The sequence below is a fragment of the Perognathus longimembris genome, chromosome 8 (assembly GCF_023159225.1).
Source record: "Perognathus longimembris pacificus isolate PPM17 chromosome 8, ASM2315922v1, whole genome shotgun sequence".
NCBI classification, from domain to species: Eukaryota; Metazoa; Chordata; class Mammalia; order Rodentia; family Heteromyidae; genus Perognathus; species Perognathus longimembris.
In genome coordinates this window covers 31,079,553-31,151,641 of record NC_063168.1, presented here as the reverse complement: position 1 = coordinate 31,151,641, position 72,089 = coordinate 31,079,553, and positions in this window count along the sequence as shown.

Below are 72,089 nucleotides of genomic sequence, written 5' to 3'. Positions count from 1 at the left end.
ATTAGCACAGGTTCAGGCTAGTCACAGCAGAGGATCACAAGAACCCAACATTTATACCCATATGAACACTTAAGATGATGCTAAGTGAAATGAACTTCATGTTATGGAAACGACTGTTATATCACTGTTGTGATTACTTTCAACATGCAATGTGAAACTGTAGCTTCTTTTATAGATGATCCTCTTATATCCCCTTCCTGTGGTTGTACCTACACTATCTCTGTATCTTATCTGAGTACATTGGAAACCGGGTATACTGGTATTAGAACTAGGAAACTGAAAGGGAATACCAAAATCGACAGACAAAGGGTAAAAGGACAAATGACTACAAAAGCAATACTTGCAAAACTGTTTGGTGTAAATCAACTGAACAACTCATGGGGGGAAAGAAAAGGGGGAGGGGGAGGGGGGAATGAGGGAGGAGGTAACAAACAGCACAAGAAATGTATCCAATGCCCCACGTATGAAACTGTAACCTCTTTGTACATCAGTTTGACAATAAAAAAGAAAGAAAAAGATAAAATAAAAAGGATTTTTTTTAAATGATACTCAGGTACACTCACATCCTAACATTTGCTAGCCAGGCAGCTGCTTTTACCATAAAGCCTCAACCCCAGCCCTGGTTTTGTTGGATGTTTTTGAGACAGGTCGTCATTCTTGCCTAGTAAGCCAGTCTGTCTGTTAAGCTTCCTCAAAAGCTAAGAAAAAGGTGTTACTGCACAGCATCCATCACTGTTGAGAAAGAGATCTTTTAAAAAAAACATTTTATTTCATTTATTCTAAAGGTGATGTAGAGAGGTGTTATAATTACATCAGTACGGTAATGAGTACATTTCTTGACCAAGGGTGTTACCTTTCTATCATTTTCTACCACTGTCCTTCCCCACTCCAAATCACTTCCCACCAAGTTGTAAAGTTCATTTCTAGCTTAGTGCCTTGTGAATATCCCTATTGCATTGGTTCACCCTTTTTCCTATGATAATACATTTTGTTGTTCCCCCTTCCCTTCCCCAAATCTGATAAACATAAATACAAGACACAGGATTCAAAAATCAAAAACAGTGACAACAGAGGATAAACAATAAGAAAAATATAAGAAAAAACAAATGACTTCATACAGTACATTAATAGAAAATAAACAAAAAACTTCTTGGTTAATTATCTTGGAGTTTATTTTGATTAGCATCATTTTAAATGGCCATATGTACATTGGCCATATGCCATTGACTTATTACGATTGTGTGCTAGGACTATCCTATGCATATACTAGTTATTACAAATGAGGGAAACCATAAAGCCTGTTTCTTTGAGTGTGGTTTACTTAACAATATGATTTTTTCCCCAAATATGTCCATTACTTTCAATTGAGGTGATGTTATTCTTTCTGCTGTAAGCCTAAAACTCAAATGTGTGTGTGTGTGTGTGTGTGTAGATAGATAGAGATATTGATTCATATTTTCTTGATGCATTCAATTGCAGAGGTGAATCTGGGATAATTCCATATCTTAGCTATGGTAAATAATGCTGCATTGAACATAGTTGTACTAGTAGCTTTAATGTGGCCTTTTTTGTGATTCTGGTAAAGAGATCTCTTGAACTATTGTGCTCTTAATCTTTCCAATTTCAGCCTCCTGATTAGCAAACATTACACATATGAGTCACTGAAGCCCAAGTGAAGAAAAAAAAAATTGTCATGAGTATTACTTAGTGGTTTGAAAGTAACTTGCAGTATGAGACACTATGGCTAAGAAAAATAAATTGCATTTGCACTGCCATTGTTAAGAATCATTTCAATATCACTTAATTAATTCATAACCACTGAATTGGTACTAATTTGCAAAGTTAAAAGGCAGAAGCTCCTGAGTTTTCATTTATTTGGTATTAGGATTCTGAGACATCACTATCCAAAATAAAATTACTTCTACAGCAAACATTTAATTTCTTATTAAACACTAGAAGCTAAACATATTTCTAGTTTTGGTCTCTAGAAGACTGCAATTATGTGAACTAATATCACTCTCACATGATTGCTAATACACCATTCAGCCTATTTTCAGTATATTTAATTTCATTCAATTTTTGCTTGCTAGTGCAATATTTTTAATTGCTATGCTGTTGAATAATATTATTCTATAGGGAGTATATCATTTTGTGTTTGTATAGGTATTATAATCTTTAGCACACTATCTGAGATATACAAGCTCTGTTCATTTTATAATAGCTGTGATATTTGAAATAAATCAAGTTTTCTCAGTCTCAATTAAAATCAGACTGCATCTGAGTAGTTTTATTCCAAGGGTTACTTGAGATAGTATATGTAAAAGAAATTAGGAATGGCTTTGGCGGCTAAGAAGTACAATAGCTCATTCAAGGAAGGACAGATCTCTCTTCATGTATTAGCACTAACTTTTTCCTGTAATCTGGTTTGCATTCTAAATGAGATTGTACCAAATTGAAAAATCAACTTTTGTTTGTTTCATTTCTTTACTGGCAAAGTGATGTACAGAGGGGTTAGGGTTTCATACATAAGGCAGTAAATACATTTCTTATCCAATTTGTTACCTTCTCCCTCGTTTTCTTCCACCTACCCTTCCACATTTCCCTCTCCAACTCGAGTTGTACAGTTGGTTTACACCATATAGTTTTATACGTATTACTGTTACATTGGTTTGTCTTTTTATCCTTTGTCTCTCTATTTTGGTATTCCTTTTCCCATCCTTAGTTCCAATATACCCTTAGAAAACATCCAGGGTACTAAAATCAGTTACAGTGATATCAAGGATAAAACCACAGGAAAGAAATAAAAAAGAAAGAGGGCATAATTTCACATGGCATGTTGAAAATAACAACTACAATGATATACCACTTGTTTCTATAAGGTGGAGTTCATTTTGCTTAGCATCATCTTATGTGTTCATATATACACAGCTATTGAGATATTGTGATTCTGCCCGGATTATTTTAGTCTTGTCCTAATTATTCCCAGTGAGGGAAACCATAGAGTTTATGTTTCTTAGGGTCTGGATCACTTCACTTAGTATGATTTTTTTCCCAAGTCCTCCCATTTCCTTACGAATGAGGCAATGTCATTCTTTCTGATAGAGGAACAGAATTCCATGTGTACATATACCACATTTTCCCAGTCCACTCGTCTACTGAGGGACATCTGGGTTGGTTCCACCCTTTATAATGACAAATTGTGCTGCGATAAACATAATCATGCTGGTGGCTTTAGTGTGGTCTTGCTTGTAATCTTTTGGGTAGATACCCAAATGTGGGGCTGCTGGGAGTAGGAGCTCTCTATGTTCAGCCTTATGAGGAACCTCCATACTGCGCTCTACAGTGGTTGAACAAGTTTACATTCCCATCAACAACTTAGTAGGGTTCCCTTTGGGCCATATCCTCTCCAGCATTTGTTACTATTAATATTCCTGATAATGGACATTCTTACTGGGGTGAGGTGGAATTTCAGTGTTGTTTTGATTTGCATTTCTTTTATAGCCAGTGATGTAAAGCACTTCTTCATGCGTTTCTTGGCTCTTCTCATTTCCTCTTCAGAGAACTCTCTTTTTAGGTTTTTAGCCCACTTGTTGAGGGGCCATTGGTTCTTTGAAGTTTTGTTTTGGAGGAATTTAATTTTTTTTTATTTCCATGTATATTTTAGATATGAGGCCTTTGTTCTTTGTGTGGCTGGTAAAGATCTTCTTCCAGTATGTGGGCTTTCTATTTATCTTTTATGCTATGCCCTTTGCCAGGTAGAAGCTCTGCAGCTTGATGCAATCCAAACTGTCCAACTTTTCTATGATTTATTTTGTTTCTGGGCCTTTATTAAGAAAATTTGTCATGTGCCAAGGTCAATAATCAATTTTGAGGAAATACTTAAAAAAACATTTTGTTTCTGAATGATCATTACTTTTCCCTGCTTCCAAACTGGGTGGGCTCAGTTTTTCATTTAAGAAAGTACAATAAATAGGTTGAAGCCATCCTTATACAAGTATTGTCCATTATTCCATCACATAAACATATGTTAGAAGGAACAGGGAAAAGTACATGAAAGGTCAAAAAACGAAAAATATTAATCAGTTACTCCTTGCTTATCACTGAGTGTGTTTATTTATAGATTTACCAGCACATTCCAGTCACCACAAATAAGTAAAACCAAGCAAAAAATTTTTCTCTGCATATGGTTTCTTTTGTTTCATATAATTATTTCCAAGTCTTTCCATTTTCTTTTTTTTTAAGTTTTTATTATAAAACTGATGTACAGAGAGGTTACAGTTTCATAAGTTAGGCATTGGATACATTTCTTGTACTGTTTGTTACCTTGTCCTTCATCCCCCCCTCCCCCTCCCCCTTCCCCCCCTGAGGTGTTCAGTACGCTTACACCATACAGTTTTGCAAGTATTGCTTTTGTTGTTGTTTCTCTTAATTTACCCTTTGTCTCTCAATTTTGGTATTCCCTCTCAATTTCCTAATTCTAATACCAGTATACACAGTTTCCAATATACTCAGATAAGATTACAGAGATAGTGTAGATACAATCCAAGAAGGTGATACAAGAACATCATCAACAGTATAAACTAAAGATACACATGGGATGTTGAAAGTAGTTACAACTGTGATATAACAATCATTTCCATAAAATGGAGTTCATTTCACTTAGCATCATCTTATGTGATCATAAGGGTATTGCTATTGGGCTCTTGTGATCCTCTGCTGTGGCTTGCCTAATTCTGTGCTAATTATTCCCAATAAGGGAGACCATAGAGTCCATGTTTCTTTGGGTCTGGCTCACTTCACTTAGTATAATTATTTCCAAGTCCTTCCATTTCCTTACAAATGGGGCAATGTCATTCTTTCTGATAGAGGCATAAAATTCCATTGTGTATATGTACCACATTTTCCTGATCCATTCGTCTACGGAGGGGCATCTGGGTTGGTTCCAGATTCTCGCTATGACAAATTGCGCTGCAATGAATATTGTTGTGCTGGTAGCTTTACTGTGATTTTGTTTGTGGTTTTTGGATAACTACCCAAAAGTGGGGTTGCTGGGTCATAGGGGAGTTCTACATTTAGCCTTCTGAGGATTCTCCATATTGCTTGCCAGAATGGCTGAACCAGTTTACATTCCCACCAACAATGAAGTAGGGTTCCCTTTTGGCCACATCCCCTCCAACAACTGTTATTGTTAGTTTTCTTGATATATGACATTCTTTTTTTTGTTGTTTTTGTTTTTGTTTTTGGCCAGTCCTGGGGCTTGGACTCAGGGCCTGAGCACTGTCCCTGGCTTCTTCTTGCTCAAGGCACTCTGCCATTTGAGCCACAGCGCCACTTCTGGCCATTTTCTGTATATGTGGTGCTGGGGAATCGAACCTAGGGCCTCATGTATACGAGGCAAGCACTCTAGCCACTAGGCCATATCCTCAGCCCGATATATGACATTCTTACTGGGGTGAGATGGAATCTCAATATTGTTTTGATTTGCATTTCTTTTATGGCCAGTGATGTAGAGCACTTTTTCATATGTCTCTTGGCCATTCTCATTTCCTCATCACAGAAGTCTCTTTGTAGGACTTTAGCCCACTTGATGAGCGGGCTATTGGTTCTTTGAGGTTTTGTTTTGGAGGAAGGTAATTTTTTTAGTTCTGCATATATTAAATTGGACTTCCTGATCGTGTCTTCAATCTCCTGTAGCAATCTGTTTTCTTGATTGGATTGGATTTGTATTGATTTTTGATCTTTCTCCATAGAATCTAAGGAATCTTCAGCTCCTGAGATTCGATCCTCTGCTTCAGTTAGTCGGGACTGTAGGCTAGCTACTTGATTTCGAATCTCTTTTCCTTCTGACTGGTCTTTCCTGATGATTTCCATGCCATTTCTTAGGTCCTGTATGGACTTCTTTACTTCATTAACTTCATTAATTTGGTTTTGAGTGTTGTCTCTCAAATCTTTAAGCTGGGTAGCTATCTTTTCCTTTGACTCTTGAAGTTCATTTATCTTTCTATTTGTGGATGCCATGAAATTCTCCATTAATTTTTGCTTTGCCTCCTCACGCTCTAACATAATTGACTGAAGAGATTCAAACTTTTCATTTATCATGTTTATCAGTAGACTTTGTAGAGCATTTTGGGGGTTCTCTTCTATGTTTTTGATTGACTGCTCTGCTTCCTGCTTGTTTTGAGTGGGGGATAAGACTTCATTGTTTGCCATCTTTCTTGTGTTTCTTCTGCCCATTTGAATTGGGAATGCCAGTCTACCATCACCTGTGAGCACCGTTTAAGACCCAAAGCAGCCCTTACCAAGCACTGTTGTGTAAATCTTACAAGTTCACAATTATATACAGATAATTTGTATACCTGTCTATAAAGTTAGATTTGGTGTTCCTAAAGAATACAATTTCAATATAACAACCAATCCTGGGCCCTGTATTCAGTAGTTACTTATTTACTGTTACAACCCTATATGCAATTCTAGTTTTTATATTAAGTTCTTTTAGGACTGGCTTTCTCTATGAACCCCTTTGATTCACTCATATTAAACTGGGATACCCTCTATCCAATAACCAGGAGTCAATGGAACTTGGAGGTCCAGGCAGTAAATCAGGAGGGTAAGTTGGAGGTAGTAAAGAGAATAGAGTAAAATATATTGGGGGTGGTGGTGGTGATTTTGGTTTAGTTTCAGTGAAGTAGAAATGTGGAGAAGAGTAGAATCAGTAGAAAGAACAAGGTTAAAATGACAGACACTGGAGAGTTAGCAGAAAAGAGTGGAGGTGTTATTCTTAGGAAAGTAATTTTTAAAGAAAGAGAATGCAAAGAGAGAAATAAAGTAAAAATACTGGAAGAAAGATACACAAAACAGAGAAAAATTATTTTAAAAAGAAGAAAAAGTAAGTAAAAAGGAAAAAAAAAACAGAAAAGGAACAACCCAAACAAGTATACAAACAAAAAAAACTTGATAAAACAAAAATGGAAAACAAACAAACAAATAAAAAACAAACAACCAAAAAACAACAACCAATGATGTTTCAGATGTGAAAAAATTAAAAAGAAAATTTAAAAAAATGTTTAAAAAATGTTTGAAAAGAAAAAGAAAGAAAAAAAAATGGAGTCCTCCTTGTTTGGGTGGTTTCTCCCCAGTCTCTGGTTTCCATGCAATGGTCTGCAGTCTATTTTCCTGATTGGCTGGTTTGACTTGATTTCAGTTTGCAAGGGGTGGATCTGTTCTGACCCTTCTCCTCTGTTGGTGCAATCCTGGGTCTCTGAGGTTCGCACAGCTTGCAGGTGGGCCTTGGCCTCCTCTGTAGATGGGGACGTGAGCAGTCTCAGGAACTGTGGCTCCTCTGTCTGCTGTGGGGCCGCAGCCTTTGATGCGCTGTCTCTGCGATGTCAGGTCGTCCGTGCTCAGCCGCTGTCTGGAGTATTTCTCACTTTAGCTGTGCCGAGTGCGGGTTGCTGTGCGGGGCGCTGTGCTGGTGCCGGCACAGGTGTGGTGGTGGGACGCTGCCCGGAGCTCAAACCTGTGTTTTCAGACCAGCAAAATCGATTTTTCCTTCCTGGTGAGAATCCCTGTACTGTTAGAACTTACTTTGGCTGTCTTTCTAGAAGTAAAAGTTTCTATGGGGTGAGAAAACTGCGATGTCAGAGGGAGCTCCGCTAGGGCTCTGCTTCTCCTCCGCCGTCTTCCTTGGGATCCCCTCCATTTTCTTCCCAATGGTACAATACCATTCCTTCTGATGGGTGAGTAGAAATCCATTGGAGAGTACCAGTGTAATAATTGCTATTAACTAAGTCAAAGCCAAAAAACAAGTACCAAGAAATCAGTATTTGCAAGTGAGGAGAATGAGGCCAAGGGAAGGGGAAATACAAATCAAGAGAGGGAAGGGGAGAATATGGGAAATAATTCATGTGTATACCACACAGAGAATTGAGAAACATAAGGGAAGGGATAGGTCCAAAAGGGGTGAAGATGCCAAAGTGATGAGTCAGATGCAGACTTATTGTATACATAAACTGCTTTGTCAAATAATAAAAAAAACTTCAATACAGAACCTCAAATTAAGAACAGTAAGATAAGTGTTGGTTGGAACTCCATGTTATGGAAACAATTGTTATATCACAGTTGTAGCTACTTTCAATGTGCCATATGTAACTGTAGCCTCTATTATTGATGATATTCCTGTATCACCTTCCTGTGGCTGTACCTACACTATCTCTGTATCTTATCTGAGTATATTGGAAACTGGGTATACTAGTATTAGAACCAGGAAATTGGAAGGGAATACCAAAATCGAGAGACACAGGGTAAAAAAAGACAAACAACTACAAAAACAATACTTACAAATTGTTTGGTGAAAATGAACTGAACAACTGAACAACTCATGGGGGGGAAGGGAAAGGGAGAGGGGGCAGGGGGAATGAGGGACTAGGTAACAAACAGTACAAGAAATGTATCCAATGCCTAATGTATGAAACTGTAACCTCTCTGTAATTCAGTTTGATAATAATATATATATTAAAAAAGAAATAAAAAGGACAAATTTTTAAAATCATTGTTTTCTTTCTATTACTAAGATTTGTACAAAGATTATACAATTCCATAAGTTAGATGATGAGTACAATGTTTCTTTACAATGTCACCATGCCTTCCTTCCATTGCTTCCTTGCTTGTTTCCCCATTTCCCCCTCTCATCTCTACCCACCAGTTACATAGCTCATTTGCTACATATGAAACATAGCATACATTGACTGCATTTATGCACCCTTCCTCACTCCATTCCTGTAAAAGGGGGCAACTTCGTTACCCCAGAATTATTTCAACCTCAATCTGAAAATTCTGAGCTTAATGATTCTGCCTTAGTAATATACTTCCCAGATAGTCTACTAAGTAAGCTTTGAGCTTGACTTTGACTGGAGTAACCTTCAGAAGTATTTCTTATTTTCTTTTTTTTTTTTCCAAATTTTTATTATCAAACTTATGTACAGAGAGGTTACAGTTTCATATGTTAGGCATTGGATAGATTTCTTGTACTGTTTGTTACCTTGTACCTCATACCCTCCTCCCTCTTTCCCTTTTACCTTCCCCCCCCCCCCCCCAGGGTGTTCAGTTCACTTACACCAAACAGTTTTGCAAGTATTGCTTTTGTAGTTGTTTGTCTTTTTTTACCCTGTGTCTCTTGATTTTGGTATTCCCTTTCAATTTCCTAGTTCTAATACCAATATACACGGTTTCCAATATACTCAGATAAGATTACAGAGATAGTGTAGGTACAACCACAGGAAGGTGATACAAGAACATCATCAATAATAGAAGCTACAGATACACATGGGACGTTGAAAGTAGTTACAACTGTGATATAGCAATCGTTTCCATAACATGGAGTTCATTTCACTTAACATCATCTTATTTGATCATAAGGGTATAGCTATTTGGCTCTTGTGATGCTCTGCTATGACTTGCCTAAACCTGTACTAATTATTCCCAATAAGGGAGACCATAGAGTCCATGTTTCTTTGGGTCTGGCTCACTTCACTTAGTATAATTTTTTCCAAGTCCTTCCATTTCCTTACCACATTTTCCTGATCCATTTGTCTACTGAGTGGCATCTGGGTTGGTTCCAGATTCTAGCTATGACAAATTGCGCTGCGATGAACATTGTTGTGCTGGTGGTTTTAGTGTGATTTTGTTTGTGGTCTTTTGGATAGATACCCAAAAGTGGGGCTGCTGGGTCATAGGGGAGTTCTATATTTAGCCTTCTGAGGAATCTCCATACTGCTTGCCAGAGTGGCTGAACCAGTTTACATTCCCACCAACAATGAAGTAGGGTTCCCTTTTGGCCACATCCCCTCCAACAATTGTTATTGTTAGTTTTCTTGATATGTGACATTCTTACTGGGGTGAGATGGAATCTCAACATTGTTTTGATTTGCATTTCAGAAATCTCAAAGAGATACAGTGTGGTTAAAAGATGGGTCAGAAGACACAGGTAGGAGACAGTTTAGACATGGATTGTAGTTATGTTTTTTTTTTTTTTCCCCTCTTATCCTAAATCAGAGTTCATTAAGGAAGCATGAAGTTGAACTTATCAAGTTTGAACTTACAAATTCCTTTTCTTATCCTAGTTCCTTTAGGAAATCAGAGGTTCATGGCCAGTGATGTAGAACACTTTTTTATATGACTCTTGGCCATTCTCATTTTCTCATCAGAGAAGTCTCTTTCTAAGTCTTTAGCCCACTTGATGAGGGGGCTATTGGTTCTTTGCGGTTTTGTTTTGGAGGAAGGTAATTTTTTTTAATTCTGCATATATTTTAGATATGAGGCCTTTGTCCGTTGAAAGGCTGGTAAAGATCTTCTCCCAGTCTGTAGGCTTTCTGTGAGTATTTCTTATTTTCTAACTAAAACTTGTCTTAATATTTGATTTTTTCTCGTTATCATTATCTGATATATACAGGTCACTTTTAGGTTGGAACATAAAAGTGTTTACTGTTAACAAATGATAAAGAAGCATTTAAAATACCAATGAAATTTGTTTGTAAAATTTTTGTTAAAAATTTTTAATTTAACTTTATTATCAAGGTGATATACACAGGAGTTATAGTTACATTTGTAAGGTAGCAAGTACATTTCTTGTGAAACTTACTATTCCCTCCATAATTTTTATCCCATTTTACCTTCCCCCAACCACCCAAGTTGTACAGTTAATTTCCAACATAGTGTTCTGTGAGTATGGCTGTTACATTACTTTCTGTGCTTTGTTCGACCATTTTGATGTTCTCTTTCCCTTCCCTACCCTAATTCAGATAAACATATATACAGTACCCAGTATACCAAAATCAAATAGAGTGACAACAGGGGATAAACCATAAGAAAGACAAACAAAAGAAAAAATGAATAATTTCACATAATGCATTAAGATTAACAACAATGAGAAACCTCCTGTTTCCATAACTTGGAGTTCATTCCACTTAGTATCATCATATAGAATCATATGCAGATAGCTACTGAACTATTGTGATCCTCTTCTAGAACTATCCTGGACACATAACAATTATTACCAATGAGAGAAACCATAGAATCTGTTTCTTTGGGTCCAGTTTACTTCACTTAATAGGATTTATCAAAGTATTTCCATTTCCTTACAAATATGTCAGTGTCATTCTTTCTAATGGAAACATGGCATTTCATTGTGTATATATACCACATTTTCTTGATCCATTCTTCTATTGAGGGGCAACTAGGTTGGTTTGATATTTTAGTTATGGTAAACAATGCAATGAACGTGATTGTGCTGCTTGGGCTTTATTTGTGATCATTTGGGTAAATGCCTAGAAGTGGGATTGCTGAGTCATAGGGGAACTCTATGTTTAGTCTTTTGAGGAATTTTCATGTAACATGGTCTATACCAAGATTAATTTTTACATCTTCCCTCAATTCTATAACTGGATTTACTTCTCTACTAAAATATATGCTTTTATATTAAAGCATTTGGTGATACAGTTCTAATATATTTATACAGGAATTGGGGAAGAAGGGAGGCAGGAGAAAAATGAAGGAGTAAGTAACAAGTGTGACAAGGAATGTACTCACTACCTTAAGAAGGTAACTGTAACCCCCCTGTACATTTCCTTGGCAATAAAAGTAAATTAAAAAATATTTAGAAGGTGAAAAAAAAAGTTTGGTTAGCACTTAAGAAATGTGAAAGTACTCATCAATGTGTAAGTACATGTTTTAACATAAAAATAAATTAATCTGAAGGATGAGTGCTGGAATTGCTTTTAATAATTAGATATGTTTTAAGAATATGTAAGTAGTTCATAAATTCATCCATTGAAGTGTTTTTGATGATTTATTTTATTTTTTTATTTTATTTTATTTTTTGCCAGTCCTGGGGCTTGGACTCAGGGCCTGAGCACTGTCCCTGGCTTCTTTTTGCTCAAGGCTAGCACTCTGCCACTTGAGCCACAGTGCCACTTCTGGCCGTTTTCTGTATATGTGGTTCTGGGGAATTGAACCCAGGGCCTCATGTATACTAGGCAAGCACTCTTGCCACTAGGCCATATCCCCAGGCCGATGTTTTTTTATTATTTTTATAAAGATAATTCTGGTATAAAATCTTTATATACAGTTTAATAAACACATATGTATTTAAATATAATTTTTACACTGTATTAATTTCCTGACTAAGAAATGAAATTCCATAATCCAGCTACTTAAAAATACACAATTTGCTCTTTGAACAATAATTGTTTAAATCCCTATACCAACTTAATAATAATATTAATATTGTAAGTATAGAAAATTTTAATTATGTGAAAACTAATTCATTAGAGTTAATAATTAATTAATTTCTTAGAATTCATTACTCATCCCTCCTTGTTTCCTTTTCCCTACCATGTGAGAAAACAAAACCTAAAAGGCAAATGTTATATTCCTAACACAAGGTAAATACATGGCTATATATTTATTTTATGGAAGAATAATATTCAAAATAGACATGACATAATATTAAATGTCCCAGGGAAAAATAAATCTAAAATAGTGATTCTTTAAATATTCTGGCCTTATATTTTCTTTCATATGCTTCAATTAAAAATTTAAATCTACCTTTTATGTTCTATTTAATCATGTTCATGATTCTTACAAGAACAATGTTAATGTTTTACATTTGTCTAGCAAGATAAATGTCCCTCAGATGTATTTGTTTTTCAGTTCAATGAGTTCTCATTCTTTTATGTGAAAATGGTTATGCCCCAATTTCCTCAAAGCACTCTGGATATTTTTTAATATATTTTTATTTCTGATGTACAGTGTAATAGTTGTATAACTATAGTGTTAAAGATAGTGGCATTGAGATAAAGCAATTATCTTGTTTTCTTGCATGAGCCAACAAATAGAGTTCATTAGAGGGTTGAAACTCAATATAATGTGAAGTTAAAAAGCATATAGAAATCTTGTATGCTTACCTGCCCAGAATGGCATATTTAATAACTTAAAGTTTCATAAATAGCATTCATATTTCTAATTTTTCAAATACATTATCATTTTTATTGATATAAAATTCAGATTAATAATATATTTAGTCAACTGGAAATGTAACAGGCCAGTATTATTTAAAGGTCATCTTAATTAGACAGTATATTCCTAGCAGATTGATTATACTCTTGGTCTTTTCTAATCAGATCACTGTCAAAGCAGACAATCATGACTTTTTTTTCTTATTCTACAAACCAGATTCTTTAGTTACTATTATAGATTGATTACATATATTAACATTTAAATGAACAGATATTGTTTGGAATATCAGTTGAGGAGTTGATGTTGATGTACCTAGAACAGATGATAAGTTTCAGAAAGGTGTTAAATTGTTTGTTAGTTTTTTTTAAAGGCTTAGAGAGTTCACAGAGTAAGTTTTATGCACGAATGAAGCATGATCTATATTACATACATCAAGTGACTATTATATATAATCATAGGACTAATAACCGAGAGAGAATTCTTGCTAAGATTGATGGCTGCTGGCTTTTCTTCCTTTTCTCTTTTAACTATGTTTTGTTGTCTAACAGTTTTATGTTATTGAATTAGAAAAGAAAGAGACCATGAATAATTTCATAATACAGTGCAAGTATATATGAAAAAATATGAATAATCAATATATAAAATGAAAATTTACTCATCCATTAAAAATAATATTGGACCATTTGTAAAAAATATGCAAAGACTTGGAAAATACGTTAAATGAAGTAAGTCAAACTCAGAGAGAACAAGGATGCATGTTTTCTCTTATATGTGGAAGCCAGATTTAGCTTACAGATTCATAAATAAATATGTTGAGTTGGATGCAAATATATACAAATGTAACAACTGAAATATGGAAAGCCAAATATAATATATACAACTGAAATATAGAAAGCCAAATTCAAAGTTCTGAAAAATAAAACCACCAGGAAGTAGGTACATGAAAAAGTCAGATGGGAACAAGGCAAAAGAGATAGATGAGTGAAGAGAAGAGAGGGAAAATGGGGAGAATATTCCAATGCATACCCTACAAAATTAAGAAGAGTGAAAGAAGGGATAGGTAGGAGAAGGATGATTGGGGATGTTGAAAGGAATGACATTCATCAAGATATTGTATTCATCTGCTTTGTTAAATGGTAACTCCTTTGTACAACTCTCTAAAGGTAATCATACACACAATAAATAGTTCTGTTAAATTCTTAACAATTTTTAAAAGATTGTGTGGCAAATGAAGATAAGATTCAGAAGAGAGGTACTGGGGAGGGTTCATGCAACAAAGAGACTAAAAGAGATCGAATAAAGACAAATAGATGATTTGAATGTATAAAAATAGAGCAATGAATCCTGTTAAAATTATTTTGGGAACTGGAGAATGGAGATTGATAAAAGGGTTAAGATGGAACTGAATACATTGTAAACATATATGGAAAGGAAACAATGAACTCTTACCTATAGTTAAAGTAAACTAATAAACTTTTTAAAAGATGATATGTTATGATTAATAACCTATTTGTCATGGCAAAGTTTTGTAGAAAATTTTGTTTGCTTTCGTGTCATTTTTAGAAGTAAATAAAATTGTACAATAAATTAACTTTTTCCATTATTTGTTTTTAATCCTTATTTTATTTCATTTTTTAGAGATGAAACTTACTGCCACAACTCTACCCTCAGGTGATAGGCTTCTAAACTAGAAGCAGATAAGCAAGGACTTGAACAATTGGTTCCCAGACATGTCAGACCTGAAGTATTAACTCTTGAGCTATGACCCTGCTCCCTGACCATGTTGTTTAGACCCCTTGGTCTCTACTGTCTTTGTGCCATTGTCTCCTGTCTCCTTTCCCTTCTCAGGTCACCATGGCCACTCCAATTGCCTACTAGGGTTGATGTGATTTGTTGAAATTGTTTTTCTACTCTTTCTCTATTACCCTCATGGCTTAGTTTTCTAATAGTATTAAGTGCATTCAAGGATACAAATTTGGGGGGGACATGAGTCCATGTGCTGACACTAGCTTTCTAATAAAGTCTTTTCCTGATTCAATCTCAAAATGTGGCTTCTCTGTATTTTGTGATTAAATTGCTATATAACATAGACAAGTAACTAAAACATGCAAAGTGGGCAGTAAATACAATAAACTGGATCTGCTCTTTTCTCAGAGCTGACTACATTCCCTAAATCTAACTACTAATTTCGTTGCCTTCATTTGTCCATATATTGTAAGGTAAATTATCTGAGAAGCCACATTTTAAAGAATCAAATCTTAGAGTCTTTATTAGAGCACGAGCAGTCTGCAGGCAACCCGTTGTTACAAAAGCTTGCAGCCAGCAAATACAATTAACACTGTTAGGAAACAGGCCAGGCCAGAGAGGAAAGACAGAACTAATACAAAACCAAAAACCAATTCAGCTCCAATGGAAAGCTGAGTTGGTGACAAGAGATGAGCCAGGAGAAAAGACATGGAGATAAGTGGCATGGCATCCCATTATTTCTAAATTTACTCTCTCTTAACATCAAACTCTATCCTCTAAGTTTAACTTATGTTGCATAAAGATCAATTCTGTGAAGTACATATTGCCATAAATATCATTTATTCAATTAACATACCTTAACTTTTATACTTATGTAAAAATCTTAACATCAAGATGTTAAAAGACAGATAGTTTCCTGTTTTTAAGTTCTAGTTTTACATTGGCAAAGCACCACACAAACAACAGAGTATATTGTATGGCCAATGAGTTAAGTGCATCACATTACAGCATATTTGCCTTTTTATAATCTATTACTGTTTCCAGTTGTTTCTTTGAGTATTCTGCCTTAATGGTCGACAAAAATAGATACTATGTTCTTACTTGACAATTGAACAATATTAATACTTCTATTAATACATTTTCTTACAATACCTAGTCTTGTTAAACTTATCAACAAAGCTCCTCACCATACATATTTCCACATAAATGGAGACTCAAACATTTCCAGAGAAAGTAGTTAACAAAGAGGAAATAATTCATAGTAAATGAGGCAGAAATAAAAAATTACCTGCAGTATAGCTCTTTGATTGCTCTTTCACCACAAGATCTGATCAAGGTAAATATAGCCCTAGTCTCCTGGACTTGTAGCTAACACTTTTTTGTGCTTATTGATTAATTTTTGATCGAGTGGATAAAATGTAATTTAGGAAATTAGAAAGTATACACAGATTAGTTAACTGACCTGGTCAGTAATTATTGCTGATCTAAAACAATTGAATTACAGGACAGCAGAGAAAGAAAAGTTTTCTTGAGCATTTTCCCCGCATAATTTGCAGATTTGTCTTTGCCTTGACTTCTGTGATTTAAGTCTTCAACCTCAATTATGAAATCAATAGAAAACTCAGAATGTAAATCAGGGTAGCTGGTGAAAATAAAGTCATCTGAGTAGGAATTCAGACACCTTAAATATTATCCAGTGATTCTGAAGCAGAGACTCTTTCCTTCTTAGGGCCTATTTGCCTATGTCTACAGAAAAAAATCTCTTTATATTTGGGGATGGGGGACCTACTGGCATCTATTGTCTAAGGATGTTTCTACATGTCCTGTCATATACACAATAGTTCATCAGACAAAAAGGTTATTCACTAAAAGGTATCAGCAGTAACAAGGCAGAAAGAGAGAATGATACTGACTTCTGCATCTGTGGAGCTAGAAAAGTAATTTTACATTCCTTCATAGCTTAATATAATAGATGTTAGGCATACTGCTTAGCCATCAGCTTGCTCAAAACTATGACCCTCTTCTCAACCTCCTTACTAGGTAGGAGATTTCAGAAATAAGCAACTGGGGCCAGCTCAATCTGAATTTTTCCTAATTTTGCTCATTTGATATTTTGATTATGACATATCTGTGGAGTTGCATGTCCTTCATATACAACTTCTATATATTCTCCTATGACACTGTGTCTGTGGGAATCTCACTAAGGAATTCTCAGTGTGAAACACTTCCTGCTTTCATACTATCACAGCATTCCATTCACTGTTGTAGCAACATATGCACATATATGAGAATGTCAAACCTTGACACTCTTGAAAGCTGGTGAAACCGGCTCAGAAAACCACTTCCCTAGGATTCCGAACCTTATCTAGACATTCTGTTTTTTCCACTTTGAAAGAAGTCCAGATCAAAGTGTAAGTGAAAGACAGTAATCTACTGTTCAGAAACTTATTTCAATGTCAACCTAATTTATTTATCATTCTCTGTCTGGCATTCCTTCCTTAGTGAATAACTGGGAGGAGAAAAATATATTTAAATGTTACATAGCACAACACTTGCTTAGACACTCTTTTCTGCTCCTGTTGAAATCCTATGTTAAGACTTCAGGGTACAAAATCTTGAAAGCCAAATAAGCTGAATGTGGCAGCACACACATGTAATCCCTACCTTATTCTTTCAACTCATATGTACTCAGATAAGGGGTTTAAGACCAGTTGGCTACATAATAAAACCATACCTTTGAAAAAGAATAAAGCAAAAACCCAAATAATCATTATTTTTTTCATTTTACTATATTGTTACAGTATCTGTTAATTTAGATAAGTTTTCCTAAATGTCTTGTGGAGATGAAGAATTCAAAATGTGCTGATAAACACAAAATTATTACATAATGAATGCATCATTACTTTTGACTTCACATATATATTTATACTAAGATACCTTCAAAGGTTTAGTATTTGAATTGTAGAACTCTCCCATTTGTTATCATCGGTGTGATGTTGAGATGGAAGGTTAGATTCCTTTCAACTTGAGAATCTGTTTTATCTTTAGAGTAGCAATGCTGGTTCTGTTTGATCTTTCAGTATTTTCATTAAAACATAATATTTTAGCCTTCAAGAATATCATATTCTATGCATCCTATACCTATTACATTCTGTTGCTCTGTTTTCTAATATTCCCATTTTAAGGACATTAATGAATAGCACGGTAGATGTCCTGTAGGACAGGAATACAAATAATTGATTAATTTCATAGTGATTGAGTAAGAAAGGTCACAGGTTACAAGGGAAGGATTTAGTGTCCAGATCCAAATGTTTTATTTCTTAAAACTTGCCTGAGTAATTTCGAAAGACTGCACATTTTATTTCCTCAACTTTTCCTTCACAATTTTCCTCTTAGAATTTTACAGAAGAAATATCCAACCCTCATTTAGCTACAATTTCTCTGCCACTGACAAGACAGATTTTTTTTTAAAAAAAAGTATTACACTTTGACAATAAAGAAAAAAAGGAAAAAAAACAAGAAAAAAATAGTTTTGGGGATCAAGCACATGGCTTGGAGTATGGTAGACAAGCCTAGTACCATTTGAGTGAACTCTCTAGCCCTTTCCTGTTGTTTGTGTTCCAGGAAGGAGCACAAAAATTTACTGAGCAGGAAGAGCTTTTCCTGAAGACATTCTTGTAAATAAGCCATTGAGAAATGTTTCTGGGTAGTTTTACCTAGCCATTAAGAGGACTGAAATCATGCCATTTGCTGGAAAATGGATGGATCTGGAGATCATTAAGTGAAATGAGCCAGTCCCACAAAGACAAGCATTACATGTTTTTCTCATTTGTGGAAGCCAAAAGAAAAGAAAAGAACGAAGTTTATGAAATTTAAAGGGGACGTACTAGAGAAGAGGAAACGGAAAAGGGAAAATGGGGAGGAGGATAAGAAAGAGTAGTAGTGGGAGTGAATGTGTTCATAGTATGTTACATGCATATATGGAAATGTAAAGATAAAATCCCTTACTATTTACAATTTAACAAATGACAACAACAACAAATATGCATTGATGAAGAATGGCAGTATTTTTCAGAAGCTTATTGATGGCTTCCAGATGAGGAATGATGGTAAAGTTCACTACTGTCTTCTTTGATTTCAATCCAAACTAATAGAAAGGGCCAGGGTCTGCGCAGGACCACCACAGTCAAAGTGAATGCAGTTACTGAATTGGACAATGGGGTCAGAGTGGTAATCAAGAATGTTTTGGTTCATGTAGTTCATTGGTGGTGTCTATTAATCATAATGAATTAAGGAGATGGCACTTTACCTAAGTAATTTTTGACCTATAAAATGAGAAAAAACAACTGTAATTATAGTAAGCAGAACCCTGACTTGAGCCACTATATGAGGAATCACTTTCTGCCAGTGTCTGAACAGAAGCCATTTCATGGGTCCCCAAGAAAGTACCTGTGACATAGCCTGTGAAATAAAAAATATGTCCTATATTTCTTTCTTCTTTTTCTCTCTAGAAATATCTAGAAGCCATTTTTCAGAGTGACAAGCACTAGGAAAGGAAAATTTTCCTTTGAGGAATCCCAACATACTGGCCATGAGTATGCTAATTGCCATAGGGCCCAAGAAAATCTGAGGGTTGCTCAGAGGCTAGTTAAATTTGAGCTCCAGTACATTATAGTAATTCCAAGATGAATGGAGAGAGAAGGGTGATTGAAAACAGTCATAATAGTCAATGTATATATATGAAAATGGAACCGGGTAATTTGGGAGGTTGGGTGGGGTTAGAGAGATGGAGGATAATGATGGAAGCAGTGACACTGATCAAGATGCACTGTACTCATAAATTGATGTATTGTATTGAAACCCCTAAGCACAACTACTTAAACATAATAATAAAACTATAAGCCATCAAAAAATAACAAAACAACAACAACAACTACTCAAAACCTCTAGGGAACCAAGGAAACAGACAATTGGAAATTCTTTTGGTCTTGAAAGTTAGTCTCAATAGCAAAGCAAGGGAGAAGATAAGTGGAAAGGGGATTTCTTATTTAGCCTTACATACTCCTTGTCTATAAGTAGAAGGGAATTGAACTCTTCCACTTGTATTAATCGTACACAACACATTCTTGGGGTGTAAATGTGTATATACTCATATAGATACCTATCTATACAAACATATATATATATGTATAGGTTCTATATAGCTCTATATGTATCTTTCCACATGTACATGAATATGCTTATACAAACACTTATCTATTAACATATGCACCTCTGTCAAAAATCAAAATTAACTAGTAAAAATTATCACAAGGACATATGTATATGTTGATTTTCATTTTTTAAAGTATTGCTTTTTCTGAGATAAAGATATCTACTTTGGAATGTTTGATAGTAAGTGATAACTTTTGCCAATGGAAACATTTTCTGTAAATTGAATGAAATAAATCTGTCATTCCAAAGTTGTATTCATATGTTTTAGAATAATGTGCCTTATGCAAGTTGCTAAACAAATTCCATCTTTTAAATCTTAAACTATCTAAGATAAATTTATGGCCTATAGGGTTGTAGATTCCAAAATACCTTTGATGACACCCGGTTACAATGTACACAGAGGTAATGATGTCTGGGAAAGGTTGGACACCCAATTCCAACATATGCGAGCTGCTTTATGGGCTATACCTAGCACAGACAGAATGTCAGGGCTACCTAAAATTTGGATATTAGTCCTCGTTTCTGTGTGTCCTGAAGGCAGAGTAGAGAATTAAGAGTAGAGAATTAACGGCTTTAGGTTGCTTCTCTTCTTGAGATACAGAATCTTTTACTCCTCCTCACACTCTCTTAAGTAGCTGTACAAAGAAGTTTCCATTTAAAAATACACTTTATGATTACAGTGTATCCTGATCAATGTCATCCTTTCTAACATTCTCACCCATTCCTCTCCTTCCTTCACACATTGTAATTTTGTAATATGTGTGTGTATTGAATTCTCCCATCTTCTCCTTTTAATTCATCTGCCGTTACTTCTCACTTAACACAACCACACTCTTTTCTCTTATTCCTGATGGTTTGCTGATTTTTAAAAATTTTCTAAGGAATTACACTATTTAAAACCTCCCTTGAATCTACCATATTTCAGTTAATAAGTTTCTATACAGTTGTATATCACCTAACATATTTTCTTATATGTGTATAAGCTAAATCCATATATGTGGAAAAACCTGCATCTGTGGTTTCTCTGGGCTTGATTAACTTCACTTAACATGTATTTTTTCCCCTATATTTCTATTTCTCCTTCCTTCCTTCCTTCCTTCCTTCCTTCCTTCCTTCCTTCCTTCCTTCCTTCCTTTCTCTTCTTCCTTCCTTCCTTCCTTCCTTCCTTCCTTCCTTCCTTCCTTCCTTCCTTCTTTCTTTCCTTTCTTTCTTTCTTTCTTTCTTTCTTTCTTTCTTTCTTTCTTTCTTCCTTTCTCTCTTCCTTTCTCTCTCTCTTTGTCTTTCTCTCTTTCTTTCTTTCTTTCCTTCTTTCTCTCTTTCTCTCTTTCTTTCTTTCTTTCTTTCATTGTTTCGTTCTTTCTTTCTTTCTTTCTTTCTTCCTTCCTTCCATCCGCCCTTTCTTCCTTTTTTCTTTCTTTCTTTCTTTCTTTCTTTCTTTCTTTCTTTCTTTCTTTCTTTCTTTCTTTCTTTCTTTCTTTCTGTCTTTCTTTCTTGGTCATGGGCCTGGGTACTGTCCTTGAGCGTTTGTGTTCAAGGCTATCTTACTCCAAATTTGAGCCACAGTGTCACTTCCAGTTTTCTGGGGTTAATTGGAGGTAAGAGTCTCACAAAGTTTCCTGTCCCATCTGGCTTAGAACCACATTCCTCAGACCTCATCCTTCTGATAATCGAGGATTACAGGCATAGCCACAACTACCTGGCTCAATTTCTTCACAGGTGGGACAATATCATTATTTTTAATGGATAAATAGAATTCCATTTCTTTAATCCATTCATCCATTGAAAGACATCTGGGCAGATCCTATACTTCAGATAAGGCGAATAGTGCTGCAATGGACATGATTGTACTAGTGGCATTGCTATAACCTAGTTGGTAAACATTTGGATAAGTATCCAGGAGTGGAATGCTGGATCATAGGGAAGTTCTATGTTTAATATTTTGAGGAAATCCAAACTGCTCTCCAGAGTGGTGAACAAGTTTACATTCCATATATTTCTGTCACATGTTTTGAGGCAATGTCTCACACTGTAGTCGAGACTAACCTTGAATTGAGGATCCTTCTAGGGCTGGGATGTAGCTCAGTGGCAAAGCGCTTGCTTAGCAAATGCAACGTCCTGTGTTTGATCCCCAGTACCAAAAAAAGAAAAGACAACAAAAAAAAATAGAGGTAAAAAGAATCCTTCTACCTGAGTGCTGATATTACAGATGTGTACAGCAAAACACAAATATAGTTTTTAAATTGTTGTATATGACATAGAATCAGAATTTGAAAATAGTTGGATAAACTTATAAATATTGATTGCTGACAACACAATGTGTTGAAAAATATGTGTGTTGTGAAATTACTCAAAGTCCCTAAGTAAATATATATGCATATATATGGTTTTACATGTTTATAATTTTTCAGATGAAAAATCTGACATATTGTCTCTCTGTTGTTTGTTAAAATATGTCATACCATAGATTCTGAGATATGTATCAGGGAATTTTACAATTTTATCCTTGTGTGTACATTAAAGAATATATAAAGTAATGCAACTACAATATCACAAAGTGAAACAATCTTATGGAATCACAATGGCATATTCAGTTTGCTCTTAAAATATTATTATATTGCAAATCACTAGATGGTGTTATTAACTATAAACACCAAGTTTGTCAATAGCTCTCTTAACTTTTTCCTCTATTGAACTGAAATTTTGTGTTATATGAATATCTTCCTTTCTTCCATCACAGACCCTAATAATAATGATTGTTCTCTACATCTCTAACTTTAGTTCTTTTAGATTCCAAGAGTGACAACTTGTAGCATTCATATTTGTATGCCTAATATTTTTTCTAACAGAATATTATTTCATTGTGACATACAAATATCTATTTATCCATTTGTAACAATGTATTTTATAAATATACATGATTGATGTATGTGATACAGAGAGAATAGGTAGAAATATAGCTCTTCATAGTATTTATGATGGAATGCTTAAGTTGGGTCCATTGGAAAATCTGCCCCAATAAACATAGGAGAGCAGATTCTTTTGAAACGCTGATTTTATTTCCTTTGGCTATATTGATATCCATCAATGGGCTTGCTTTTTGAATGAATGAACATATTTTAGTGCTTATACCCCTTTGCTGAATCATAAACTATACTTCACAGACTATTATTCTATATCTCGAATAGTTCTTTAAGTGCTTTGCTTTCTACATGCCCACATGTGAAGGAGCTCAATTGCCATTCTTACCCTACACAGGGTGTTGTACTCCCACTGATTCAGCATTCTTGTGCTTGGAAAAGCTGTGAGAGTTCACTGTGCACACCCACTTTTAAGTTATTTATAAAAATCTTTAAATAATATTACTGTCAAACCTGAGAAACTTTCCCACCGGCACAGATCTAATTGAGCTCTGTTCTTTCTCTCATAATTCTCTGTGCTCCCATCCACAGGAGTCAATATTCATTTGTTAACCAGCACATTGTGTGTTCTAAGACATAAAGGGGATTTTGCTGCATCACAAGATAATTAAACTACATGTGATTTTTTTTTTTTGCCAGTCCTGGGCCTTGGACTCAGGGTCTGAGCACTGTCACTGGCTTCTTTTTGCTCAAGGCTAGCACTCTGCCACTTGTGCCACAGCGCCACTTCTGGCCATTTTCTGTATATGTGGTGCTGGGGAATCAAACCCAGGGCTTCATGTATAGGAGGCAAGCGCTCTTGCCACTAGGCCATATCCCCAGCCCAACTAAATGTGATTTTTAAAACAAGCATAATAATGTAACTTTGCTTGATAACATGTGGTAGTAATATCTATCTCCTTCTCTTCTGGTTATTGATGAGTATATGACCTTCCTTGTTATTCATATCAGCAATTTATGGGGACTCTTACCTCGCCTCAGTTTGAACACTTGTTCAATAGATAACTGAAAATTACTCAGAGTCTATATCTGAAAAAATGGATATAATACCTTGAGATTTTAAATAGAAATGGACAAAAACAACGTTTTGCTGTCAGCTCAAAGGTCTTGTTATATATCTGATTTCCAAATGTCAAATTATGGACCAGGTCCAATGGCCTAATGACAATTTTACCAGGGAAAGATGAATTGATAAGCAATTGGATATTCACCATACTTTAACAAAAAACAGGACATTTATTTAATCAGAATCTATCGTAATGTCCTGTTTTTGTCATCGCTGCATTAATGCAGTCTCATTTTGCTAATTACATTATTACTGAAAAAGAACTTGAGCTTTTTTTGTTTTTTTCTTTTTGCATTTTCTTTCTTTTTTTTTTGGCCAGTCCTGGGGCTTGGACTCAGGGCCTGAGCCACTGTCCCTGGCTTCTTTTTGCTCAAGGCTAGCACTCTGCCACTTGAGCCACAGTGCCACTTCTGGCCATGTTCTGTATATGTGGTGCTGGGGAATTGAACCCAGGGCCTCGTGTATACGAGACAACCACTCTTGCCACTAGGACATATCCCCAGCCGAACTTGAGCATTTTTAATGTGAGTAGTAACATAGAATACTGGTGAATTTATTCCTTTGTTATTTCTTTTAATTTTTTATATGTAAGAATCTAATATTATTAACGTAAATGTATCACTAAGCAAAATATTCCATCTATATATTTATGTTTACATTCAAATTAAGTAAAGCTTATGTATCAAACACTACAGGGTTCTTCTACATATTCTTTCCCTATCGCAGTCAGCCAACCAAATGCAATAATCCAAAATTTCCTTTATTGAAAACATATCAATGAATCAACTGTACAACTATTTTACAGAACAGACTGATTTTCAAAACAAAATTTAACTATCTCATATTGTACAAAGAATTTTAGCTTCAAGCTACCAATAAGGGAGAAATTTCTCTGTATTGTTTGAATAGATTAGTTTTTCATGTGTTTATGTATGTTTTTCAGGGATATATATATATATATATATATATATGTTTACATATGGTTGTATGGAGGAAATAAGGATGCTAAGTGAGACTGTTGACCAATAAGTAATGATTCATGGAACTAGAGGCAGTGACTTGAGACATTCAATAGAAGCTGAAAAGGAAGCAATGGCTATGTACTTGATGTGTGAAGAATTAATTCTTCCTTAATGACAAACTGGTTGTGTATTTACCTAGGTATGGCTATTGTTACCTGAGGACCTAAGGGGGGAAAAAAATATATATATATATATATATATATATGAATAGATAAACCTTTAGACTGAGCCTTCAGAAATTAAAATAATCAGGACATGTAATGCTACAAAATAGGCAAAGAATAATTTTCTGTCCAAAGAAACACAAGAGAAATGACAAGAGAGTCAGGGCAATTCAAGAGTAGTTCAACAAGTGTAACCTCTGCTTGGAAGTCAAGTTATGTCAAGATCAGAAATATTCATTAAATTTGAAAACTCTCTGGTTAATTCATAGCCATCACAATAAAATTGGAACTAGACTGAGGATCAACTACTTTTGCCTTGAGCAAAAGAAACTCAGGGACAGTGCTTAGTTCCTGAGTACAAGCTCCAGCCCTGGCCAAAAAAATAAAGTTACACAATGGAGATAGAGTAGAATAGAAAGCTCTTGCTAGATGTTTACTTTTCTAAATTACTCCCTAGCTTTGAGATGCTTTATTACTTTAAATAGAGGAAATGAAAAAGGAAACTTGAAGAAATACAAATAAAAATGTGGACAATTATTAAATAATGAGTTTCTCACTGTATGATTGCATATTTATTTAGTATAGTTTTTAATTGGAACAGTTTTTTAATAGACACATACTTAATCATCCAAAAGATTTTGCCTCTGTGATTCAAAGATGTTGTGTACTCCACTTAAAATACAAAGCATCTAAAGTACAAAGAAAATATTAGTCAAATCTCCTGGAGTTTTAAAGCTTTCTTTTTTTCTAATAAAATGAACATTAATAATGGACTCATAGACAGTTGACTGTGCTATCCATTGTCATTTTTGAGTCTACAGTCAAACGTAGAGTGACCTCGACCATGCACATAGATTTCTTTTAAAAATATTTTGTTTTATTTAAAGGGTGATGTCAGAGGAGTTACAGTTACATAAGTAAGGAAATGAATACATTTCTTGTTGAACATTGTTATCCCCTCCCTTGTACTTTCCCACTTCATATATATATGATATATATATATATATATATATATATATGCACACACACACAAGACACAAGGTACAAAAATTAAAAAAAAAACAAAAAACAGTGACAGCAGGGGATAAACTAAAGGGGGGAGAAAGAAAAAAAAGAAATAACTCCACACAATATGTTAAAAAACAAAAACAAAGAAACTAACAAAAAAATCCTATTTTTGCATATCTTTGAGATCATTTTGATTAGCATCATTTTGCATAGTCATATGTACATAGCCATTGAGCATTGCAAGGATTACGTTAGACATATACTAATTATTACAGATGAAGGAAATCCTGGAGCCTATGTTTCTTTGGGTCTGGTTTACTTCACTTAATAAATGATTTTTTCAAAGTCTTTCCATTTTTTTTATGAATGATGCAATGCCATTCTTTCCAATGGAAGCACAGAATTCCATTGCATATATGTAACACATTTTCTTGATCTACTAATCTACTGAGGCCTTCTGTACTGGTTTCATATCGTTGCTATGGTAAATAATTCGGTGAGGAACATGGTTATGTTGGTAGCTTCAGTGTGTTCTTCTTTGGGTAAGTGGGTTTGTTCTGATGGATTCTTTGGTTAAAAAATCTCAAGAAATTCACATTGTCAAGGAGAGGACACTTTCTGTAATAGACTCTAGGGTTTCATTTGGAAGAATTTGGATGTTTTCCTTCACTGAAATATTTTACCTATCATGCATTTGCAAAGAAAGACAACACATTTTGAAATTTACCCTTTATTAAAATACAGATGTAGTGTGGTAAAAATTAATATTCCAGAAAAAAGTGAATTACTGAAGTCAGGTGCTGGTGACTGACACCTACAATCCTAGCTACCTAGAAGCCTGAGGTTTGAAGATCCAAGTTCAAAGCCAGCCCACACAGGAAAGTCTGTGATACTCTTATGTCCAATTAACCAACAGAAAACTACCAGCACTGTGGCTCAAAATATTAGAATACTAACTTTGAGCAAAATGAGTAAAGGAACAAGATCCAGTCCATGATTTCAATCCCCCAAACTGACAAAATAAAAAGACAATTATTTCATTATTTTTATCATTTGTGCTTTAGAACAAAGAGATTGTTTCTAGAGTAACGGTAAGCTTATTATATACTGTATCATGGGATACTTTTGGAGGCCAAGGAATTGAATATAAAAATCACAGTAAAAGCATTTTTCAAGGTGGTTGGGTGAAAGACTATTTAAATATTTTAACTTACATTCATATTTTTGTGATTATTTATCTTGTTAACAATGGCAATAATGAACTAAAGTGCATAGAGTGCCGCTGTATGTCCAGTAGTATACCATGTCTACATGCTTGCTCAGAATTCAAGCATCACAGGCAACAAAACAACTTGACTTCAGAAGACAAACTCACTTACTGAACATTGCCATCCCTAAATGTGTTGATATAAATACTTTAAAACACATAAATTGTTACTGAGATAATTACAAATCACATGTATAATTTAGAAAATATAGTAAAGGGAAAAGACAGACAACTTCATTGAGCAAAATTAATTCAACCTTATTATTATTATTATTAAATAGGATATGAGTAATTTTTCTAAAGAAATTATCTTTCAGTACCTTGAATTTCTGAACTGAGATTTGAATGATTTGAATTGGCTCATTGGAAATCCATGCCCAGCTAGTGTTATTTTCATAAACAACTTCTTGTTCAGCATGACCTTCCAGAACAGTTCCTACTCAAAGATGTTAGATACATTCTTAGGTTAACTTGCCCATCTCAAATGGTAAAGTTATCAACAAAGGTTCATAAATGTCTTCCATTCTGTTCTAATGTCGTCACCAGATACAGAGACAAAAATAATGCCAAAAGGATGGCCACCTCTCAGAAGAATAGAAAGAGCTTGTTATTGATGATAGCACAATGCTATAACATTAGGCCCTACCACTTAATTATCTGAAACTACCCAAACATTTCTTGTTTAGGTATCTGCAATAGGATGTTCAATTTGTTGTAACTAAATGCTTCTTTAATTACTGCACCGAGTGATTTGTCTTTATGTCTTAATAATGTTTAGAACTCTGAGCTCTTATATTCAGTTATATAAATTCTGGGAATTACTCCAAAGAGAAAGATTTATACAAGACCTATATGCCCAAGAATGAATAAGTTTGGATAGGAAATTATGTTTTGTGCAAAGAACATTACTTTAGCACTATTTATAATACAAAAATGGAGGAAAAACTAGATGGCAAGTAAGGGATGAAAAGTAAATTAAAGTAATGCTTTTTCAATGGCCCATTATCTAGATAGGAAATGACTCTTGAAAATGAGTAATGCAAAAAGAAAACTTATTTTAATATGAATACAAAGTAAAAATAATATTTCAAATTATACAGAGTATGAGTAAAATACCATTTCACCACATCTATAAATGCTAAGGGTTGCTACATTACTTTTATTTTTTCGGGTATTTTATCACTCTTTTATCTTAGCATGACTGTAGTAATTATTTAATAGGAACTTGTAAACTTTTAAAACTTTGACTATACAAAACTTCAAAAGCATGAAAAATAGAGGGAATGATTCACTGTTTACATGGCTCTAAACTGTTGCATCCTTATTCCTGGACACTCCTCTTCGTTCCAGATTATTTTAAAATAAATAGCAACAAATAACACCAATTTTCAAGAACAATTACACTCCATTTTTTAAAAAATAGGAATGTCCTTTTAAAAGAGGGTCATCATATCATTGTCACACCTGGAAGCCCCTAAATTGCTCCTTTTAAAATTGTCTTAATATAGGTTCTTCCTGTCACATCCATGTTGATCTTGAATTCCAGATTCACCTACATCAATCTCATGAATGGATACAGTTATGACTGTGTGTTACTATAAAATAATATTTAACTAACGGAGTCATATATTTTACTGTTTTACTAATTTCTCCTATAACTTCATAATATATTTTCCACTTTCTTTCTTAGAAGCAAAATGGATTCCATCTATCAAAATTGGTTGATGTAACCCGTCTGACTTTTTATGCATTTTGCAACTTAAGTTTTGATGAAACTGTAATGTCCGTCCACTAGTAGTAGAGTTTTTTGTTTTTGTTTTTGTTTTTGTTTTGGCCAGTCCTGGGCCTTGGACTCAGGGCCTGAGCACGGTCCCTGGCTTCCTTTTGCTCAAAGCTAGCACTCTGCCACTTGAGCCACAGCGCCACTTCTGGCCGTTTTCTGTATATGTGGTGCTGGGGAATCGAACCCAGGTATACGAAGCAAGCTCGCTTGCCACTAGGCCATATCCCCAGCCCCAGTAGTAGAGTTTTAAGTATATAGATTTAGCAGATTATATCTTGCTGAAGGCATTTATGTAATCTCCCACTCCCATATTACATAACATAAATCTATAAGAATATTAAGTGTATAATATACTGTTCTGTATTGTTATCATGACATTATCTATTACTGATTATGTCAAAATTCAAATGGTGTCATAATTTGCCACAGTGTAGTTTACTTTAAATATCCTTGCTTTATATTAACTGAAATACTTCAACAGAGAAAAATAATTATTTTTATCTCTTCTACTGTTTATTTCCAAGCTCCTCAAACTGATACTATTGATGATTTGGGACTACATGATTCTTTGTTGTGACATACCATTTATTCATTTGATATATAACTGGATTTATAGTCACATGCTTGATCTCTACCAACAAGCCTGCATTATGTTCTAGATAGTTTTGACAAGTAAAATCTTCTTTAGGCATTGTTAATGAACTCTAGGCACAAATATGTCTATAAGTAGGGACTGTGGGATAGCCCTAAAGCTCATACTGGAAAAGCAAGGTAAATAGTGGATTCTTTGATTAGTTTTCAAAATCATGAGTTATTTTTCAAACTTTCCTTGGCAAAGGTAGAGGAGATTCTCTTTTTTAGATATCCTTATGAGCTCATGACTCTAAATGCATTTTATGTATTTGATTTATTTGTAGCTACTTTTTCCATTTTGTTCACATCTTATTTTTGGTATGTGGGAACATTTAAGTTGATCTGAAATTCATTTTATACTTTTAGTATCCTTACTTTCTGCTAGAACATGCTCATTGAAGCTAATTTTGTACAATTCCTACACAGGCTTGGAATCCACTCTTTCTCCAATATGTTTCAAGGATTTTTTTCTCATTATTTTTTTTGTAGGAAACATAAATAAGAAAGTATAATTCGAGGTTCAAGCTCATTAGTTTGTTTTTCCCCCTGAGTGGACAATTACATGCACATGTGTTTTCAGATACACACGCACACACACACACACACACACACACACACACACTTAAAATTTAAACTTCCAGTTCAACCTCATAACTACAGGACTTTTACATCTTTGCCTACATACTTGTATTTGTCTTGTGTAATCCCATAAAATTATTATCTAGTGATATGTGCAGAATCATGTATTTGCTCTTTCTTTTTTGTGGTAAGCAGACTTTAAAGTTGTCCTTAAATCTCTACATCCTGGGAGTCTAGCCCAAGTTTAAGCCAATTCTCCAGTGAGAGCTGGACCCAATAGCACACAATGAATATGACTAGAGGAAAATGATAGGCTGTATTTCTGGGATTATGTTACAATGTTGTTTGAATTCTGTTTTCTCTTTCCAGTTCTCTCAATAATGTGCTCTCAGGTAGTCCATGTGCTCTGTGCATCATTCTATAAGTGAGACCTACAGGTCAGGAATATGAGGATGTCATCCTACTAGCAAAAGAATAAATGAGGCCTCCACACCAACAGCCCATAAAGAACTGGGTCTTGTCAACAATTAGGAAGCAGTTGACTTGGGAGTTGATCTGGATGACTCAAATGGCATCTCACAACTCCTTTGCTACCTTTTGAGCTACCTCAAGTTATTAAACTGCACCAAATTCTCCAACTAGATTTATGCATATTAGTTCTACCAGGAAATTGTTGTATGACTGAATGATATTTCTTTCTATTTCATATTTGTTTTCAATGTAATTCTTATATTAAATTTAAAAAGCTTAGTAGTAACTCAAAAGTTTAATTTCACTGAACAACTAATGTACTGTTTATCAGAATCAATACCATGAAATAGAAACATGTTTTGGAAGGTTGGAGAAAGGGAAAACACAGGAATGGAGCGAGGAAGGTTGAACAAATATAGTCATTATAGTCAATGTAAATTATATAAAAAATGTAGGCATTGGTACTGATGGCACACACCTCTAATCCTACCTACTCTGGAAGCTGAGATCTGGATTGGTAGAGTACTAGCCTGGAGCAAAAAAGCTCAGATACAATTGCCAGGTCCTGAGTTGAAGCCTTAGGACTGGCACAAGAAGAAGAGAGAGAGAGAGAGAGAGAGAGAGAGAGAGAGAGAGAGAGAGAGAGAGAGAGAGAGAGAGAGAGAGAGAGAGAATGAAAGGGTAAAATAGAAAGAGAGAGTGCAAGGGAGAAAGAGAGACAAGGAAAGAAAGGTAGAAATAGAGAGAAATAGAGAAAGAAAGAAAAAAGAAAGAAAGAAAGAGAAAGAAAGAAAGAAAGAAAGAATGAATGAAAGAAAGAAAGAAATAGAAAAAGAAAGAAAAGAAGTATGTAACTTGAGAGTAAAGATGGAAAGGAGAAAATAAAGGAAAGTGAAGGAAGGGGTGATGTTAACCAAGAAGCATCGTACTGTTTTTATAAGCTGAATGATGGAACTGTAACCCTATTTTACAATTAAATAATAATAATAATAAATGATGTGAAAGGTTATACTTTTATAACTGTATTTTGGATTATGCTCATATACAAAATATAAAATGATTTGCTCATGTATATTCCTTTGTAATTCCTGGATCATTCTGTATTTATTCCAGGGTTGACAAGAAGAAAAACTATTTTATATAATTCTATCTTCCTTAATTAATTGTCCAAAAGGGTCTGTAACTTAAATCTGTTCTCTAAAAGAGACACTATTTTATCTTTTTTAATGTGACTATCCAGTTATTCGACATTGCTTAAATTTTTATTTTATTTTGTTATTTCTTCTTGTTTTGGGACTTGAACTTGGGGCTTCGAGCTTCCCCTTGTCTTTTGGATCTAAATTAGCACTGTACCACTTGATACTCTGCTTCCCTACTGGATTTTTAGTCATTGCTTCGGGGTAAGAATTTTTTGGGACTTTTTTTTTTTTCCCGAGTCTAGCTTCAAATCACATTCCTCAGGCCTCAGCCTCCTTAGTAGCTAATGTCACAGTTGTGAAAGACCAAGCACTCAGCTACCAGAAATTTCAGCTTCTCAAACTGTTTGCAGGAGGTCCTTATGTTGGAAGCCCTACTTCCACAGGTCATAGGCCATTTTATTTTTATTTTTTACTTTAATTTTTTTTTTAATTTTTTTTGGTTCCCTGACTGGGAAACGAATGATGGCCACTTTAATGTTTAATTATTCATCTTAAGCAATATTATTGAAATATATCTTACATACCATAAAATCCTTTAAGTACATAATTAAGATTTGCATATGTTTGTAATAATACACAAGTATTGGTTTCTATCAAACCCATTACTTTGCAGCATTGCTGGCTTCCATTTTCCATCACTGGCTATTCTCAAGCCTGCCTCAGGAAACTGTGAGTCTTCTCTGTGTCCTCACAGATTACTCATTTCTAAAACCCTATGTAAATAAATTCATGCGGCACTTGATAGTTTGTATCTGACTACTTTCATCTAAGCATATCGAAATATTTAAGGTTCGCCTAGTTTGTGGACTATGTCATTTTTATTGCTAAATAGTATTACATTTTTCTGCAAATACATCAATTTATGTAAATTCAAGTCAATTGTGCTTGATGATTACTATGAATGATGCTGCTTTGTCACAGCACAAGTAATTACTGGACATACTGTTTTAAATTTTATTTTATTGTAAGGGTGATATACAGAGGGGTTACAGTTACATAAGTAAGATAATGAGTACATTTCTTTTCGCACATACATTTTTATTTAGCTGGTATCTTTAGAAAAGACTGAGGGAAGGCAGGTCCTGGTTGCTCACACTTGTAATCCTGGCTACTCAGAAAGCTGAAATCCGAAGACTTCAGTTCACAGGAAACCAGAGAATGAAAGTCCATGCGACTCTTTAAAAAAACAAAATAGTACTTATTTATTGTCAAACTGATTAACAGCAGGGTTACAGTTTCATACGTAAGGCCATGGGCACATTTCTTGTACTATTTGTTACCTCCTCCCTCACTCCTTCCTTGCCCCTTCCCTATCCCCTCTCCCCCCATGAATTGTTCAGTTGGTTTACACCAAATGGTTTTGCAAGTATTGCTTTTGTAGTTCTTTGTCTTTTTATCCTTTGTTTCTTGATTATGATATTCCCTTTCACTTCCCTAGTTCTAATACCAGTATATACAGTATCCAGGGTACTCAGATGAGATACAGTGATAGCACCGGGACAACTACAGGAAGGGGATACAAGAGGATCATCAACAAAAGAAGCTATGTTTTCACATGGTATGTTGACAGTAATTACAACAGTGATATAACACTCGTTTCTGTAACATGGAGTTCATTTCATCATCTTATGTGTTCATAAGGGTATAGCTATTGGGCTCTTGTGATCCTCTGCTGGGACTAGCCTAAACCTGTGTTTATTATTCCCTATTCAGCTAACCACCAGAAAACTGGAAGTGTCACTTTGGCTCAAAGAGGTAGTGGAGCAAAAAAAAAAAAAAAAAAGAAAAAGAAAAAAGCCCAGAGCTCAGGGACAGCGGCCAGTTCCTGAATTCAAACTCCATGAATGGCCAAAACAAAATATAAAAACAAAAAAAGAAAACAAGAAGTAACAAAGGAAGGAAAAGAAAACCCCCCAAAAGGGACAGAATAATAAGATAAATTTATGTGGAATGTTTTTGAACATTGCAAACACTCTTCCTCATTTTCCTCATTTTATCTTATTTTATTTTTTACATCTGGCATACTAGATTCTCCTCAATAAGGCAATGCTTAGGCAGCCATTCTCTTTAATGATTTTAGATGCAAGGATGGAAAAGAAAGGAAGTTTAAGATTGCAACAAATTTATTATAAAGACAAGATAGACATAGCAATGTTCATATGACAGTTTCACAAATGGAATATTTCCCCTTGTTCAAGTTTTGTTCTGTCTTATTTGTAGCAGAAATTTTGTATAGTCTTTGCAAGGTTTCTTTTGTTTCATGAACTGTTTTAAATGTACTATTCTATTCGATTACATCTTGTAAGGGATTTTTTTTTAATTACAAAGCTATTGTTTTTTCTTGATTATATACTTTTCTATTTCCTTTAATTATAATGTTTATAGTTCCCCTTGACCCTTGAATTGTTTTTTCAAATGTATAGTACTATTATTCAGAACCTTTAAAACAGAGTTTAATGTCTTTCTTTCCAGTTCTTAACTATTACATTGTATTTACCTTTCTAAGTAGATTACCTAGTACCTACAATAAGACTGATTATATCTTTGTTAGCTGTTTGTTATCATGAAAGATACTAATTCTCCATTAATAATTTTTTTATGGGCTGAAGTATTTATTATCTTTTTATTGTGTAGAGTTTTCTTCCTGTGGGAACAGCTGGACCTGGGCTTTTGTTTGACTTACTGTTCTGCGAATGATCCTATTTCTTCTATGCCAATTAACCTTTTTTCTTGTACTGGTAACAACTACTTGTATTATTTTTCTTGCAATTTACTTGTAGAAATTATACATCTTATGTAGCTTTTCAAGCAATTCCTTTTTGTAAAAAATTATAGCTGATTTGTGGCTCACATTTGTAATACCAGCTACTCAGGAAGCTGCGATCTGATGATAGCAGTTCAAAGCAAATCTGGGCAGGAAAGTCTGTGAGACGCTAATCTTCAAGTAATAAAAATAGAAGCTGGGCATACAACAGTGGATCAAATGGCTCAGTGGCTCAACAGTGTGCTTGAGTGAGCACAAAAGCTCAGGGATAGTGTCCTGGTCATTCGTTCAAGACCAGGACCAGCTTACAAAAGAAGTTCTAGCTGATTCAATATTCATTTTAAGCTTATTATTTTTCTACATTGGTTTTCTTCCATTAACCCATACCTCGCTTTTTTGTTCATATTTTGTTGTACATCGATACAAATGATTAATAAATTACACAATTTGTTATTTTAAAATAGATTTATTGGATTGGCAAGTTTACCAAATGTTCTTTTTCTTTTTTTTTTTTTTTTTGGCCAGTCCTGGGCCTTGGACTCAGGGCCTGAGCACTGTCCCTGGCTTCTTCCCGCTCAAGGCTAGCACTCTGCCACTTGAGCCACAGCGCCGCTTCTGGCCGTTTTCTGTATATGTGGTGCTGGGGAATCGAACCTAGGGCCTCGTGTATCCGAGACAGGCACTCTTGCCACTAGGCTATATCCCCAGCCCCCAAATGTTCTTTTTCAATTGCAACTTTTTTATATATAAAAAATCACTGAACACACAAATTAAATAAAACTTAAATATTATATTAATGGTAATACTGTAAGATGGGATATAGAATGATTTGATTATGTATTCAAATTAAGGAAGGTTCAAGTCTTGGCAGTATGAAGAACAAATTTTTGTAAGGAAAAAGGTAAGGCATAGTATGATATATGTCACAGATAACTAAAATTATCAGCATTTATTTCACTTAAATATGAACAACAAAAGATGAATTTAAAGAAGATATTCATTCTGAGATACCTTGATAGTTATAGTTAAATCTGTGCATTTTAGAATCTCATTAATAAACATCCTTAAAAATCAGAAATTATGTAACTTTTCTGCATGTCACTTGTAAATTGAAAATTAAAAAGTAAACAAACTGTCTCATGTTTCAATAATTTCTAAGACATAAGCATCCTCTTGATAAAAATCCTTAGTACTACTTCCAAGCTGTGTTGGAAATATCAGCTCTTGACTGTAAGTATTCACAGTGAGTAGAAAGAAACTTGTGTGAGAAACTCTCTTCTAGAACACATACTGTGAAATGGACCAGTTATAGCTTTAGTCTAGAAGAGAAATTCAGTGTTTGCAGCAATCTCTTACTTTCATTCCTTATCTTCCTCTTTCCTTCTTCACTTCTTTCCTTCTACCCCCTTTTCCCTCCCCTCTCCACTTTCCTTGCTTTTCTCCTTCCTTCCATCTTTCCTTTCATCCTTGTTGCTTCTTTTTTCCTTTCCTCCCTTCCTTCCTTTCTTCCTTGTCTTAGTTTGATATATTTACACTCTTGAAATATTGAAATGGAGAAAAATATATCTGTGAGTCAGATGATGTCACCTGTCTTTGTGCAAAGTAGCATCACCTTTATTTGAGCATATATATGTATATTTATATGTATACACACACACATATATATACACATGTGTATATATGTATACACACACACACACACACACAGCTTTTTTGTCTTCTTTATTGTCAAACTTGGGCTCCATGGCACAGGATGAAACTTCCTTAATAAAGGTCCAGAAACACAACAAATTGAAGAAAGGTTGGACAAATGGGACTGCATCAAACTGCAGAGCTTCTACAGGGCAAAGGAAATAGCTTGCAAGATAAATAGAAAGCCCACAGATTGGGAGAAGATTTTTACCAGCCATACAATGGAAAAAGGCCTCATATCTAAAATAAAATAGAACTCAAAAAATTAAATTCCTCCAAAACAAAGTCTCAAAGAACCAATGGCCCTCCTCAACAAATGGGCTAAAGACGTAAAAAGAGACTCCTCTGAAGAGGAAATGAGAAGAGCCAAGGAACACATGAGGAAGTGCTGTACATCACTGGCCATAAAAGAAATGCAAATTAAAAGAACATTGAGATTCTACCTCACCTCAGTAAGAATGTCCATTATCAGGAAACTAACAATAACAAATGCTGAAAGGGATATGGCCAAAAGCGAACCCTACTACACTGTTGATAGGAATGTAAACTTGTTCAACCACTCTGGAAAGCGGTATGGAGGTTCCTCAGAAGGCTAAGCATAGAGCTCTCCTATGACCCAGTAGCCAGACCTTTGGGTATCTACCCAAAAGATTACAAGCAAGACCACACTAAAGCCATCAGCACAACTATGTTCATCAGAGCACAATTTTTCATTGCTAAAATATGGAACCAACCCAGATGCCTCGCAGTAGTTGAGTGGATCAAGAAATGTGGTACCTTTGCACAATGGAATTCTATGCCTCTATCAGAAAGAATGACATTGCCCCATTCCTAAAGAAATGGAAGGACTTGGAAAAAAAATCATACTAAGTGAAGCGAACCAGACCAAAGAATCATGGACTCTATGGTTTCCCTCATAGGGAATAATTAGTTCATGTCTAAGATAGTCATAGCAGAAGATCACAATATCTCAAATGCTATGCCAATATGAACAAGTATTTTTTTAAATGATCAGAAGTGATGGTCCTAAAACTACTATTGTTTCTAACAGAATATCAGCTTGTAAAACTGAACTGTCTTTTTCTTTTGTTCTATTCCATAAACAAATAAGCTGGTCAGAATTTATAGTAAATAGCCCATTTTGCAGGAAGACTGATATCTAATGATGTGCATATCTTAATTCAAATGTTTTCCCTACAAAAGTTCACATTTGTTTCCTTTTTATAACAATGATAATATTCAGAGGTTGAACTAGAGCTAGTAACCATGACAAAAATAAAATCTGTTGGACCAAGAATATTTTTTTTTCATATTTATTGACTCTGCACTTTCAGGGTGAGGTGATAGCTGGTAGGATTCTAGACAGATTTGGTTCAAGTGTCAGTTCTGTAGCTGACTTGTGCCTTGTTGATATGCCCTCCTATTCCCAAAATTATGCTTTTTATAAGTTCACCAATACTACAGTATTAGAAACCTGTTCATTTAATGTAAATTACCTACTGAATGCCATTTAAATTAAATTTTATCAATGAAAATTTTTGGAGAAAAAGTCATATTAAAAAATAAAGTTGCGGGGCTGGGGATATGGCCTAGTGGCAAGAGTGCTTGCCTTGTATACATGAGGCCTTGGGTTCGATTCCCCAGCACCACATATACAGAAAATGGCCAGAGGTGGCGCTGTGGCTCAAGTGGCAGAGTGCTAGCCTTGAGCGGGAAGAAGCCAGGGACAGTGCTCAGGCCCTGAGTCCAAGCCCCAAGACTGGCCAAAAACAAAACAAAACAAAACAAAAAAACAATAAAAAATAAAGTTGTTAGATTATGATCACCATTTGATATATTAAACTACACATTCATTTTCAACATTTGTTCCTTTTATTCTCATTTTCTTATTTTTAAATATATAATACATGATTTATGTGGTATACACATATGTGCATGCAAAATAGATATAACACATCAGAGAATGTGTGTAGAATATATACGTGTGTAAATATACTATCCATATAATTGTTTTTGCAAGAGAATCTTCCTCTTAAATTTTAGATTTTTCCCATATTAGTATGTTTTAAAATTATAATTACACAATACAAATATAAATAAATAAATTTTTGAAGAATGCAATGCTTCAATACATGGATATAATGAATCATTAATAATAAATTATGATCATTAGTGTTTCCATTCTACACTATTTTATGTTTTTCATAGAATGAATAATAAGTGATGCAAAATATAAGCTATTCTTATGTTGTGTAGCTCTTATCCTCACTTTTATTATCAACTCTATATTTGGTACTTGTGCAATCATCCTATATCTCTCATTTTCTCTACTTTGCTAACCTCTTGTAATTAACATCCTGTTCTCCTCTTGAGTTTATTTTTTTTTCAATTTCACATATGATAGAACATAAAATAGCTGTTTTTCTGTGCCAAACTTGCTTCACTTAAAATAACATCCCATAGTTCTATTTATTTTTCAGTTAGTAACAATTTCTTCATTTTATAGTTGAATAATATTTCATTGTATAAATGTACCTTATTTTCATCAGTGCTTACAGTGAACTGGCAGTGAACTGACAGTGAACTGATCTTATTTCTTTTAAACTAGTACCTATTTTTATTTTTCTTTCATTTTAATTTAATTAATTTTTTTTTCTCAGTCCAGCGCTTGAAATCATGGTCTTGGCACTGTCCCTGAGTGTCTTCGTGCTCAAGGCTAGTGCTCTACCATTTGGACCTTGGTATCACTTCTGGCTTTTTTTTGAGTGGTTTATTGGAGATAAAAGTTTCAGGGGGCTGGGAATGTGGCCTAGTGGTAAAGTGCTTGCCTCATATACATGAAGCCCTGGGTTAGATGCCTCAGCACCACATACATAGAAAAAAAAAGTGGCACTGGGGCTCAAGTGCTAGAGCACTAGCCTTGAGCAAAAAGCCAGGGACAGTGCTCAGGCCTCGAGTCTCAAGGCCCAGGACTGGCAATATCTATATATATGTGTATATATATATTTTATATAATATATAATATAATTATATAATATTAATATAATATAATACATAATATAATATTATATATATTTATATATATATATTTCGTGGGGACTTTTCTGCCCTGGCTGGCTTTGAACTCCAATGTTCAGATCTCAGCCTCCTGAGTAGCTTGGAATACAGGCGTGAGCCACCAGAGTCCACCTAGTCCTATTAAATATTTAAACCATTACCCAGAGGACATTATTTCTTTGAGCATTAATGTCCCCCAAACCTCTCGTTTTAGACGTTCTTGGGCAAACTTGTAATACCAGCACCATGGAGGCTGAAAAAGAAAGACCATACCTTTGAGACTCTTCTGAGGTCACATATTTATGAGAGAAAAAATAAATTGTATTTGATTGATTAATTAAGAGTTTAAGTACCGAGGATATGCAGCATGTTATCGTACTTTTTTCCCCACATATACTCCTTGATCTACCTCTACAACCCAGAGTTGACTTTGCTTAAAAGAAGAAAGGAAGGAAAGAAGGAAAGAAAGATACAGCAAGCATAAGCCTGAAAGTATTGTTTTGAATTATTAAAAAATAAAGTATGAAGGTTAATAAATTCATATTTTAGAAGGATTTTAAAGTACATTTTTATAATGAAATCTCAGTATATTAAATCATTTGAGTATTCATCAATGCTTCAATTAACATACTTCACTTAACATACTGACTTATTTTTATCATAAATTTATTTGGCCCAATTTCTTCAATATTCTGCCAGTAAGTATTCCCTTTGATGACATGGAATTGAAGTTTTATGTGAAATGATAATTGATTAAGTTTCTGTTAACTAATATTCATAGTAAAAAGCATATATTTATCATAGTAGTTTTGTTTATTTTTCTTAATTAATGCTGTTTTATTTTTTATTTTTGTTTTTAAAGAAACCTGAAACTCTACCTACTCTTTTTCTAGCAATGGGACAATTTGATTTTGTACCAATTTTTCTGGTTGGTAATTATAAACCTTTTTAAGATATACTGCCTTGTGAACATCCTAAAGAATTAAATTACATTAAAATAAAATATACAATTATAATGTTTTAAGAAATACCATGCGATATGTAAATTTAAAAAAAAGTTAGTGGACTAGAAAAATCTTTGTAACCATAGAATAACATTTATTTTAAAAACCAAAATAATACTAGCTCGTGTTCACTCTCCTGGATCTCACTCGTCTTCATGAACTTACAAAATCACCTTTTTGAAATGAATATTTTTGACTTGGCAACCATTTATCATTAATTCATAGTAATAAATTGAAAAAATCCCAAGATTTAATGGACATAATTCTGGAATTCTTCTGGGTGTAAGCACTAAACAAAATGACAACTTTAAATCATCATTTTACATTAAAGAAAAAGTCATATAATATAAACAAAGAATGAATATAATTGTATTATCTCATTATACTTCTTGATTCTAAAACTATACATCAAAAGAAATATTAGCCTTGAGAACAGATTTCCTGTGAAGAATTTCTTTCACAATCTACTAATCAAAACCTAATATAGATACACTTGGATTTAAGAAGTTATTTAACATATAGTCAATACCATGATTTGTTATTTGTTTATAACACAAATATTTGTAGAACAACTTTTTAGGTGTTTTTTTTTTGCTACAAATATTAGTACAAGGGTTTCACATGTTCATTTTTGTATACAGTGCCTCTTGATGAGAATCATGTCCTCCAACTCTCTTGGAAAATACTTTACTATGTAATAAGCCATGTGTTTAAGTTTGTGCCACAAAAGTTTTAAGTTTGTGACAGTCTTTGCACTAATGCAATTCCAGATAATTAAAATACACAGAAACAAGAAATTACTGTGCAAAATACAAAGAAAAACTAGGTGTTATCAATAAATATTTATAAGTAAAATATTTATAAATAAAACTAGGTTTTATCAATAACACGTAAACATGATATGTAAAAAGTTTTGTGGATAACTCTTGTGAAAAATTTATTTTTCTGCAAAATAATCAATTCCTGTACTGGGTTTGTACTATGGTAAAGGAACAAGTGTGTGGGGTTATTGAATGTTCCATGCACACTAATAATGTTTTGTATACATGATAAACTGCTGGTAGGAAATTAAAGAACAGTCATTTTGGAAGGAAAAAATGACTGAATTTTCTATACAGATAAATTTCAAAATAACGCATAAGTGTTAATTGATGCAAAACTAACAAGTGAGTAATTGTAAGACTTGATATGCTCTTGTACCTTTAAGAATGGAAATTAACCTTCACTTGGCAGATTTACACAGTGTAATATAACAACAAATAAAACACTTTTAAAATTTTTCTAAGCTAAGTCTGATACTTATAGTTAATATATGGTCAGTGTTCTGATATTAATAATTTGTACACTCTATGGTCTTTGTAAGCATACCCTCCTTAAAAAGATATATGCATCAAATATTTGAGATAAGTGGATAAACTTAGGCCTTCTTTAGTGATTTTCCAGCAGATCTGACTTGCCATGCACTCGAGTTCAAACACAGCATTGCAATTTGAAATCCTAATTGATATTCATGCCTAACCTAAATTGCTACCATCAAATCTCTCTAAAATGTACTTTCTCAGGAACATTGAAGACTATCTGTTCTTCTTCATACTGTAGAAAAATGCAAAGAATAACAGCTATTGTAAAATGATAAATCATATATTTAATTTTGTTTCAATACATTATTTTCATGCCAGATATCTCAATATAGATTATTATATGCAAAATATATGTAAAGGACACAAAGTCTATGAGGTAAATAGAAATAACTGTTTACAGATTTTGTATGACAGAAGACAACATGGATACTTAGTGATTCTCAGCAGTTGGTTTTGCTGCAAGAATGTTTGGATCAGAACAATCACATATCAGTATAAGAAATTGCAAGAGAAAGTACTTCCTTTACTGATTGAAAATTAGATTTAAAGCCTGTTCTTATAGGATTCATATTCTGGAATTGGTTTCATTGCTGATAGTGTCTGTGCTTGGCAATGAATTAGAGGCTACTAAAATAGGCCATGAGGTAAATAGAGTCATAAACTGGTCTCTTGAGAGCACAAGAGATCACTAACTTGAAGTTTAAGAGAAAGTACAGGAGAGGATTTTTTGGGGCAGTTGAAGCAGGTAAAATACATATAACAATTTCTGGTTCTTAGAGTATTTATCAGAAAATAAAACTATTTGTCTGTCCTTAAAACAAGGATCTGGCTCTTTGTTTAATCTAGAATTTCAATGTCAATATGTATTTGTTTTTTGTGTTTTTTAAGTTTTCACTAGGATGCTTTTTTATTGTTAAGGTTATGTACAGAGGGGTTACAGTTCCATGTGTAAGGTGGTGAGTACATTTCCTGTTAAACTTGTTACATCCTCCTTCATTTTTCTCCCACCTTCCTTACTCTCCAATTCCCCCTCTGCTAGTTTTACATTTGTTTTATAGAATATTGTCTTGTACTTATTGCTATTACATTGGTTCATCTTTTACCCTTGCCTCACCATTGTGATGTTCTTAATATCTATTTGTTGAATGGAAAGAATTTCATAAGGTGATAGAGAGCAATAGTGAAGGAAATAGACCAGAGAAAAGAAAAGGAATGAAACTTGACCTAATCATGTGGCATGAATATTTCAAATTTATTCTTCCTCGATCTTATAAGGACTTTACTACTAAGAATACTTCAAATATTTCCTTATTTTTTGTAGTAAAATGAAAGAAATTTACAATAGTTCTCTTGTTTTATTATTCTTATTCTCTCTTAGGGAAAGCCCTCATTAACTTTTGATAAGCAAGTTGTTTACCAAATTACCTTTCAGACCCCAGCTTTATAGTCTATAAAATATTTATTACAGATATTATGTTGAAAGCATGAGTCTCAATCTAATGTTATTTATATTTTCCAAGTGATTCTCTGCTTCCAAAACTTATGTCCATATGTGTCCACATGTTTTACCATATGAGAAGACCATGTGCACTTGGGTGGCATGGAGGAAAGAAAACATGTAGCAGCGATTGATTTATGTTTGGTTCTGGAAAATATTTGTCATACCATCTATCAGTTATCTCCTGTCTAATTTTTGGACACAATCACTCTACTGTATTGTCATCAGTCATTAGGAATAGAAATCTAACAAGCACTGGCAATTAGCCTAGAATAAAACACATAGTACATCCAGATCAAAGAAGATCAAAGAAGCACTTCCCTGGGCTTTTGAAAGAGAAAACCTTTCACTGTTTTTAAAATGCTTGACTGAGTTTAGGAGTGGGGTATTGCAGATCATTGGCTCCTGAGCAGATAGAACCATTCTTTGAAAGCAGGTCATACTGGAAAGAACCTGAGGCCCAAACCTCAGTATTTGTTTCAGTGTTAATCACTACCAAAGACAAACTGTTTATCTTATCTTTTCTTTTTAATTCCTTTCTGGTCTATAAATTAGTAAGTTTATTTTATATTCAAGCTGATTTGATCCAGATTTTTTTCAAATAAAAGGAGAAGGTCTTTTTATGATGCAGCCAATGGATAAGGAGCTATGACAACTACATTTGAGTCATGGTCTTGACATGATTGTACTGGAGAATAATGTTATTTGGGAGCAAGTCAATTCTATGGCAGAGAAAAATCAATCAGAAAAGAGAGGACTATGTTCTGCTTCCATCTAATCTTTATTCATAGTCTCAATGGAAAGTATATATGCAGAAACACATTTGAAGTTATGTCTTAATTATTAATTTTACCAATATTATGATTAATTCCTACAAGGAATAAATTGAGATGAATAGCATGTTCTAACAATAACCAAATGAATGTACAAAGACTAGAGTGTAAAACATTAAGTGAGGATATATAAACTTCCTCTCGAGATCTTCTAACTCTCTGGTAAGGCTTATTTTATTTTTACATGTTTCAAAATAATATTTCCCACTCACAACTGTCAAAATGGAGTAAATACTATTCACTGCTAAAATTTACATGCCTCCCTTCTTAGTACATTCATGGCCTAGTGAGGCATATGGGCTTTTCACTACACAAACCTGACTTGTGTTTTGATGTTGCCAAGCCTCCATTTCCATACAGTAGTGATTTGAGGAATCCAGTTTTCCTTTGTACAGAAGAATTTACAATGAAGCTGTTTGAGAAATGCAGGGAGTGGAGGATTGTTCATCAAGAAGGCATTATCCTAAGATTAAACACATCTAACCCCTTGAAAATGTTGTACAAATACAGAATATGCACAAGGTGGTTGAACAGATGTAACTTTAGTATGTTATTGAGATTTAGGAAACCTTTGGGAGTGGAATGTAAGAGACAACACTTTCTTCTGTTCCCATTTTCTTCAGAGATAGTTTATTGTTCTCAAATGCAATCCCTGCTATAATCTTGGCTATCTTGCAAACTGAAAACCATCCAATGAATATGTACTTTTGCTTTCCTTGTACATTGCATTCACTAACCTCTCATTTTGGGACAAGCAAGGTATTTAAATTGGAGCTATGTGGGAGCCCTATGATTAATGACCTAGGAGGAAGAATGGAGACTGTGGAATTCAGGGGCCATTTCTAAGCAGCTCCTATAAAGACAACTGTTAATTTTTGGGTGAACAAACAAAGGGAGAGAGTTGATATTACAGAATCTCATTGTTCATATAAAGTGGCAAAAGCCAGAGCAAAAAAGGTACATCCAATTATCCAACTTAATGTGCTCTTCAAGAATAAAAAATAGTAATTTGTTCATTCTTGACTTTCTTCTAGAGCCAAGTCTGCCTTGCATGATAACCAAACAATTGATTCGCTATATTAGTTAAGAAAAAACATTGGTGTAGTGGTAGATGAATAGCTATGGTCAAAACTCAAAGGCCTGTTATTGAATGTTTCGTAGCATATTTAGGGCAAAGTGTAAGAATAAGAGACATAAACCTAATCCTACCATCTCAGTTTGCAGATAAATACTTATAATCTCAAGACCTAAGACTAAGCAGACAAGGCTATGGGGCAGATTGGTAATGGAGTCTTGTGAGGGATCAAGAAGAGGTAGGGAAGAGAGTGAGCTCCTGAACTCATTGTAGGCATCCTCCCTGGAATTTCCATTCCATAAGTAATTTTCTTGGCATCATTCTATAGTGCCTCACAGATTAGGTTTAATAGTTCTTATTTATTTATTTATTTATTTTGTAATTTATTTTTTAATTTAACAAAATTTTTGGACAAAGTGTTGTGTAAAAAGTGTACAGTTACATAGTAGGGCAGGATGTACATTTCTTGTGATATATTACACCCTGTTTTTCTTTCCCTTCCCTAGGTCAGGTAGACATATATACAATACACAATGTACCAAGAACATACACAGTAGCCACATGGCCTATGCCCAAGAAAATTCACCTAGGGCTTTAAATGTAATGTCAATATTAGTCCATATGTCGACAGTAGTCTAATATGAACGTACATACATAGCTTTTGAGCTATTTTATTCCACTGAGAGGTCAATTTTTGACCTTCATATGTTAAGTAGTTGCTTGGTTTTAGTTACATAATGTTGGGTCGCTGACCCAATCCTGTGGGAAATACAATTTGACAAGCAGTTTTTGGTTTCACAGACCTGGTCTCTACTGTCCCTCCGTCACCCCAACTTAACAATCATATATCAGGAAGATCATGCCCCTTTGTTTTCTGTGTTCTAGGCTTGTCTCCTCAACATTATTTGTTCAAGTTCTGACCATTTTCCCTGCGAATAACAATATTTCACCATTCCTAATCGCTATGTAGTATTCCATTGTGTATAGGTACCATATTTTTTGGATCCATTCATCTGTGGAGGGGCATCTGGGATGATTCCATATTTTGGCTATTGTGAATTGTGCAGGGATAAACATGGAAGTGCAAATGTCTTTTTTGATATCTTGGGACCTGCTGTCCAGGATAGATGCCTAGGAGAGGTATGGCTGGGTCATAAGTAGGTCTATATTGAGCTTTTTGAGAAACCTCCATACTGATCTCCAAAGTGGTTGTACTAATTTGCACTCCCACCAACAATGGAGAAGGGTTCCTCTTTCCCCACACCCCTTCCAGCATTTGCTGTTGCCTGAGTTCAGAGTATAGGCCATTCTAACTGGGGTGAGGTGGTATCTCAGGTTTGTTTTTATTTGCATTTCCTTTACTACAAGGGATGTTGAACATTTCCTCATATGTTTCTCTGCCATTTTTATCTCTTCCCTTGTGAAATCTCTCTTTAGCTCCTTTGCCCATTTCCTAATTGGTTTATTGGGCTTGGAGGGGGTTAGTTTTTTGAGTAGATGACAAATATTAGGCCTTTGTCTGTCGCTGTGCTGGTAAAGATCCTTTCCCATATGGTTGGCTGTCTTTCTATTTTGGTGGCTATGTTCTTAGCTGTGCAGAAACCTTTTGATTTGTAGTGGTCCCATTTGTCGAGTCTCTCCCCTACTTGTTGTGCCCCTGGGACTATATTCGGGAAGTTCCTTCCTGTGCCTATAAGTTCTAGCATCTTTCCTACTCTGTCCTTCAGTAGTTTCAAGGATTCAGGTCTGATATTGAAGTCCTTGATCCATTTTGAGTTGATATTAGTACATGGTGATAGGCTAGGGTCTACTTTGAGCTTTCTGCATATGGCTGCCCAGTTCTCCCAGCACCAGTAGTTGAAGAGGCTATGTTTATTCCATTGTATGTCTTTAGATCCTTTGTCGAATATCGGCTGACAGTAAGAGGGTGGTTTTATTTCTGAATCTTCAATTCTGTTCCATTGGTCTTCTGGTCTGTTTTTATACCAATACCAAGCTGTTTTTGTTATGATGGCTCTAGAGTAGAGCTTGAAGTCTGGTATTGTGAAACCTCCTCCACTGGTTTTTTTCCCTAGAATTGTTTTGGCTATTCTAGGTTTTTTGCTGTTCCATATGAATTTATGGATTGCTTTCTCTATTTCAGTGAAGAAAGTAACTAGGATTTTGATAGGGATTGCATTTAATATGTATAAGAATTTGGGCAATATGGCCATTTTTACTATATTGACTCTGCCTACCCATGAGCATGGGAGGTCTTTCCATCTCCTTGTGTCTTCCTTGATTTCCCTTATTAGATTTTTATAGTTGTCATTAAATAGGTCCATCACGTCCTTGGTTAGGTTTATCCCTAGGTACTTTATTTTATTTATTTTTTTTTTTGGCTACTGTAAATGGAATTGTTTCCATAATTTCCTTTTCTGCTTGTACATTGCTGGTGTACAGAAAAGCTGCTGACTTTTGTGGATTGATTTTGTATCCTGCTACTTTGCCAAAATGTTTTATTAGGTGTAGGAGTTTAGGGACTGAGTTTTTTGGGTCTTTCAGATATAAGATCATGTCTTCTGCAAATAGGGATAGCTTGATTTCTTCCTTTCCGATGTGGATCCCTTTGATGTACTCCTCTTGCCTTATTGCTATGGCTAGGGATTCCAGCACTATGTTGAAAAGTAGTGGGGAGAGTGGGCATCCTTGTCTTGTTCCTGAGTTTAGGGGAAATGAGTTAAGTTTTTCTCCATTTAATATGATGTTAGCATTTGGTCTGTTCTATATGGCTTTTATTGTTTTGAGGAATGTTCCATCTATTCCTGTTCTCTGCAGAGCTTTTAATAAGTATGGATGTTGTATTTTGTCAAAGGCTTTTTGGGCATCGACTGAGATAACAATGTGATTCTTGATTTTAGTTCTGTTTATGTGGTGAATTACATTGATTGATTTACGGATGTTGAACCATCCTTGTGACTGTGGGATGAAGCCTACTTGGTCATGATGTATGATTTTCTTGATCAGTTTCTGGATCCTGTTAGCTAATATTTTATTGAGGAGCTTTGCATCTGTGTTCATTATTGATATTGGTCTGTAGTTCTCTTTTTTTGGGGGGGTCTTTGCCTGGTTTGGGAATGAGTATGATATTAGCTTCATACAATGAGTTTGGGATTTCTCCCTCTGTTTCTATTTCACGGAAGAGTTTGAGGAGTATTGGTACTAGCTCCTCACTAAAGGTTTTATGGAATTCATTGGTGAATCCATCTGGGCCTGGGCTTTTCTTTTTTGGGAGGTTCTTGATTACCCCCTGTATCTCGCTGTAAGTTATTGGTTTATTTAGTTGACTTATTTCTTCTTGGTTCAGTTTGGGCAGTTTATACTTCTCTAAGAATTGATCCATTTCTGTAAAATTATTGTTTTTCTAATGAGTAGTGGTTCTGGAAATAGTTCCTTATTTGAATATCGTGTGTATTTGTTATTTTTCTGGTGGCGTCCCTGATTTTATGTATATGAGTCTCTTCTCTTCTTTTTTTTTGTAAGTCTTGCGAGGGCTCTGTCAATTTTATTTACTTTCTCAAAGAACCAGCTTTTAGTCTTATATATTTGTTGAATGGTCTTTCTATTTTCAATCAGATTTATATCTTCTTTAATCTTTGTGATCTCTCTCCTCCTAGTCATTTTAGGTTCGATCATTTCTTGTTTCTCCAGCTGTTTTAGTTTTATCGTGAGGTTATTCACCTGCTCGGTTTCCATTCTTTTAATGTGAATGCTGAGGGCGATGATCTTGCCCCTCAGTACTGCCTTAGCTGTGTCCCATAAGTTTCTTTGTGATGTATTTTCATTGTCATTGTTGCTTATGAATTCGTTGATTTCATCTTTAATTTGGTCTGTGGCCCAAGTGTTGGATAACAATGTGGGAATTAGCCTCCAGAACATGTGTAGCCTCGGTGGTAACTGTTGTTATTGAGGGTTACCTTTAATCCACTGTGGTCAGATATAATACATGGAATGACATCAATACTTTTGTATTTGCTGAGGTTCTTTGTGTGGGCTATGACATGGCCTATTTTTGAGCATGATCCATGGGCTGCTGAGAAGAAGGTGTATTGGGTCTCTGTAGGGTGGAAGACTCTGTATAGATCTGTCAGATCCATCTGGGATATGGTGTTACTTAGGTCTTCAGCTTCCTTGCTAATCCCCTGGGTGTTGGATCTGTCTCTTGGAGAGAGTGGGGTGTTAAAGTCACCTACTATGATTGTGTTTGGGTCTATCTTGTTCTGTAGTTCTGTGAGAATTTGCTTGACATATGTAGGGCCTCTTTTGTTCGGTGAGTATACATTTATCACAGTGATGTATTGATTCTGGATTTTTCCTTGTATTAAAATATAGTGACCTTCTTTGTCTTTTTGAGTTGATTTTAATGAGAAGTCCAGCTTGTCTGAGATCAGGATGGCTACTCCTGCTGTTTTGTTAGGGGCGTTTGCTTAGAAGATCTTGCTCCATCCTTTCTTCCAGAGCCTGTTTTTATCCCTTGCTGTAAGGTGGGTCTCTTGTAGACAACAGATGGCAACTTTTTGTTTGTGGATCCATTCTGCCAGTCTGCTCCTCTTTATCGGAGAGTTTATACCGTTTATAGTCAAAGAGATCAAGGATAAGAGTGTTTTTTCTCCTTCCATTTTCTTGTTGGACTGTTTTTCCTCTTTTTTTTTCTTGTCTTTAGTGAGCTGCTCTTTCTGTTGGGCTCTGGCTATTGTAGTTTCTTTCTGTTTCTGTCTGTGTGTCCTGAACAATTTCTGTTGGGTGGGAGTCCTCTCTTACAATTCACTGTAGGGTTGGTTTTTTATTCACATACTCCTTTGCTATGGAAAGATCTGGTTTTCCCCTCGAATATGAACTCCAGCTTTGCTGGATATTTTATTCTAGGTTGGCAGTGGTTGGCCTGTAGGACTTGGATGGTGTTCTTCCATTCTCTTCGTGCATGGTAGGTTTGTGTGGAGAGGTCTGCTGTTATTCGGATCCTCTTCACATTGTAATAGATTTCTTTCTTCGCTTTGGCTGCATTCAAAATTTGCTCTATATTTTTGAGATCTGAAGTCTTGAATATTATGTGCCTTGGCATGGCATTTCTAGGGTCTGGTCTGCCAGGTGTCCTATAGGCTTCGGTTACCTGGAATGGGTCCCTTGTGAGATTGGGGATGTTTTATCCAATGGTATTATTGAAAATATGTTGAAGCCCTCTGCTCTGGTATTCAGCTCCTTCTTCTATTCCAATTATGCTCAGATTATATCACTTTTTTTTTGTCCATTAGCTCCTGGATTAATCAGCCCAGAAGCTTCACCGTTTCTTGGATTGTGGTAATTTTCTGGTTCTTATCAGCTGCATCATCATCCAAGAGAGAGATTCTGGCTTCCATATGGTCAATTTTTTGTGCTGTGGATTCAAGTGCGGAGTTTATGGATGTCAGAAAGCTATTTATGGTTGCCAGATCAGCAATGATAGTGGAAATTTCTTCCTTTAAAGAGATGTGTTTGAAATCTATTTTATCATGCATTTCATTTCTCAGGATGTTAAGGTCTTCTTTAATGGAGGTTTGCACTGTATCCATTTTTGGTGTCATTTCTTTCTTGGCTTCCTGGATGTCCCTCGAGACTTCCACTCTAAACTCCTGGAATTGTTTTCTGATTTTGTTTCTGAGGCTTCCCATCATTTCTGCTAACATAGCCTCAGATGTTTTTTTATTCTCCATCTTCTCTTCAGTCGTGCTGCTTTTTGCAGCTGGCTAGTTGGCTTGCCCTTTGATGAAATGTGTTATATTTCTTTGTGATTTGCGCATCTGGAGATCTGTGGGTGGCTTCCCTGGTTTGGCTTTGTGCTGGTTCCTGCTGGTCCGTCAGTTGGAGACTTGTTTGATTCCTGGCTCTGGGTTTGAGTTTGGCTGTTGAACCTTACTGCCCAATGGGTGAGCGTGACCATCTCAGTTGTTGCCGAGGTGGTCACCCTCACTGCACTTGGGGGTGGGTAGGTTCTGTGTCTTTCTCTGCGGGATAGTGTCCTGCGCTGTGTTGTGCTGACCCTAGTGTGCCCCTGGTGGGAGTTTACTGGTCGCTGATTCAGCGTGGCATGGAGGCTTTTCTCTTCTTTGGTTCTTTTTTCCACTCGGTATCTTGGTCAGAGGAGCTCACCTCTCAGGCAGTTCACCCTCCTGTGTGGATTGCTCTGGGGCCAGTGTTGTTGAGGGGCAGCCCACCCACTTGTGTGAAATTTGACAATCTGAGTGGGCGCTGCCGCTGTGGGGCTTTGCCCTCCTGTGTGGGTGTGCCTATCAGAGCAGGCGCTGCGGGTGGGGGGCCCTGCCCACCTGTGTGGGGTATGCCTACCAGAGCGAGCACCGGGTTGTTGGGGTGTGCTTGTGCCCTCCTGCAAGTTTGCTTTGGGGGACAGTATGTGTGGGCCCCAGTAGAATCAAGTGTCCAGGCGTGGGTTGGCGACCACAGACTGCGCCTCCGCTGTGCTGGAGGTATGTGCTCGGGCCCAGGTGTCACTGCTGGGCTGGTATTGCCCACCAGTGTGCCTGTAGCTTTTGTTGAAAAAGTCCGCGAGGCCCAGGCGCCTCAGGTGGGGCTTCAAATGCCTGCCGATCCCCAGGCCCCTGTTGGGAAGGGGGGCAGGGCCGGTGCAGACAGTTCAGGCTCCTCTGCTGCCTAGGCTCTGCTCTGCCCCTGCTAGCTCCCATGTCCTCCCAGAGTCTGAAGGGACCTTTTGCTGCCTGATTTGGGTGTTATTTGTTCCCTCAGGTGGGGAGGGGGAGGGAGGGAGCTCTAGATTCTTTGTAGGGTTTGGGTCTCTGATAGCTGATCTCCCCTTGGGGGAGGGGGTAATGGGGAATTTACTGGTCCTGGATTGTGAGTGTGTCCCACGCTGCTGTTGGACCTTGGGGGGGGGGTGCTGGGGTGTGGTGGTTGGTTGTTTGGTGGTGGCGGCCCTGGCTCTCCCCTTCTGCAACACCCGGTTCACCTGCCGCTCACTTCCCATCCCGGCCATGTGGTCGTGCACCTCCCGTCTGCTGCCATCTGTCTCGATTGGTCCCCCTGGGGTCTGTGGAGTCCTGCTGTTGGGACTCTGAACTCCTGGCGTGACTTTTCAGCAGTTGGTCTGTTGGCGTCGGGTTTCCTTGCTCTATTTCATTAAAAAATGGTGTTGGGGTATTAACGGGTATTGTATTGAATTTGTTGATAGCCATTGGCAATATTGCCATTTTGATTATGTTAATCCTCACAATCCAGGAGCATTGGAGGTTTGTCCATTTCCGTAGATCTGCCTTAGTTTCATTTTTCATGATTTTAAAGTTCTCATCATAGAGGTCTTTCACTTCTTTGGTTAAGGTTATTCCTAGGTATTTTATGTTTTCTTTAGGCTATTGTAAAAGGAGTTGCTTTCCTGATTTCAGCTTCGGTGTTCGGGTCATTAGCATATAGAAATGCCATTGATTTTTGAGGGTTTATTTTATATCCTGCAACTTTGCCAAAGTTTTGGATCAGCTCTAGTAGCTTGGGAGTAGACTCAATGGGATTCTTTAGGTATAGGATCATATCATCTGCGAAGAAAGTTTAACTTCATCTTTTCTTATTTGGATCCCCTTTATATTTTCTTCTTGCCTAATTGCTCTGGCTAGTAATTCTAGTACTATGTTGAAGAGGAGGGGAGAGAGCGGATATCCCTGTCTTGCTCCTGATTTTAAAGGGAATGGCTTTAGTTTTTCACCATTTAGAATTATGCTTGCTATTGGTTTGTCATAGGCTGCCTTTATTATATTCAGGAATCTTCCCTGAAATCCCAGTTTTTCCAGGGATTTTATCATAAATGGGTGCAGGATTTTATCGAATGCCTTTTCCACTTCCAGAGATAGAACCATTTGCTTCTTTACCTTGGTCCTGTCAATGTGGTGGATTACATTAACTGACTTGTGTATATTGAACCAAATTTGCATCCCTGGGATGAATCCAGTTTGATCGTGGTATATGATTTTTTTGATGACCTGTTGAAGACCATTGGCCAGAATTTTATTGAGAATTTTTGCATCAATGTTCATCAGGGAAAATGTTCTATAGTTCTCTTCCCGTGATGAGTCTTTGCCTGGTTTTGCGATGAGGGTTATACTGGATTCATAGAATGTGTTTAGTAGTGAACTTTCTCTTTAAATTTCATTGAAGAGTTTGAGAATATTGGTGTGAGTTCTGTTTTGAAGTTCTTGTAGAATTCTGCTGTGAATCTGTCTGGACCTGGGCTTTTCTTGGATGGGAGATGACTTATTGCCGTTTCTATTTCAATGCTGGATATGGGTCCGTTGAGAAGGTTTAAATCTTCATGGTTGAGTTTGGGGTTTCAATTTTTTCTAGGAAATCATGCATTTGTTCCAGGTTCTTGAATTAGTTGGCATAAAGGTTTGCAAAACAGTCCCTTATTGTGTTCTGAATTTTGGTTGTTTCTGTGGTGATGTTACCTGTTTCATCTCTGATCTTGTTTATCTGGGTTTGCTGCTTTCATTTTTCAGTCAGGTTTGCTAGGGTCTGTCTATCTTGTTAATTTTTTCAAAGAACCAACTCTTTGTTTTGTTGATTCTTTGATTTTTTTGTCTCTAATTCATTTAATTATGATTTGATTTTAATTATTTGTTTCCATCTATTGACTTGGGGTTTGGCTTGTTTTTCTCTTTTGAGGACATTAAGGTGCTTCTTTAAGTTATTGAGTTGCTGTTTCTCCAGTTTGTTGATGTAGGCATTCAGAGATATAAATTTCCCTCTGAGCACTGCCTTTGCTGTGTCCCAAAGGAGCTGGTACCTTGTGTAATCACCTTGGTTCAGTTCCATAAACATTTGAATTTCTGTTCTAATTTTTTCAATGACTCACTGATGGTTCAGCAGTGTGTTGTTTAGTCTCCATGTATTGTATGATTTTCTGTGATGGCTGTTTGAGTTGAGCTCTAATTTTATTCCATTGTGGTCTGAGAGAATGCAGGGAATGGTTTTGATACTTCTGAATTTTTACAGATTTTCTTCGTGCCCTAAGATGTGATCTATTTTGGAGAATGTTCCATGTGCTGCCGAAAACAATGTGCATTCCACTGTTACTGGGTAGAATATTCTGTAGATGTCGGTTAAGTCTAGTTGGTCTATGCAGTTTTTTAGGTCTGTGGTTTCTTTATTCTGTTTTTGGCATGTTGATCTGTCCAGAGGTGATAGTGGAGTGTTAAGGTCCCCAACTGTCAATGTGTTTTTGTGTATGAGTGTTTCCAGAATCAGTAGTGTTTATTTAATGAAGTTGGGTACTCCTGTATTTGGTGTGTAGATATTTAGGATGGTTATATCCTCCTGTAGGAGAGATCCCTTTATTAGAATACAGTAGCCCTCTTTTTCTCTTCTTACCTTTTTTAATTTAAAGTCAATTTTGTCTGATACTAGGATTGCAACTCCAGCCTGCTTATGGGGGCCATTTGCTTGGAAGATTTTATTCCAGTCTTTCACTTTTAGAAGATGTTTACTTTTGCTGGATAGACGTGTCTCTTGGAGGTAGCAGAAAGTTGGATCATTATTTTTGATCCAACTTATGAGCCTATGTCATTTCATTGGAGAATTAAGTTCATTAATGTTGAGAGTTAGGTTTGAGAGATGATAGTTTGTTCCTTTCATTATATCTATTTTGTTAAAAGCTGTGTCTTCCCATTTCTTGGTCTAATATTCTGGTTTTCTATTTATGGTTCATTTCTCTGTCTGTATTGGGATCTTGATTATTTTCCCTGTATAGTACATCTTTGAGGATTTTTTGCAAAGCTGGTTTGGTGGAGATACATTGTTTCAGTTTTTCCTTACTGTGGAAGACTTTTATTTGACCTTCAGCTATGAATGAGAGTTTAGCTGGGTACATTATTCTTGATTGATAGTTATTTTTATTTTCGTTTTGGTATACCTCCTTCCAGGCTATCCTTGCTTTCATGGTCTCTACTGAGAAGTCTGGGGTAATTCTGATTGCATTTCCTTTATGCGATTGTTTTCCTCTCCCTAACAGCTTTAAGGATTCTTTCCTTGGACTCTATTGATCCTGTTTTGTTCACAATGTGTTTGTGGGATGTCCTATTCTAGTCTGGTCGGTTTGGGGTTCTAAATGCTTCTTGTATCTGTATAGGCCTATCTTTCTGGATATTTGGGAATTTCTCAGCTAATATTCTGTTAAATAGGTTGCCTATTCCATTAACTTCTTTCTCCAGGTTTTCCTCAATACCTGTTAGCCTTAAATTGGGCTTTCTGATTGTGTCTTGGAGTGCCTGGAGTGATCTGTTTTGTCAATTGGATTGGTTTTGTATCGATTTTTGTATATTTCTCCATAGATTCTATGTTATCTTCAAACCCTGATATTCTCAATCCTCTGCGTCAGTTAGTCGTGACTGGAAGCTAGCTACTTGATTTCGAATCTCTTTTCCTTCTGACTGGACTTTCCTGATGATTTCCATGTCCTTGTTATAATTATCTCTTAGGTCCTGCATGGACTTCTTTATTTCATTAACTTCATTAATTTGGTATTGAGTGCTGTCTCTCAAATTTGTTTTCTGGGTAACAATCTTTTTGTTTGACTCTTGAAGTTCAATTATCTTTCTATTTGTGGAGGCCATGAAATTCTCCATTTATTTTTGCTTTGCATCCTCACATTCTAGAATAGTTGACTGAAGAGATTCAAACTTTTCATTTATCATTTTTATCAGTAGACTTTGTAGAGCATGTTGAGGGTTCTCTTCTATGTCTTTGATTGACTGCTCTGCTTCCTGTTTGTTTTGAGTGGCAGATGAGACACCATTGTTTGCCATCGTTCTTGTGTTTCTTCTGCCCATTTGGATTGGGAATGCCAGTCTACAAGTACTTGTGAGCACCATTTAATACCAAAAGCAGACCTTACCAAGCATTGTTGTGTAAATCTGAGAAGTTTACAATTATATGTACATACCTCGTATACCTGTATTTAAATTAGATTTGGTGTTCATAAAGAATACATTTAGGTATAACAACCAATCCTGAGCCCTGTATTCAGAAGTTACTTATTTACTGTTACAACCCTATGAGCAATTTTTGTTCTTATATTAAGTTCTTTTTGGACTGGCTGGCTTTGTCTTTGAAATCCTTTGATTCATCTGATTGAGCAGGGATACCCTCTATCCAATAACCAGGGGTCAATGGAATCTGAAGGTCCTGGAAGTAAGTCAGGAGGGTAAGTTAGAGTTAGTAAAGAGAATAAAGTGTATGGGTGGGGGTGATAATTTGGTTTAGTTTCAGTGACATGGAAATGTGGAGAAGAGTAGAATCAGTAGAAAGAACAAGGTTAAAATGATAGACAATGGAGTGTTAGCAGAAAAGAGTGGAGGTATTATTCATAGGCAAATAAGTTTTTAAAGAAAGAGAATGTGAAGAGAGAAATAAAGAAAAAAATACTGGAAGACAAATGCACAAAACAGGGAAAAGTTATTTATATAAAAAAAACACAGAAAAATGAACAACAACAACAAAAAACTTGATAAACAAACAGGTAAAAATGGAAAACAAAAACCTATGACGTTTCAGAAATGGAAAAAAAAAACACTTAAAAAATGTTTTGAAAAAAAAAATGGAGTCTTCCTTGTTTGGGTGGGCTTTCTATAGTCTCTGGTTTCCTTGTAATGGTCTGGAGTCTATTTTGCTGCTTGGCTGGTTTGACTTGCTTTCAGTCTACAGGAGGTGGATCCATTCTGACCCATCTCCCTGTTAGTGAAATCCTGGGGCTCTGTGGTTCACACAGCTTGCAGGTAGGCCTTGAGTGTCCACTGTAGATGGGGGACTTGAACAGTCTTGGGAACCGTGGCTCCTCCCATCTGCTCTTGGGCCGCTGCCTTTAACACCTGGCTTTGAATAGGCTATGGACTCAGCAGGGTGGGGCACCTCTGGCCTTGTTTACCTGGCTGAGAGTCGCTTGCCTGGGGTAGGTTCCTCCCTCCTGGGTGGGGCAGTCTCCAGGTGGAGCTGGCTATGGAATTCAGCTCTGTTTTGGGCTGAGAATTGGGCTTCCTCAATGATGCGACCATTTATCTGTCTTGGGAACTGTTTGTTCTCCTGTCTGGATGTTCCCTGCTGCTGGTAGCTGCTTGCCGCTTTTGGTTTTAATTTAGAAATTCTGGCTGGCAGGGCAGGGCACCTCTGGTTGAGTTCACCTGAGTGTGTGAGCCCGGGCCCAAGATGAGCCTCCAGCCTTGGCAGGGCTCGATTTCCTGGGCAGAGCTGGCTCTCACTGGTGGTCCCACTTGCCCTTTCCAAAGATGGCTCCTTTGTCCTCACTTTCTCCAGGCCCGCTTTAGTTCCAGTCTGGTCTGACCTCATGCCAGTGTCAAAGATGGCACTTTGCTCTGGCGATGGGGGAAGGGCTACCTTCAAGAAGCTGCTATGTGGGCATGAGTGAGAATGTCTTTCGTGGGGTACTCACGCTTTCTCTGCGATTTTGGTCCATCTGTGCGCAGCCTGTGGTAAAAGTTTGTCTACCACCATCTGGAGGATTTCTTCCTGGTTGCTGCTGTGTTCTTTAGGTGTATGGAGTGCAGGGCGCTGTGCCAGAGCTGGCACTGGCATGGTGGTGAGTTGCCACCCGGAGCTCAAATCTGTGTTTTCAGGCCAGCAAAGTCAATTTTTCCTTCCTGGCCAGAGTCCCTATACTGTTATAACTTACTTGGTCTGTCTTTCTATGAGTAAAAGTGTCTCTGGAGTGGTAAAACTGTAATGTCAGAGGGAGCTTAGCTAGGGCTCTGCTGCTTCTCTGCCGTCTTCCCGCAAGTCTGGTGTTGTTATTTTTTTTTTATATTAGACTTTTAAAACAACAGTATAAAAGTAATTTAAATCATGGCTTACACCTGCTATTTGACAAAGTTGAGTGCAGAGTGTTTATTAAGTTTATATATTTAACTTAAAAACTGAAATTACTGTATTTACCAATAATGTGAAAATTTAAAGCTTTATAAAGGAAGAGAGGGGATTATATTAATATTAGAAACATTAACTGCCAGATGATCAATAATCCTTGTATAATGTTACTAATATCATGGTTATTATTATTAATTTTTCCTTTACTCCATGCTGTTAGTGACTTAGAAGTTCCCTGTGGTCATTTTAATTAGTTTTCCCACCACTTTGTGTATTAGTTTTCCCACCACTCTATGTATTAGAGAGATGGTACTATGGTGAGTTAACTAGCTGGGAGAAAACAATACTTTTCTTTATGGAAATATTAGGGGCTATAATATGGTTGAAAGACAACTGAACTCTCCATTCCATTTGATATTTCATTAATCAAAGGTCATCAGATGTCAATACAGAAATTGTACTCCATGTTACTCAGTCCATTCAGACCCTTCTCTCTGCTAGCATTTCTTATCCTCAATATCACATTGCTATGCTAAGTTTGCTTAGTGAAAAGTGCTTTTCATCCTCTTAATGTGTCACTTTCTGAAGCAGTCTTTAATAGAGAAAGGGCTAATATTTTTGAAGGATTCAGAGATTTCCATATTACCATCTTGAGATGCTGAATGGATGCTGAACCATCGAACTGAATAAACTTCTGCCTGTGATGAGTAGCAGCAGTTGAAATAGAATGATGGGAAAAGTAGATATAGTAAAAGTAAAGTGTGTTCTTTTTTCCCCAGTAAACAATTACAACAATTTCAAATTTACTTTTCATTTCTTCAAATTAGATATGTGAACATATTGTAAAGCCAAAGTGACTTGCTGAATCAGAAACCAGATTATCATCATGAACCATTAGCATAATAAGAACTGATTTAAGTGCTATTCACTTATCAAAACAATAAACAGGAATAGAAATGGCACTCTCTTACTTATGCAGGCAAGAAAACTTATGAATCCAATACCCTCTTGTTGAATGCAAAGGCAGATCATTCAAAACCATAATAATGAATCACAATTGGTTATTACATATGAGAACATTTTCAAACAAAAAAACATATGGACATTTAATTTCTTCTTAGTAAGTAAAAAAGAATACCTATCAATTAAATTCCTCTATATGTTTATATATGGTATAATGCCATTATATATTACACATGAAAATATATAATGCAATATAGTATTATACATATGGTATATGGGATATATAACATACATATATGTATGCATATATAATATATATTTTATATGAAATATTAATTTCCCACATAAATTTCTAGAGGAACAAGTACAATTCCCTATTCATAAAGATTCTGAAACCAACAATTAATCATATTTAGAAACAGCCATTAAAAAGTAGGGATAAGGTTAATTTTAACTTAGATTTCAAGAAGAAGGTAGCAAAATGTGAAGCCTAAATCTGAAAGCATAGAGAACTAGGCTACAAAGCTGGTATTATCTAATCCCAGCCTAATTATCTAAAACCTACTTCTTGACAGTCATACTATTGAAGTTACAAATAATTCACTAGTTTCTTTTTTTCATAACAACATGAGGCAAAGAACAAATACAATGTCAACAAATCCACTAGTGAACTTCTCTTATCATGACTTCTACTCAAATTCCATTATTTATAATGCATTCATGCAGTGCTGTTTGATTTCACTATTAAGTACCTACTCTATGTCAAGCACTGTCTTATTCTAAGTACTGGCAACATAAACTAGAACAAAAAATAGTTACTTATATCAATATATGAAAGTCATATGTAAAAGACATGAAATGACCATAATTATCAGTATAGAGTTATAAATTCCAAGATAATACTCAGGGTTGAAATTAAATCTGTAGGAGTAGATTCATGAAATCAAGATGACATTAGAAGGTTGAACAGTATTTGGTAAATTATTCTTCCCTCCCTCCCTCTCTGTCACCCTCCCTCCCTCCTTCTCTCACTCCCTTCATTCCTACCTTTCTGCCTTCCTTTTTAATTATGTTTCCTTTAATGGTTATTGTTTCTTTTGGTAATAGAGAGAATGGGGGAAAAGAATAGTTATTACAAAGGCAGAATTTTTTTTTTAAAAAGTCATGTATCATGGAATGTTTCCTGAGCAGATTAAACACTTTTTACTTTACTTGAGACTGACAATGAGACTGTTTTCACAGTTTCTCTGGGAGAAAATGCATAATATGGTTTGTGTATACGAAGGAATTCTGTCTCAGTATAGAAAATGAGTGAGAGGAGGTAAACATGAAATGTTTCTAAGAAGTTAAAATATTTGATCTCCAATGAGGTTGTGATCAGTGTAAAGTATGTATACATTTTGTTGTAGTTGTTATTGGTCTTGGAGCTTGCATTCTGGGCCTAGGCACTGTCTATGAGTTCTTTGGCTCTTGGACTCTACCACTTGAATCATAGTGCAACTTTGGGTGGTTAGTTGGAGATAATCATCTGATGAACATTCCTGCTCAGGCTGTCTTTGAACTTTGATCCTCAGATCTCAGCCTTTTGAGTAGCTAGGATTAGTGGCATGGGCCAATGGCACCCAGGTTTGTGCACATTGTTTTGTGAGCTCGATCTGCAATACCTTCTTACCTGTCAGTACCATATAAGGGCCCCACATTATAGATGCTCAATAAATATATTTAGACATCTATGGAGATGCAAAGCATCAACAATATGAAAATTGTAGTATGATAATCTAAATTGAAAACTAATTCAATTGTAATTAGTATCACATTCTGGTTTAATAGTTTAGAATGAGAGACTTGAATCAAGCAGAATCATATATGATGGGACCAAAAAGAAGCCTATTGTCCAGATGCGAGTATGAATTACAACAGTGGTAAAAACAGAAATTAATATAAAAAAAGAATAACAAAGGGCGGTCCCAGCTCCCGAGTCTGGGCCCTGATCCTGCACACGTGGTTGGCAGTTTCGGCTCCCGAGTCCGGGCTGCGACCAAGGCCGGTCGGTTCACTTTTTGTTCACTTTTTACTTCCCCAATAAAACTGTCTTTTTGTCACCTTGTAAAAAAAACAAAAAACGAATAACAAAAAAGAATATCACTGATGGTCAAAAGCACAATTAGCAGACATATGATATTATAGAATGGAATAATGTCTTCAGGTTACATGGGAGACAGAAGAAATTATGTATGAGACATTTTGCTTAACATGGTTGCCTAGTTTAAAGCAGTGCAATATTGTTCACCATTGTTTATTATCATTACAGTAAAACTGTAAAGAAATCCATGCCGAGAAAAAGTAGAGTAGGATTTTTCAAGAGCCTCCCTTAACTGTCCAGAAAATATTCTAAGTCTGAACTCAGGCAATGGAATTGAAGAAGTGAAGGATAGATTTGTTTTTGTTTATAAACCACCTGCCATTGTGATAGATGCAACTGTGGATTAAAGAAAAATGAAGTCAAGAGGCAGTTCTGAGACTTTCAGTCATTGAAGCTGAGTGAGTTACAGGGCCAATTACTCAGCAGTAGTCATTACAGAAAATTAGAGAAGCAATTACTCAGTTGTGGGCAATAGAGAAAAGAGTAAGCATTGTGGACAGGAGGAACAGGCATTTAGCATGTGGGGGAAAATGACAAAAGAATATAGTATCATGTAACCAAGCAAAGAAAGCACTTAAGATTGCAGCCTACATTGGCAAATATTGGGAACTAAAACAGAAATAAAGATGGACAATTGGTCACAGCAATAACATTGGTACTATCTAAGGAACTAAGCTGGTGAGCTGTGAAGATGTGGGTGTGGTGAAAAGAAAATTTTTTACAACTGTTACAGAGGAATTTTACCAGCATGACGATCAAGGATGGGAACAGGGCTGGGGATATAGCCTAGTGGCAAGAGTGCCTGCCTCGGATACACGAGGCCCTAGGTTCGATTCCCCAGCACCACATATACAGAAAAGGGCCAGAAGTGGCGCTGTGGCTCAAGTGGCAGAGTGCTAGCCTTGAGCGGGAAGAAGCCAGGGACAGTGCTCAGGCCCTGAGTTCAAGGCCCATGACTGGCCAAAAAAAAAAAAAAAGGATGGGAACAAGTTTAGAAAGATGGAGCGACAGTCCACTGACATACATCTTTTAAGAAATATTGGCCAGAGCAAAATTACTCTGAAAATACCAGTTTAACAATACACATTTGACAAGGAAGGTACTCACTACCTTACATATGTAATGGAACCGCTTTGTACATTACCTTGATACTAAAATTAAATTAAAAAACTTAACAAAAATAATGCACTGAAAAGGAGATACCACAATCACTAAAAGAAGAACATGCAAAACAATGATGTGTACTGTTGTTTTATATGTGTGTGTGTGTTTGTGTGTGTGTGTGTATCCATGCATATGAATTTGTTTATACTTACAAATTTGAATTTTTGTTGTTTCAAATATTTTATAAGGCAGGGATAATTTGAAAAAAGTTATTCCAGAGATAAAGGAGACACACCACACTTTTGGGCAGGACACCCCACAACTTTATATAGCTTCTGAATGAGTACTCAAAGTCTCCTATCATAGCGCCTTCTCATTCTGTCTCTGTTACTGTTACATACTCAAGATCTAGGGATTTAGATGGATGCATTGTATTTTATTTAAGATGATAAATAATTTGATCCAGTTATAGTCACATACCACTAGTCTGTGAACTACCAAGTCTCTGTCAAATGTTATTTCATATATTTTTCCTGATTCATTGTCTATTGGTGCCTCCAGTTAATTAGCATAATTATCTCTGAGGTCCTCCTTCCACTTCTACCATCCATGTTACTGATTTTTTTTTGCATTATAATAAGGAAGGACTGAAAATATAAATAATAGGCATAAAATACAGAATCAGACTGAGTACCAGTCTTGATTTTATAACTTATTTTAAAATGAGAGTTTCGATAACACCTTTTGGACATCAATTATGCAAATGAAATATTTTATTAGAGACTTAGAAATGGGTTCTGATCTATATCATGAGGGTGCCTATAACACGAAGGAGAGAAATACAAGTCTGTTTAAATTGGGGGTGTCATTATGAGCTTTCGGCATTATGTACACTCAACACCCTTTAGACATTCATTCCTGGAATGAATAAAGAAATAAATGAGTCCAACCATTTGTTAATTATTATATCTTGCTGTATTAATACCACAGTGCATAGGTCCTTGTTTTATACAGTCTACATATAGATAACACAAAGAGTCACCGAAAGTAAAAATGCACTTTCTTCAATGTATAAATAGTCTTTCTTAAGAAGCATATTCCGACATTGATTTTAGTTGACCTTGTTTTTCAACTCTTGCAGAAACAATGCCACATAATCACCTTAGTGCTCCATGTGCTTTAAGAAAACAACTGCCTTGCAGGTTGCTAAGTCTCACTAATGAATAGCCTCCTCTGTCAGCAATGTCATTGGAACATAAACCTTTGACATTGTTGTTCCTTGAATTTCATAATTTTTTGTGCATTGATTGTTTGTCAGGGGAAAAAAAAATCTTTCATCTATTTTGGTCTTCAGGAAGGTTTGAGATTGTTTCCTATCACCCGAGAAGGGTTCAACAACAGATATATGTATGCCCTGGGAAATTTATTCAGAAAAGTTCTCAACAAGTGTAGACCATAGAAAGAGCTACCAACTTAGGTCCTTAGGTTTTGTTTTCTCTCTCTCTCTCTCTTTCTCCCTTTCTCTCTCTCTTTCTCTCTCTCTCTTTTTCTCCCTTCTTATTCTCTTCCCCTCTTTCTTCACTCAGTGTTGTTTTTTACATCCCTTTATTTATTGATTAATTTATTTTGTTGGACATGTTAACCTAGATTCAGACATTTGGGCCTGATTCAGTAATCAAATAAAATAGCCTTTTTTCTGTATTTTCTATGAAGTATTTGATTATCAGTTGAAACTCAGAGTGGATGGTAACTCTGCTAATATGCATTCTTTTTTTTGTTAGTTAGTTTGTTTTGTTTTTGTTTTTGTTTTTTTGGCCAGTCCTGGGCCTTGGACTAAGGACCTGAATACTGCTCCTGGCTTCTTTTTGCTCAAGGCTAGCACTCTGCCACTTGAGCCACAGTGCCCCTTCTGGTTGTATTCTATATATGTGGTGCCACTAGGCCATATTCCCAGCCCTGCTAATATGCATTCTATGGATAACTTTCTAACCCTATGAACTGGATGAAAAAACACAGAAGTTAGGTGTGGTCTTCTCCTATAAACAATTTCAATAGGTCACTGTAGATATTTCATAAAATTCTTTGTGTTATTTCACATGACAGAACACTGAGCAAGTGAGTTTTGGAGTACTCTCAAGCTTGCTTTAATGATGGTCATACCTAGTTAAAGTGAGGGGTCCTTTGTGATGTTGTCACTGAGAGACATAGCCTTATGAAATCATGTTAAATAAGCAGTTCAACACTGACCAAATTTTCATAATGTATTGGTTTCTATTATGCAATTAGTTGAGATGAAGAGTGAAAGAATAGTTTACAAGGAGAGAGGAAATTTGTGCTTTATGGGTTAACTGTCAAATTATAATTTAATAGTGATGTGGAACATGTAAGGGACCTCTATAAATAATAGGTATTCAATGAGTAGAATATGTGCATATGTGTGTGCTTTGTGTGTGCACATACAAACAGGATATATATATATATATATATATATATATATATTCTGTAAGTACAAGGGGGATTGAACCTAAGGACTTTCACATGTTAAGCAAGTGCTATGCTACTTATCCTCCCTAATCACCTTGTTTTTACTGCGTTTATTTGATAGGTTTTTATACTTTTATTCAGGTTGGCATTATACACTTGGTCCTCCTGGCTTTTCCTCCAAAGTAGCTGGGAATACAGGGGTGGATTGCTCACTACACCTATGATTCATAAGTCCTATAATCTTCCTTATTTTATTGACTCAAAAATGTTTATATCATTTATAAACCTTTTTTGTTGTTATTTTAGAAAGCATGACTAGGTGGCCAAATGAAAATACAAGAAATAATTACTTTCAACATAATATGGTAAGATGTGAAACTTGCATTAGTTTATTTAATGTTCATATTAAACTCATTTTACAGAGGAGATAGTTGTGACGTAGATTCGCATACCTTAAGTCAGGGGAAGTTAGGGTAAGGATGGAGTTAGTTCTGTTCCACTAAGGCCTAGACCACAGAATGCTGTTAAGCCCAAACACGTATGTGCTCAACTCCATAGTCATTTTTTTTTTTTTTTTTTGGCCAGTCCTGGGCCTTGGACTCAGGGCCTGAGCACTGTCCCTGGCTTCTTCCCGCTCAAGGCTAGCAACTCTGCCACTTGAGCCACAGCACCGCTTCTGGCCGTTTTCTGTATATGTGGTGCTTGGGAATCGAACCTAGGGCCTCGTGTATCCGAGGCAGGCACTCTTGCCACTAGGCTATATCCCCAGCCCCATAGTCATTTTTTGTTGCTCAACAAAACTACTCAGCCTATGTTTTGAGATAGTAAAAAAACAAAAAAACTGTCTTTACTAGTTTCAAAATGTTTAATTTTTTATCTGAAGTGATTGGTTAAGTTTCTAAGCACCAACATTTTGTTCTTGTTTTGTAGAAAAGTAAGAGGCTATTTTTTCTACATAATGTTTAATTCAGGTTACTGTATTTGTTATGATTAAATGAAAAGAATGTAATGTAGTTACTCTAGAAGACTATAGGTCCTGCACTGGTCTCTTTTGATAAAGGAGATTCTATATTGTGCATTAAATTTTTCCATGTGTCTACATGGCAGAATCAGGATTTGTATGCTTGGCTTTCTTGAAATACATGTGGTTTGTAGGACAACATTAATTTTGACAGTTTTCTGCTATTTTTCATTCATTTTAGAAAATTAAATATGAAAAGGAATATTTAACTGACATAAATAATTTGGTTGTTTTGTTAACTTTCCAAAAAACAATTGAGTTTGTCACAAGCTAACCCAATGAAAATTGTTTCTTATTTATTCATAAATCAGCAATTTTCAAAGGTGGCTGAAAAGAGGACTTTAACACTCACTGGGTACAAAGGGGACTTGCTTTCATGTTTTCCTTTTTGGGAACAATGTTTGGAATCTCTTTCCAAAAACAATTTGAGCTGGGACACTGACAGTGGTTTTTGTCCCTTGTGGCTTTATGCCTTGAGAGCATGCTGTGTCTCAGTAAGAGTGAGCACCCAGGTACAAAAAAGTCTTTTGACCAAGGTTGACCTCAACCTTCTAGTTCTTTGATTCTAATTCCTAAGTCATTCAACAGTAATTGTGCTGCAACATGTCTAATAAGAAGAAAGAACCGGCATGTGATTTCCATGACTGATGACAATCCCGATAGGCAAAATGTACCCTGGTTGTCAATAAAAGAGAAGTTTAACAATTAAATAAATCTCTGGGATTTTTCCCTCATACCTTCAGTGTAAAATATGCCACAGTATTTTTAGATAAATTTTTCTTTAATTTTACCCATTTAGCCCACAGGTTTCAATTGTTTGAATTGAATTTGCAATTGTTACAAATAATTATCAGTGACCATAATATATATTGAAAATACATTAGTCTTTTTTTCTTTCTCATTACAATTAGGTATACTTTGTTTGTTGATGCTTTTGATTATTGACCAAGAAAGAGAATCATCTTCATAATATTTGATGTCTCTTCACTGTCAGCAAATCTATTTCTAAACTACACTTTTTTTGAAGTTTTGATGGGAGAAAAATGACTGATATATGTCTATTGGGTCAGGTCAGTGACCTAGACACTTGTGTAAGGGTTGCCATGGGAAGTCTCAGTAGGAGTACTTTGAAACAGATGTTTCTCTCCTATGTTGTTCTTGCACCCAGATGTTGCTTTGCTTTTCCTCCTCTACATCTCCAAGATCATTTTAGGGAGGTTTGTAGCCACAGGAGACACCTAGATCAGAGGCAAGAGATTGTAGTTTAATGTGACCAAACTTCACTTACTCCTGAAAGAACTAGTACAGCAAATTTGGAAGTTGTTTCTTATTTTATTTATTTTTATTTTATTTTTAAATTCAGGATAGACAGAGGGGCTTCTCCAAAAAGAACCTTCTTTTCCTGACCTATAAGATTCTTCTTTTTTACCTATAAAATTTGTTCACTGGAACTAAGGTGAGAGCTCTTGAAGATGGGATGTCTTCCTTCTCTATTCACAATGTGATGCAAATATTCTCTGTATCTACATTCCTTTGTTCATGTAGTTCACTGTTTAGTGTGGAAAGAAAGACATTTTCAGTTGCCAATTATCAGGCCATTTGATTTTCCAAATACCCTCTGGAGCTTTGGATCTTTGGCATTCTTAGACTATTCAGTTAAGTTGTTATATCATGAACTGAGAATGTCATGCATCAATAGACAATATAGGATTGTATGATCAGAAAGTAGGATGATAAATCTGAAGTATTTTCTATTCCCAATTTAAATCCCTTTTCACCTCACATCTGCAATATGAGATGGTGGTTTATTGATAAAAATAATAACTTGAAGTTTAATACATTTTGTAATAAACAAAAGCAGGACATAAGTTCATTTTGATTAGAAACTCTTAAATGGAGGAAGCAAATAAACTAAATTCACTTTTCCTACCACTCACTTAAAAACATTTAACAATCTTCAAAGTATGCAAAGCTGTCTGTAGGCACAGTGGGGGATGTAAAGATGAATTAAACACAGCTCCTACCTGTAAGAAAAACATCTTAGGAGAGACAAAAATATGCATAAATAGCTAAAATGTAAGCAGAAATAAAATGACGAATGCCTTAAGGGGAGCATAAACAATATCTACTAGGCGAGCAGCTTGTTGAGATTACTTTCTTGCTGAAACAAAATGTGGAATAACTAAACACATTTACATGTCTGGATATGAATACACCCACACACCTATGAGAGGGTTCTATTAAATGCTACTCAGTCATTAGGATGGGTAAATCATTTGGTGATTTCAATAAAGATGCCAACAAATTAAACATGCTATGCTAGGACTAACATAACTTCTCAGTAAATCAAATCATAAGCCTGTTTTTAATGCTCACATATATATCTTAGTACAGATATAAATTATAAGACAGGAAACATAAAATGACTACTAATGAGTGAAATTAAAACCTGGGCAAACATCAAAAAATCATCTTTATTTATATCTAATTATTTAAAAGTAAATTGTGAGAAAACTGGACCATTAAAGAAAACAATAACATCTAGCGAGAACATCTGATATAATGCTGAAATAAACACAGGGAAATACAAAAGAATCAGTGTTTCTAAGTGTATTGAATAACTTGCAACGATGATTTCATCAGTAGACTTTAAGCACAAAAGTTTCTAATATAACAGCAGACAGGTTAATCTCATTCATTACTATGCAGAGATAAAGAGCAAATATTATTTAACTTTAAAATGATGAGCCCAAGTTAACTTTGTAAAATTTCGGAGAGGATCAACTCTGCAGGAGTTTTGAAACCTGAGAATAATTTATTAAGAAGTATAAATATATAAAATTCTACATGTTAAAAAAAAAAGGTTTAGAAGAAGTTCCAGAGCAAGTATTCCCTTGAAAGGCATTAATTATTATGGCAGCATGACCAAAACTATATAATCTCAAGTACGGGATACTGCAGGATCAAGGCCTGTAATTTCCACTGATTTAATCTGTTTGAACTACCTATACAAACTAGATAGCATTAATACCTACCTTATTAATTCTTTTTCAGTGTCCTATTCAGATCAAAGAGAAAAAAAAAAGAGTGACACTAGGAAATCAGGATTTGATTGTCAAAAAAAGCAGTGATGGTTTGTTAATTTTCTGCATAAAAATCAAACGCGGAAGCTTTATCGAAAATATAAGTTTCATAACAAAATAAAGATAAGTCCGTTGATTTTTTTATTTGAATTTACTTTACTTTTGTATATTGTATAATGCCTAGCCTTCTTGTATTCTTTCTGAACCTGTTTTTATTTCTAGTATATCCTTTTTACTGATGCATCTGTTTATATTTATAGAGGACCATATATTATTCTAATGCATGTATACCTTGTATAAACATCAAAAAAATTTAACATGTTTAGCCTCACATTTATCATATTTATGACAAAAATTATTTCTCTCTGCCTTGTTAAACATGTAGAAATATATAGAACACTATTATTACCTACAGCACTTTGTTCCTTAATAGCACAACTGAACTTTCTGCTTCTATTTGGACCCTCTGAGAAAGCTTTTTCTTCTTCCACTCTAGCCCTCATTCTCCCTAGTTTCTAAAAATCACCAGTCTCTCAATTCTATAAGATATACATTTTTTATTTCATTATTTTATTTCATTTATTTTTGTGTGTGAGGTTACTGAGGCCTGGGTTTTGTCTCTAAGCTTTTATGCTCAATGCTAGTTATACTATCTCTTGCAACAAAGAACCACCTCTAGAGTTGGATAGTTAAGTGGAAATTAGAATCTCATGCACTTTGCTGATCCAACTGGCTTTGAACCATGATCCTCAGATCTCAGCCTCATGAGTACCGAGGATGATAGATGTGAGTTACATTCACCTGAAAGTGCTACTGTTCTTGATTTAAAGTTATAAACTGAGCCAAATGAGGTGAAAGAATGTGGATACTCTACCTAGTACTATACTAGTATATGACTGACATTAAATATGGGACAGTCTACTAAATTTAAATTTCAAACAAATGAGGAAGATTTTTATATGAAACCTGTTCATATTAACAAAGTGATATTAATCAGAAATTCAAATTGAATTGGGACATAGTATAATTTATTGTTGGACTAGACAAAATTCCAAGTGCCAAATCAAACCCATCTCCTCTCCCAAATCAATCAACAAGTAGTTTCATCCGTTCATGTGTGTATCCCTTCCAACTTCTTCCTTTAGACCATAATTATTCAGACCCAACTAAATCCAAAAGCTTCACTGTTTCCCCTCTTTGAAACTACTCTACACCATGTAGTAGAGGAATTATTTTAAATGACAAACCTGATAACAGTGGCCTGATTGTTGAAAACTTCTCAATGGTTCCCCAGAGCCTTCTTCATAAAATATAAAGTCCTGAACACATAATGTAATGCCTTAGGTGGTCTGGGTCTGCCTTTTTCTCCAGTTTATTTGTTGGAAATTAAACTTCTGCCATTATAAGCTTCTTCTTACCCTGATTCCTCAGCCTAGAAAGATCTCAACCTTTCCCTACATCCTCCCCAGGAGAACTCTGCTCACCCATTTGAGCAATGTGCCCTTTCCTTAAGTTACGTTGTGGTGTTCCAATGTTAGCACATTATAATAATTATCAAATAGTTCTGCGATTGCCTTAATCTCCAAAGTAGAATTTATGCCCTGCTCTCTTTCTAAACTTTATACACAGTTTGATACATTTATTTTAAAAAGTGTATTGAGTGGAGGAAAAGAGTTTTAGTTTAATAATGCATCAAGGCAGGAGGTAAGATAAGATGAAAGCACTTTGCAAAGCGAAGGCAATCGGAAGAAAACTGCTTGAGACAGTGGTTATATGTTGTCTGCCCTTGGTTAGTCAGTATCACAGTGATTTTTCTAAATGATAAATTAAGAATATGTATATATATATATACATGTAAATGGAAGAAGTTATCTGTCTATATACATTCCATATATATGATATAGAATATAGAATAACATAACACATAATAAAAAGATCTATATTTATATCTATATCTACATATCCTGGGTAAGATATGTCTAGATATAGATAGGATACATGTGGATATAAGCAGGGTATATTTATATCTAGATATAGAGCATATACAGAAGAGTACAACATAATATTTTGATATATGTGTACATAAAAATGACCAAATCAAGATATTTAAAGAATGCAATTCCTCTACACTTTTCATGATTTTGTTGTGAGACACTGAAAAGCTACTTAGAGAAATCATCAAATATACAGTAGATTAGTATTAGCTAAAAACAAACCAATACAGAATAGTTTTCATGAACTTCTACTATTTCCTCCACAGCCTGACTATTTTCTTTGTGGTGAGTAATAATGTTATGAATGTGAGAGTTATTGGTATGGATCTTGACAACTAGCAAATGACTTCAATTAGTTTAGCCAACATTATATGTAATATCCCATCTAATGAGCATTAAAGATGGAAGAGAGTTGACTGATATAATCTTAGAAATAATTTCCTTATTGCTAAGTCAGGTATTCAAAAACTGTATAATTTACTTTCTAATAAATAATGTATAGGTAAAATGCACTTAATGTAGTAAAGAGCTTGCTCTACCCACATTGCTATTTACTTATCGTCCCAGAGATAACCATCTTCAGAGTTCTCCGTTTTCCTTTTCACAGATTGTTTATGCAAATGTGAGTAAGCATATGCAAATAGAAGCATACATTTTCATAGTTTCCATCAGTAATTAAACCTTTAAGGCATATTGAGTTATGAAGTTTTAATTTGACCCATATAAGCAATAGCTTTCATAAGAATATTTATTTGTGTTTGGTGCAATTGTTTGATTAGTAATTAAGTAATTAAATATTCATTAAGGAAGCATTTATAATGTTCTGATTGCAGATTTTCAGCGGGTCATGTTCCAAAAAATGTTATTCCTTTGTATTGTCTTAAGTTTTATTAAACTGAAAAGATTGCCTTAGAGAAGAAGCATATTTTTGTTTCTTTCAGTAGTTTCCTGCTTTAAGTGGATTTTAAACTTTGTTTTTATAACTATCATATTCATTTTAAGCATACAAATGCTTCAAAAGAC